This window comes from Strongylocentrotus purpuratus, unplaced genomic scaffold, assembly GCF_000002235.5.
Source record: "Strongylocentrotus purpuratus isolate Spur 01 unplaced genomic scaffold, Spur_5.0 spur5_scaffold_20, whole genome shotgun sequence".
Classification (NCBI taxonomy): Eukaryota; Metazoa; Echinodermata; class Echinoidea; order Camarodonta; family Strongylocentrotidae; genus Strongylocentrotus; species Strongylocentrotus purpuratus.
In genome coordinates, this window is record NW_022145606.1 from 27,045,981 (window position 1) to 27,118,069 (window position 72,089).

General features: G+C 36.3%; 5 protein-coding genes across 5 annotated transcripts in view; 1 reads left to right on the forward strand and 4 right to left on the reverse strand.

Annotated features, from left to right (window-relative positions):
* The window catches only part of LOC100893419 (lactose-binding lectin l-2), a 7,256-nt gene extending 3,151 nt beyond the window's left edge, over positions 1-4,105 (forward strand). The window contains exons 2-3 of the mRNA XM_003725854.2: positions 101-373; positions 3,873-4,105. Coding sequence (XP_003725902.1) covers positions 110-373; positions 3,873-4,103 — 495 coding nt within the window. The 5' untranslated portion in view covers positions 101-109 and the 3' untranslated portion in view covers positions 4,104-4,105. The remainder of the gene's footprint in view (positions 1-100; positions 374-3,872) is intronic.
* A 6,187-nt stretch (positions 4,106-10,292) lies between these two features.
* Positions 10,293-12,830, reverse strand: LOC576081 (C-type lectin lectoxin-Thr1). The gene is made up of 3 exons (XM_030992577.1): positions 12,775-12,830; positions 11,293-11,565; positions 10,293-10,702 (listed from the first exon to the last, which is right to left on the reverse strand). The coding sequence occupies exons 2-3, from the start codon at positions 11,554-11,556 to the stop codon at positions 10,472-10,474; spliced, it is 495 nt and encodes a 164-aa protein (XP_030848437.1). The 5' UTR covers positions 11,557-11,565; positions 12,775-12,830; the 3' UTR covers positions 10,293-10,471.
* Positions 12,831-29,791: 16,961 nt separating this feature from the next.
* On the reverse strand, positions 29,792-33,692 carry LOC584456 (echinoidin). Its single transcript, XM_011679057.1, has 2 exons — positions 33,429-33,692; positions 29,792-30,911 (listed from the first exon to the last, which is right to left on the reverse strand). The coding sequence occupies exons 1-2, from the start codon at positions 33,690-33,692 to the stop codon at positions 30,681-30,683; spliced, it is 495 nt and encodes a 164-aa protein (XP_011677359.1). The 3' UTR covers positions 29,792-30,680.
* Positions 33,693-43,312: 9,620 nt separating this feature from the next.
* On the reverse strand, positions 43,313-47,699 carry LOC105436471 (zinc finger protein 724-like). Its single transcript, XM_030993807.1, has 6 exons — positions 47,603-47,699; positions 45,676-45,941; positions 44,919-45,123; positions 44,408-44,593; positions 43,815-44,095; positions 43,313-43,747 (listed from the first exon to the last, which is right to left on the reverse strand). Exons 1-6 carry the CDS (start codon positions 47,697-47,699, stop codon positions 43,313-43,315), a joined length of 1,470 nt encoding a protein of 489 aa, XP_030849667.1.
* A 16,269-nt stretch (positions 47,700-63,968) lies between these two features.
* Positions 63,969-71,881, reverse strand: LOC115927336 (zinc finger protein 845-like). The gene is made up of 3 exons (XM_030993112.1): positions 71,835-71,881; positions 69,672-69,913; positions 63,969-68,141 (listed from the first exon to the last, which is right to left on the reverse strand). The coding sequence occupies exons 2-3, from the start codon at positions 69,757-69,759 to the stop codon at positions 64,720-64,722; spliced, it is 3,510 nt and encodes a 1,169-aa protein (XP_030848972.1). The 5' UTR covers positions 69,760-69,913; positions 71,835-71,881; the 3' UTR covers positions 63,969-64,719.
* Positions 71,882-72,089: the final 208 nt, after the last annotated feature.

A 72,089-nucleotide genomic window follows, 5' to 3' on the forward strand; every position in this document is an offset into this window, starting at 1 on the left:
ATGAGGAAAAACAAATTGATATATATCTGCCATCTGGAGAGGTGTGTCTTTAAGATCTCTCGATGTTTCTCTCCCCTTTCTATCTCTGTCTCCACTACAGGTTTGCAACATGGGTTCAAACTTTACCATTACCCTTGTTCTCCTTGCCGCCATCGCATGCCTGTCCGAAGGATGCTGTCCAGAGGGGTTCATACAAGTTGGTAACCGGTGCTACCATTACAACTCTGACAAGGTGGATTGGCACGATGCACATCGTGCATGCGAAGGACTCGGGGCGCATCTAGTCAGCATCCACAACTATGAGGATAGTAGAGAGGTCTATGCCCTTTGGAAGAGTTTAGTCGACGAGAGTTACGTCAATTATTTACACAGGGTAAATAGTAGACCAGTGTTTTTTTTCATAGCTGGATGGGGGAGGGATGATCGGATTGGTAAAATGTAATTTACAAAGAGGGGGTTGGGTGGGGGATATGTACAGCTTAGAGGAGAGTAGAGAGGGCTATGCTTATGTGAGTTAGAAGCAAAAAAAGGGGGAACAAAAGAGAACGTCAGCCACTAGTTAAGCAGGGCTCCCACTTAGCCGAGTAGGAGGCTCTAGTTGTGGTGAGCTGGCACGATCCTATGGCAACCCGTTTTATCATTAAAACATATTTCTTGATATCAAGAAATCAATTCTTGATATCAACAAATAATTATTGTACGTTGTAAAGCAATGGTAATTCTTGATGTTGATTTCGTGATATCAAGAAATATGTTTTAATGATAAAACTGCTTGCCATAAGATCGCGCCAGCTCGCCCCAACTCGAGGCTCCTACTCGGCTACGTGGGAGCCCTGCTTTACAGGATACATTCAATGTAGTATAGCTGCGTTTGACTTTATTTTAATTTTTCATTGTAAAATTTTGTTTTGGATATTTTATTTTTATGTTGTTATTCTGGTTACAATCAAATCGAAGCAAATCGCCGAAAACGTTTGAAAAGGTGGAAAACGCCGGAGCGGGTAATTCTAAACTATGAATGTTGAAGCTGCTTATACAAATTAGTCATAACGAGTTTTGACAAGATATTTACATCCACTTTTAATAAATCTGTCAATTAAGTATGAATTCAAATTTAGTTCCCCGCTTTATACCACACATATTTGTTACAATATGGGATGATATTGTATTCGCCCGATACTTTACCTCTTCTTCTTCCTTATATTAAAGAACTATGAAGCGGAGGGCCAAAGTCAGAAAACAGGGGTTTGCCTGCAATTATCACACAAACTATTAAGGCACACCTTGTTTATCCGAAAGATTTTACCATAATACACAATATTTCACAGGTGTTTATTGTTTTGTTTCGGACAACGACCCTAAATTGGAGGAGGCGTCCATAAAAGTTGCCCTTTTGACGAAAAAAAGTATTTCTTAAATAATATTTCACGAAAACCTTGGACCATTATGAGTTTGGTGTCATATAAAATAAAATTAGATTATATAAATTGAAATACCAATTTCAACGGAATTTAAATTAATTAACACCGCACATTTTAGTAAAAAACAAGATTTTACTCAGATGGAGCGGGATGTCAAAGAATTGTTTATAGTGTGTGTTGGGGGGGGGGGGTCATCTGCCAAGGCCCACATTTCTGAAAAATCACAGAGTATAGAGGTACTTTTCAATTGCACTCAGCAATACTAAGCCGTTGAACTGTCTGGACTGTCTGCATTACTATATTCATGTTGATGCCTGAACTTGTATTGCTAATTGGCAAGATAATGACATACGGCTGGCAGGGGCGGATTGGGTTTGGAGGGGGGGGGGGGGGGGTGACACTCACAAATGTAATAACGCCCACAAATGTAATAACACTTTACCCACAAAGGTAATAACACCCACAAATGTAATAACCAGTTTACCCACAAATGTAATCATTTTAAATCACCCACAAATGTAATAACCAGTTTACCCACAAATGTGATCATTTTGAATCACCCACAAATTTAATAATGACTTTACCCACGAATGTAATAAATTTGAAGTGATATTTTGTCGAATTTGTTCAAAACTAAAACCCTGTATAAAAGCATGGGTATAGCGCGCAGTCTTTATTCCACACCCGGTCATTTCAAAAATTTAAAAAATCTTCAAAACTAAGACCCCATAATCCTTTTCCTGTGGAATAAAATGAATATTGAGCGTAGTCTTTCCTCCAGACCCGGTTATTCAAAAGTTAAAAAAAAAAAAAAAACTTTTAAACTAAGACCCCTCCATCTTCCAAATTAAGACCCGGTAATAAAGCATGGGATTAGAGCGTAGTCTTTACTTCAGACTCGGTTATTTAAACAAAATGAAAAATCTTCAAACTAAGACCTCAACATCTCATTCCTGTAGAATATTATGGGTATAGAGCGTAGTCTTTCCTCCAGACCCGGTTATTTCAAAAGAAATAGAAATTTAAACAAATCTTCGAAACTACGACCCACCATCATTCTTATTCCTCTTTTGTTTTCATTTAAAAATAGATTACATTATTACATATGTGGATACAACACGTCACAAATAAATGATTGGTCGGCGGTCACAAATGTTATTACATTTGTGGGCGTTATTACATTTGTGGGCGTTATTACATCTGTGGGTGTCACAGGGGCGACTGCCTATGTCCATATTATCTGAAACATCAAAGAGTACCGAAGAAGTAGGTTAAATTGCACTCAGCACTCCAAATCTTTTGAACTTTCTGCACTACTAAATGTTCAACCACTATTGTCCAGTTAACAAACCGATATACTGGCCAAAAATAGAGGGGAAAATATATTTAAAAAAAAACTAATTTTTTGATCAAAATTTATATTTCACACACTACATAACTCAATGAAATTGATATCAACTTAAAGGTATTTCAATTATCAATTTTTGGACACCAAATTCAGGGTGATTAGAAGTTTTACTTCAGTTATAAACTCGATGTAAACACACCAAACACGTCCTCAATACACTAATACACATATATATGCATACAGTTTATACACATATGGGCCAAAATGTAGTTTTTGTAGAAATCAAATCAATAATTTTGGGTTGCTATAACTTTTCACTGAAAAGGGATACAAGCCTCTTCTTTAAACAGAATATTGTTTCCTTGAACATGGTCGAATTCTTTGAGAGTTACGCAAACAGGCACCCTCTTCGAATTTTATATATGGAAAATTACAGTTTTTGATAAACATGTTTTTAATTAAAATTGCGATGGTAATTAATCTCGATCCCATTAAAATTGGCATAGAAATGTAGATAATTTCATTTTCTCTCATATATCATCAAACTCATGTTGGTTTATGATTGCCTTAAAATAAGAAAGTGTAGAGAACTTAGCGTGATAAATTATTATAAGAACCGGTTAGATTTCTCTACAACTGATTAAATAATGCCGACTTTGCCCATAATTTAAAAAAACCGTTATGGGTTTAGAGATGATAAATTATTGGCGTATAGTATTTTAACTGTTTCAATATTACGTTTATAACTGCATATTCAGATGGACCTCCCCAAACAAAAATGGTTTCATTAAAGGCACTCATTAACTCAACCAGGATGTAGGGTATAGAATAGCTAATAATAAGGGTGGACTTGCTCATCATTTTCGAAAGTGAGGATTGACTTTAACTGATGTTCAAAGCTGATGTATACACAATTGGAAGAAATGTTCTAATAGCATTTTCATTGTGTTTGCTTACATTCATTTTTCTCCATTGCAATCCGACTGTAATGTATTATTTATTATTGTTTTCTGTGATTTTCTTCGATAAAAACTTAAATAATAACACTTTTAAAATGTCTTCCTTATTTGCATGTAATCATTATCGTTTCCCCTTTCACGCAGACCTATTGGATTGGACTACATGACGTGCAAAACGAAAACAACTTTGAGTGGAGTGATGGGACCCCTATGGACTACTCTCTATGGCATCCCAGCCAACCTAACAACTACGGGGGAGAAGATTGTGTGGCTCCATTTAACTATGGTAGCAACGACTTTGACAAGCAGAGGTGGCATGACCACGGCTGTAGAAACAGGAAACCCTACTTCTGCCGTAGATCTGCCACCTCATAAATCACCACCAAAAGTTCCCCTATAGAAAGAGCTCGGTTCCTGCCATCCAATAAACCAAGTTCTAAGAAAAACACGATTTTAAAATTTATTATAGGTAGCAAGGTCAGTTTGGAATGAATCATACTAGTGTATGATTAAAGTATAAAACCACTCTTTAAAAAAAAAATCTAAGTCCGCACAAATGTTTTTCAATAATTTAAGTTGTTTTAATTATTGTGGATGTGTACTTTCTGGAACATAAATTGGAAATAGTACTTTTTGGAACCGAAAATCTTGCATATTTTTTTGCAAGTTACAATGCATAATTTGAATTCATATACATGTAGTATCTTTTAGAACCGAAATGCCTTTTAAATAGCTTTTTTTACATCCTTTTTCGATAATCAGCATTTTGGAAGTGTCAGTGCATGAGGCTACTGGAAATGTCTACATGTACCTTCTGGAACATAAATTGGAAATAGTACTTTTCGGAACCGAAATCTTGCATATTGTGTGCAAGTTACAATGCATAACTTAAAAGGATATACACGTAGTACCTTTTGTAACCGAACTGATTTGAATATGGCATTTTTACATCTTTTTTTGGAAATTCAGCTTTTTGGAAGTGTCAGTGAATGAGGCTACTGGAAATGTGTACATTAATGCAAACAAAAATAGTGTTGATACAAATGAATGAAGTACTTTTGGAAACGTGCTCTTCGTATATCAAATCGGGCACCCCATATTATTACTCATACAAATCATGTTCTGATTATGTCTATATAATTTCCGATCACTAACAGGGAATGGACAGTCTAGGGCCATTGAAAATGCCTTCGTTAATTTGTCGAAAATAGTTCTGATCGTATTAACAATTGATTTAATTTGAAATTATTGAATGAAAGGAAGGTAATCATCATGCCCCCAATCTTGACAACAAAATAATATTCATATTGAGTATTAAGGAGCGAAAAAAACCTTACCATACAAGAACCATAGCGCTTAATTACAAAATTACAGAATATAAAGAGAAACGCTCTTAAAATAGCTGATTCAGAATTATGTTACTGACCGAATAAATATGCTTTAACGGATCTTTTGAGAGGGGCAAGAAATGTTAGTTCTCTGATAGAAAATGGGATCTTGTTCCACGTTATCGAGGCAGCCACTGTCAAAAGTTTCAATTGCAACGATAACAATGAAAACAAAACAAAGCTAGCGAAAATATGAATATGACATAAATGAAGTACCTCCGCTTCTAAACTCAGTTCACGCGCATACGCAAAGGGGGGGGGGTGAACCCACCCTCTTTCATTTTTGTATGTGTGTGATTTTTGAAGATTTTTTTGTACCAAAGGGTGACCCCCCAAAACTGACCTGACCCCCCCCCCCCCCCCCCCCCGAGTCGTTGCAAAAATGTTGGGACTAAAAACAACAACAAATGTGCTCTTACGCCCCCCCCCCCCTCCCCTTATTTAGCGGCTGGCTGAGTCGTTGCACAAATTTTGAGGGCCAAAACAAATAATTATGTACAACAGAATTGGGCACAAACACACACGGGCAGGAGAAGCGGGTGCACAGGATAGTTGAGTTTTGCTGCAGAGGGCGCTACACACAATATTTTGTGTGAGATAATGAAAAAATGAGTTTCAAATTTGAAAGAACATACAATTTAAATGACAAATCATCTTTGTTTGATTAACATCGGTTAAGAGACGGCTGAGAAATAACCATGCACTTTGAAGGCATTTGTGGTCTGAAACAAGAATTTAACTATCCCAGAATGTCGTTTATATATCAATAGTAGTATAGGTAGTGTTGCACCAATGTGTTATCATTACGGTAGCCTCAAATGATAAACCAGGAGAACGGAAAGAAATAATTGTGTCGTTAGAAATGACCTCAACAATAAAGAAACATATTAATTTAAGTTGTCGCAATCTTGATTTATTTCTATAGGCCTATATGTACCTGTATGTTTATAGATCGCGAGTGCTCCCTCGTCCTGAAGATGTCCATTTTATGCGCGATAGAGAGAAGGAGAAGGAGGGTAAAAAAGAGAATAGGCGGAAAGAGAGAGAAAGAGAGAGAGAGAGAGAGATGGATGGAAAGCAAGAAAGAGAAGAAGAAAGAAGGAAAGAGAGTGCGAGAGAGAAAGGAAGAAAGAAGGAGAGAGGGGGCGAGAGAGAAGGAAAAAAGTGAGAGGGAAGGAAATGATAGAGAGAGAGAGAGAGAGAAAGAAAGAGAAAGAGAGAGGGGGTAGAGAGACTGGACGTCTGAGGGCAGAGAAAACGGAGAGAGAAAAGATAGACAGAGATGAATAACATAAGAGAAAAAGAGGTACATCATTGAATATCGGTTTTGGGATAAGGATGGGGGAGAGAAAGAAAGAGAATGAGAGCGAATGAGATGTAGTTGGAAAACCAGGGGGACGGAGAGAGAAATAAAAAGCGCGAGATGGGCCCAAGCGAGGGGGGGGGGGGAGGGTGCACCCGAAGAAAGAAGATTGATCTTGCAGATAACTAATCATGCGTAGTGGTACGAGATCAGACGAAAATATAACGAGGATGGAGCAAGAAAAACTAAATATTTTATTATAAATCGAGAGAGAAATGGTTTATTAGGGGCACTGTCCAAGTCAGTATGTATACACCGTATATTTACCTAGACACGTACATTTTTTGGAAGCTTGAATTTTCTAGTGACATTTCAGGAATTTCTGCTACTCGATATGCTGACAGAGGTGATGGTGATGGTGATGGTAAAAATTGGCTTTTTTGTTTTTATTATGACTTTTTTTGTTAAATGCAATACAAACACAAAAATTATATCGGCACATATTATCAACAGTTTAATACATATTATATACGACACAATCAAGAGCGTTAACCGCGCCTTTCTGAATGACGGATTCATACACAATCAAAAATATTTGTGTAAACAAAAAGCAATGATTCGACTATACAGACAGGCAAAAACAGATTAAAGATTTTTTTGAAGGCTATTTATAGGTTTCAAAGCAAATTCTATTCAAATTAAACATAAATAAATGAATTTACATAAAATCAATCCAGTAAGTCTTCAATGAATAATTATAATGATTGGCCTGCATTGTATGAGATTAGTTTATAAACTGGCCGGTTCTTATAATTTCCATTACAATAATTGTTGGCAGTGGTGGTTATTTTACCCGACTGCTAAAAAAGCACAAATGCTTGTAAGTAAGCAACCAGACGGTCGACGGCTTTATGTCCTCTCCGAGGGACCTGGTAATGGGGACTAATGTCTTACCAAAGGGCACTAGCGCATCGCCTTGGTTTCGAACCCGGGTCACCAGATTACGAGACCACTGCTCTACCGACATAGCTATCGCGCCTCCTCATTATGCTTCAATCCGCCAAAGATGGCGTTATCAACGAACTCGGTCATACGAATTCAGGTATCACGTCATCTTCGACTTGCACCAATTAAATAGGGGGAGGTCGCCATGTTGGTTTATAAAAGAAAAATGAATCAGCCAGATTCAGGACTAACATAAGAGTAGTGGAAGAATGATGTTAAGGAATATACAGAGAGGAGAATTCAAGATTTATGTACACAAAAAGAACGCAATGGGAATCGGTAATCGGTAATTTTAATCCATTAAGTCTTTAAAGGTATTACAAAGTTTTGGTATGGGGTCATAAATTTGGTTCAAATTAACCTATTGGAAGCGTATGCGTTCTTACATTATTCACTGATCGTTGTCGCGGTTGAAATCGAGTCTAAAATTATGAAATTATGAATAATAAACTTCTTATGTCGTATAGCTCCCTCTCAAGGTCAAGATATTAATTAAGCTATAAAACAATGTTTTTTTTAACTAAAATCGACCGATTAGCTATTCCCATTTGGAAGTTATATATCACAACTACATATTCTGATATTTTCATGGTCGCAGCTACCATTGTACGGCCATAGGCGCTATTTTAAATTCATCAAAATTTACCGGGAGCACCGGTAAATGTTTATATTCAATTTTTCTCGAAAACAGAAGTGTTTCAGGGGGTAATCTTTTTAGTGCTTATAATACATATACAGGGGCATCCAAATATATCAAAATTGTAAAGATTCACTATCCACCCAATTTTCAAAATCTCCCAAATTTTGTATTACCTTTAATGATTCATAATACCAAAGCGAAAATGTCCTTGTGACATGGTGTAGAATAATTTTATTTTTTGCATGCAACCTTAATTTTTCAAAATCTATAGGCCTTAATAAAGAAGGTTCTTTCTCTTATTACAGCCCCACTGCACTACTTGTAACTACTTGCTCACTCTATATAGAAAACAATGCCTAAGTGGTGCCCGTTGGTCCCCCATGATCCTCTTTTTCTTATATTAATTGAGAGCTGTCTTAATGAGATGACCACCAGTCAGTGACCCCACTAGGTGGTCTAATCCCTCCTGGCCCTATATTAAATTATGCTAAACATTAGAGAAAAAAGGATATTAGATTTGACACGAGGGTTGTTCGTAATGACGTCGTAGTCCATTGACCAAATTGTTAAATAAAGTATACATGCCTTTTGGATTATTGGCCCGATTTACTTTGAGCTTCCACCATTTCTTTTTAATTTATTGTCCTTCTTTCATGCAAATGAACTTATTATTGTTGTCCTTTAATTAGAGTTTATACAGGTTAATAATAAACATCTACTATTATTTCGAAGGTATGAATGCGAATCAATGAAGGTTATTGTACGCATAATCAAGCTCTTGTTCTCATCAACCAAGCTGTTATTTATGATTGATACTGTTATCAACTATTTATTTCGCAATGAATGTGACCTGTTTACACGATAGATATTCAGATTAGAATCCGTATATAATTCGAAAACGAGAAATCATCAAGTTATTTATCAGTCACACCAGCAAAATATATTATGTTATCAATTATCTACCCAAGTCTTGAGCATTCATTGTTATCTGATTAAAACAGTTACAGAACTCCTTCATTCATTATTTACTGGGGTATTAGGTCAAAGTAATGTTTTTGAAACAATTGGATAGATTCAAAATTAACAAAAAAATTGGCATTTCAAAGATGATTGATTTGATTTCCATAAAAAAAAAAAAACACTACATTTTGTTTGCCTACACGACGTGTTCTAACTGTATGCATATAAATTATGTGTATTAGTGTAATTGAGGACGTGTTCGGTGTGCTTAAATCGGGTTTTATACAAGTAAAACCCTCAAATGACCATAATGTTTGGTGCCATATAATGAATAATCATATAAATACCCTAAAGTTCACATAAAGTTCTAGGATTCTAGGAATGGTGAGAAGAAAGGGGTCCATAAAAGACAGAAACTAAGGGCGAGATGGGTAGTGAAAACTTTAATAAGGCAACCCAAAATGCACACTGGACCCTATTTCATAAAACTGAAAGCAATGGCAAGTTTCAATAACTGTTATTTGGAATCGTGGCATTTGATTTGCTAAGAAAAAAATGCAATAAAAAAAACTTCTCCCCTTCCCCTTCCTCTCCCCCCCCCGGTTCTCTCTCTCCCTCTCTCTTTCTCTTTCTCTCTCTTTCGCACAGACCATGAGCATCCTAAGGAGGAGCAACTTTCCTATAAACATACACGTTTAAAGGCTAAAGAAACAAGTCAAGATTAGGAAGACTTCATTATATTCCTAGGTGTCCTTTATTGATAAGTTCACTTCTAACAACATACTTTGTTCATTCTGTGCTTCTGCGTTATCATTTTGGAACTGCATTAATTAAAATATAGCTAGCGCAAACACTACTTGATACATAGACCAGATTGTGTTCGTTTGAAACATTTTACCTCTGAGTGCGTTCGCGCGCTCTCTCACAACGGAATTCACTATTCCTCGCAAGTTCTAAGAGTCTGTATTCGTGCGTAATTCTGTAGTATTATAGAAAGCGTGTGGGCAGGCGCGTATGTCGCCAAGACGTACGACTAGAGAACAGGTCGGACAGTTTACTACTTTAATAGCCTAAAGAGACTGTTAGCCGATGACCGATGGGGATGTTGGTATTGTCTAGCTTTCGCATAAAACAGCAGGTTCCAATGATGAACTTTCTTATTACAATAAAATGTTGTACTATTTTCTTTACAATTAGTGTATTACCAGCAAGATGAATATCACATTTATCAGAATTTAATGGAAATTGGCATATACTTGACTTTTTTTTGTTAGTAGGGACAGTTGTTATTCAATTGGAATCAATGTTTTTTTTTCTTTGTCTTCTCTTCTGAATATTTCTATGTTCTGTTTGTGTTGTTCTTATTATTATTGTTGCATTTAGTTGTTGTGTTATGTTAATATTGCGATGCAGTTGATTTGACACATGGGGAATATTTGCCAGTGTTTTAGGAGGTGAAAGGTTTGTAGCAGAAGAAGGACTTATTTTCGTCGCAGTCGTAGTCGTTCCACTTTTGTCTGTCATAGTCACTGCTACCATAATTACGGGGAGACACACAATCCTCTCCCCTGTCGTTGTTTGGTTCGCCGGACTGCCAGTGGTAGTAGTCGACGCTGGTCCCATCACTCCACTTAAATGAGCCTTCGTATTCCCTGTCATTTAGGCCAATCCAATAGGCCTGTACGAGGGAAGCAACGGAATGAGTATCTTAAACAAAATTATTAGTATTAAAGTTTGTATTAAATGAACATCATCTGAACGTCGGTTCAAGTCTGTTCTCCACTTTAAAAAGTGAAAAGCAAGTGTACCCGCCTTATTCTCCTCATTTCTATATCTTAAAATGTTTGTTGGACTTAATAAATGCCTTAAAACCATCTATGATTGGGGGGGGTGCACCACTCGATCACCCCTCCCCCTATAAAACACCCTCTCTCCATCAATTGCGTATTACTGTCGTCGATGATACTCTTCAAAAGATTATAGACCCATCTACTTTCTTCCGAGCTGTACTGTATACTCACCCCCTTCTTATCTATCAAATTTTCCCGATCACATCACCACTCCCCTATAACGCTACGAAAAATGTGCTTGTTTGCTCGTCCTCTCTCCATAATTTGCGTAACTTTCTCATAGATTATAGACCCATCTACTTTCCTTCGAGCTGTACATATTCCCAACCCCTATTTATTTTCTAAAAATTCTAAATCACATCACCACTCTCCCATACAGCTATAATAAAAAAAAAAAAAAGGACAATCATCTACTCACCCGGTTTCCGTCATCTGCGTAACTCACATCGGTGAAACTCTTCCAAAGGTTATAGACGTCTTCACTCTCCGCAGAGCTGTGGAGGCTCACTAGATGCGCCCCCAGATCTTCGCACTCACGATTCGCATCGGACCATGTTTTCTTGTAGGAGCTGAAGTGGTAGCAGCGGTCGCCGACCTGCATGAACTTCTCTGGACAGCAGCCTTTGGCGAGGCATGCGATTGAGGCAAGGAGCAACAGGCTGATGGTGAAGTTTGAAGCCATGTTGCAAACCTGTAGTGTAGACAGAAAGAGAGAGAGAGAGAGAGGGGGGGGGGGGTGAGAGAGAGAGAGAGAAAAAAAGGTAGATAGTGAGAGTTTAAAGCCACACCTCTTTAAATGACTGAATGTGTATTTATATTTTTTTTCCTTTAATATCGTGCTAATTTCGTTTTTTGAAGTTAACATTATTTGTGTATGTAAAGCGCGTTGAGCAATATTGTTTATTGGATGTTAACTTAAAGCTAATACAAAGTCTTGGTATTGGGTGATTAATTTGGTTCGAATGAACATATGTTGGAAGGAAATGCGATTTCACAACATTTAATGGTCGTTGTCGCGGTTTAAATCGAGTCTAAAGTGATGAGATTTGAAATAATACAATCTGTATGTTGTATAGCTCTCTCTCAACTCTCAAGATTGATATTAAGACTTTAACACAATCGACCGATTCGCTATTCTCGTTTAGAAATTACATATCAGAAATACATATTGTGAGATTTCATGGTCGCAGCTACCATGGAATGGCTTTAGGCGCTATTTAAAATTTACCGGGAGCACCGGTTGATTTTTTAAATCATTCAATTTCTCGAAGGCAGAAGTGTTTTAGGCTAAATTTTCTATTGCTTAAAATAGAACTACAGGGGCATCCAAATATATCAAAATTGCTACCGTTTTCGAATAGGAGCGATTCTCAGCGATAAAGATTGACATTTCCAGAGCAGTTTTCAATTTTGAAAGAGGAATATTTAATAAATTGTAATGAAAGCTAACATATTAATGATAAATATATACAAGTACTTGTATAACAGCTGGGTGTATTATCAATTATTCATACAGTCCATGAGATATTCGACATCTTTCTAATGAATGACTTTAACAACGACCTACGTGATTCTATAGCTAAGGTATAATTATATTAGTTGTTATGATTTTAATATATGACAGGTTTGAAGAATTGTTGATAGGAAACCAAACTGCTGTGGAAATACTTGTCTAAATATATTATGTCATTGATACGTAGACTTTTCTAATTAAAATATCAATGTTGCTTCACAATTTAAAACTGAAATACACTGGAACTGTTTTTCCTTAAAGCTTGCAAAGTACCCTAGATTTTAAAAGACGGACCACACCCCCTTCCCCTTCTCTCTCTCTGTCTCTCTGTCTCTCTCTCTCTCTCACTCTCTCATTTCAAAAGTGTAGGAATTTTGTTCTACTTACACCAAAATCCTTTGAAGAGCGGTTGAAAATATCAGCTTGTCTAGAATGAACCTTGGAATGAGTATGACATGTAAACGAGTTTAACGAATTTATCTTGATGGATTCATGTGAAATTGTGTCGTTTTTCCAGCTGTATCAACATCAGGCCAATATTAATACCACATTTTATCTAAGCTCTAATCAACAATCATACAGATGAACCGTGGTTTGAGTTTAAATTGTGATACTGACCTGAACAATAATTAACTAAGTGAGTAAATACACGATAAAGAAAGCCTTCAATCCCCAGCGCGCAATGTCAGATAAATTATTATAAAGGTTTATTAAGTTGTTGCCTGATTGGAAGACATCAATCCGGTTGCCCTCGTTGTTCCTAAAGGGGTAGTCCTACCTGATATTAAATTAGTTTTATCAGAAGCAGAATTTATGTTTGAGAAACAGGTCAGTGAAGTTTGAGGAACAGCCCCCCCAAAAAAAAATTAAAAAAAATAAAAAAATAATAATAATAATAATAAAAATACAAATAAAAAAATAATACAAAAAAAAATAATATATATATATATATATATATAATGCATTTTTGAAGGTGCAATTGAATACTAATTGGCAACTCTGTAACGTTTATTGCGAGCTTCACTCTTAAGAGATCACATTTGCCCTTAAGAAATTATTCGATCATACAACCCTGTAAGAAATAAACTATTTCGTCATCAATAACTAAGGAAATGGAACTATATTAAATTACCTGTACATAGCAAATTAAAGAGTAACTCGCAACATAAGTCACAGTGATGCCAATTTGTGATCAAATAATGACAACAATGACAAAGGAAAAATCATAGTTACCTATTTGTAATGGGATATTGCTCAAAATGTTACTATTATGTTTCTCCCATTTACTGCTTTAATGAAAACGAGCTTAATATTAAGGTGAAACAAGTCATTCGAGGACTCTAGTTTAAGTTCTATAAAGGTCACATTATTTCGGTCAAAGGGTAGTTAAATCTTGGAGTGACCTTCCTGCTAGGGGACTCTAGTTTAAGTTCTTCAAGAGGAGATGTCGCACTAGCAAAAGGTTACAGTCTTTCGGTCTAAATGTAGTAATAATAATAATGATAATATTTAATTTTTATATAGCGCCTAATACAAATGTCTCTAAGCGCTTTAGTAAATTCTTGGAATGACCTTTCGGCTTGAGAAATCTAATTTAAGTATTATTAAAGGTTATATGTCCCATTTGCAGGTCCAAAAAAATGAAAAGGTCAAATTCCAACGGCATTTGAAAGACAAAGCTTTATTTTAGAACTTTCCTTAAAACGAAAGGGTTTGAAAACGGCTCTTTTGTGGAAAATAACGACCAGTGTCGAATCGACAAAAGTAATTGCAATCGCCTAAGTACGTGATTGAGGTTAACTCTTTAAAAAAAGAAGCCCACCAGGAGACTTTTCTGAATGGGGAAAATATATTGCTTGCTTTTTTTTCTTCCTACATACTCCTTCACACAAGATTGATTCAGTGGTACATGAGCATGCTGTAAACCATATCGATTTCGGACGCTCAAAATTAGAAAGATTGTGACTCAAATCCTCTTGCTGAAAATCACATAGACTTCCACCAAAATTCTTTGACGAGCGGTTGAAAATATCAGCTTGTGTAGAATGAATCTGGGAATGAGTATGACACGTGACCGAGTTTAAAGAAATAATCTTGATGGATTCATGTGAAATTGAGTAGTTCTTCCAGGTGTATCGACATCAAGCCAATATTAATATCACATTTGATCTAAGCTCTAATCAATGATCATACAGATAAACCGTGGTTTGAGTTTAAATTGTGATACTGACCTGAACAATATTTAATTAGGTGATTAAATACAAGATAGAAAAGCCTTGAATCCGTAGAGTATAAATGTTGACTAACGAATATGATTCAGCTTTCTATATTTCAGACTGACCTCATCCGTTTGAATAATATGTGTTAAGCCATGAATAAAAACATGCAAAAATGGTAACGGAACCTAATCTGAAGTCCATTAACCTGTATACGTATTTTCAACGAATGGTTATAAAGTTCAATAATACTGAGTAAGTGAAACAAATAAGTTTATTAAAAAAAATGCACGAATATAATGAAAGTCATTCCGGCTATTATTCCCTTTCCGGGAATCACCAGACCAAAACACCCATAAAAAATGGATTTTATTATGATCAACTAAAATTGGAAAAACTTAATTAGTAATGAAAGAAGCTTTTCAAGTGCTGATGTAGGATCAGACCATCAGTTAAATATAACCAACCTACGTCTCAAGCTCAAAGCAAAACCTAGACCGCAGTGCCCGAAGTCGTATGATGTCTTTTAGACTCAAAGACCCCAAAACCATAATTATGAAATTGAAATAGGAGGAAAGTTTGGCCCTCTGCTGGGGGAAGATGACACAGATGTGGAAAACCTAAGGAAAGAAGTAAAAACAGCCTTTAATGAAACCTCACAGAAAGTATTGGGATTTAGAAAATCCAAACAAAAAGAACCCTGGATAAGTAAGGAAGTCCTCCGAGTGAGCGACGAGAGAAAGGAAGCGAAACAAGACAAACACAGAGACCCAAACATAAGATCGAGATACAACTTCCTTAAAAAAAAATATGAAGGAAAACAAAAGGCTGCAAAGACAAATGGATACAAGACCTATGCAAAAAAGTGGAAACCTCACGTCAGGCTACCAAATCCAATGCAGTCTACACAACAATTAAATAAATCACTAAGAAATCTGACATCAGAATGCAGGCAGTGAAAAGCAAAGATGGAGAAATCCTTATCGAGATGAAAGATGTTAAAGAGAGATGGAAAGAAAGCTTTGAGGAACTGTACAATCACCAGAACCAAACAAATGGAGAAACTACTAACATACCTCAGATGGCCAGCCTCGATCCGGTTCCAGATATTCTGCGAGATGAAGTAGAATTTGCTGTACGAAAACTCGCAGAAGAGAAAGCACCTGGATTTGACAGCATCACTAGAGAGGAACTCAAAGCTGCTGGGTCAACAGGAATCACCATACTCCACAAATTGTGCAACAAAATATGGCGGGAAGAAACTTTTCCGGCTGACTTGGGAAAAGCCATAATAACACCAATCTACAAGAAAAAAAAGACAAACTCAACTGTGGAAATTACAGGGGTATTATTAGCCTGCTAAGCCATGCAGGGAAAGTCATCATAATAAAGGATCATGAAGAAAACAGAAGAAGTGCTGTCCGAAGCACAAGCTGGGTTCCGACCAGGACGTTCCACTATTGATCTATTGTTCACCCTCAGACAAATAATGGAAAAGCGCCTTGAAAGAAATCAAAGTCTCCTTAGCTGCTTCATCGATTATGAAAAGGCATTTGACTCAGTCTGGAAGGAAGGGCTGTGGAAATCAATGAACTTCTTTGGATATGCATCAAAATACATACACCTACTTTAAGCACTCTACCAACAATCAGACAAAGCAGTCAGAGTGAATGGTGAACTGACCGACTGGTTTAAAACCACGGTTGGGGTACGCCAAGGATGTGCCCTGTCCCCACAACTTTTTAACATCTTACTCGAAGCTGTGATGCTTTACGCAATACATGACACCAAGATCGGCGTAAGAGTACAGGGAAAGCTGATCAACAACATAAGATTTGCTGATGACATTGTCCTTATAGCTGGCAATGACAGAGACCTCCAAACAATAGTTGACCTAGTACATCATATCAGCTCAAACTTTGGACTTAAAGTAAACATTACCAAAACAGAAGTACAAGCCATAAGCAAACGGCCTCAACTATCGAATATAAACGTTGGAGGAGAACAGCTAAAACAAGTAGATAAGTTCACGTACCTGGGAGGAACAATAAGCCAGACAGGATCCTGCTCGGAAGAGGTAAAGCACCGCATTGGGAAGGCAATAGGAGCATTCCAAGCACTCAAGAAAATCTGGGTATCAAAAGATATACACTGCTCAACAAAGGTAGAGCTGTACAAAGTACTGGTGTTGTCTAATCTGTTATATGGTGCAGAAATATGGACATTAAAGAAGGTCGATGCAAATAGACTTCACACTTTTGAGATGGCATGCCTCAGGAGAATCATGGGTGTGACCAGATTTGACAGGCTAAGGAAAACACACATACGAACACAACTGAATATGGAAGAAACCATCATCGACAGGGTTGCCACAAAAAAACTGAGATACTTTGGACATATCAACAGAATGAATTCAAAAAGATACCCCCACATCCTTCTCAACGGAAATGTACATGGCAAACGCCCAAGGAGAAGACCAGCTAAGAGATGGACAGACTGCATCAAGGCGGACTGCAACAACAGACAAGTTGACTCCCTGACTAAAGCCACTAGGCTAACAGAAGACAGGAAGGTGTGGCAAGCCATAGTGAAACAGAAGCCATCATACATCCCAGTGATGGTGTGGACGGCTTAAGTCAAGTCTTGAGTCAGGTAAGTCATTCCGGCTCCCCTACTCACTAATAAGACGATATCAACTATTTTCTAAAAAATAGCTCCTGGGAAATGTCAATGTTCTCTATTATGACAAATGGAATGGTAATGTTAAGATTACGTTTTACGTCAATGTCATGCTCACAAATCTCAAAAGGTGACGCACGATGATTTTGAAATTGCATAAGGTTGATTTTATTTTTAAAAAGCCGCTTTGTTGTTAGATTTACACAATTTCTCTTTGACCAATCCTCAATGTATAGTGTTAGTACTCTGCAACCATCCGTGTAATGTATATGATGAAAATACGTTCGGACGAAGGCAAACCAATGACGAAGCACCACCACAACGCGTCGCTATTCGCACCGATCTTCCACCCTTTATCAAACGAGAGAAAGAGCTTGCAGCCACGGTATATGGCACTGGTTTTGTTAACATATACCAAATGTGTCCACAACAGGGTCAAAAATGAAATTATGTTTACTTACTTCAAACGTGTATCTTTAGGATCAGGACTATTCATATTTATGAGAAATGCGCATTTTGGAGCTTAATCTATCACCTTATTTATTCACCAGATATGAATACTATGAGTTCTTACAATTTTATTGTGAACTATATCATATCTAATAACTGTGATATAAAACTCATTTGCTATTAACTACAGCTACCGTCGGGTCTTTAAGAATATGTTTCAGAGATTATTCATGCAAGTTTTTGAGTTTCTATCTTGAAAAATAAAGATTTTGTATCCCTTGAAAGTGAAAAATAGCTCTAAATTTGGGTTTTGCAATAAAAAGTTTTAATTTCAATAGTTAAAATGTTTTTTTCTTAGGTCAAACTTATCGTATTATAACAACCGATGATATAAGGTAAATACATGCTAAAAACTTGGGAACCAGTGCATTGCCCAATAATTGTCATATGTCACACCACTGATGTTTCGGACGTTACAAACTGTTAACATCGTGACTTATTCAAGTTAATTGCTTTTCTGTAGTTATTATTGACCTCATTTACATTAATTGTTTGCAGAAAAATAGTTCTGTAACATTTATGATTTTTTGGGGGCAGTTTTAATTAGTTTAACAAATACATGTAAACCAAGTTTGTCCTCATCGACCACTCAATTTATGTAAGTTATATTATTAATTTTAAAAACGTGTACCGGTAGTTAAAAATGCTTATGTGATCTAACAGAGTGAAATATGAAGCTTATAGCAATTGTAGTCATCAAAACTCCTTAACAATTAACTTAGAAACATACTCTTTATTGCATGTTATGAAATGAACAACAGTGTGAAATGTATGCTATGGTTTGTTTCGGATGTTACACAATGTTAACATTTCAATGAGATCATCAATTTCTACAAACTCTACAATATAGATGTTTAATCAGCTTGCTAATGTTTTTTTTGCCTTCAACTATATAGTGTGGCATTCAATAATATTACTAACACATACATGTATGTAAGCAAAACATTGAAAAATCTTCTTTTTTTAAAACTATAAAAAAGTACCCCCAGTCATGTAAGTAATAAGAAATAAGTGAATCCTAATTTATGTCCATCTCGAGAATGTGACATTTAAGTTGTATTTTAAAATGTTGTATGTTTTAGGTTATAATACATATGTAGGGTTGCGGTTCTAACAGATAATTCTTAGCACTCTTAACACAGAGGCAGCCCAGCAGACATGTTGTAGGATTGATAACTGCAAAGTATGTGTAAATTATATTTTAAGCGTGACTGCATCAGGTGAACATGGAAACCAATGAGATAGAGAGATAGATAGAAGAAAGGATGGTGGATGAAAAGGGTGAATGTGAATGAGGGATGACCTATAAATAGAAAGGGATGAATCGTGGATATGAAGGGGAGTTTCAGAATTTCAAAATAAATCCCTACACTACTGTAGTACCAATCATCCTTTACCACTATTAGAATTAGGAGGCTGTTTCAAAGACAACATTTTTTAATGCTCTTAAATAAGTATTTATTTATTTATTTACTTGATGACCGATTGATGAATGGATGGATTGATTGGTTGGTTGGTTGGTTTGTAGATAGATCTTAACTCTTGCTGTGCCGATATCACAGGTGACAAACAATATACAGTGTAGGTTAAACATGTACCATATTAGCAGGCGATAAGGCCGCAGCGCTGCACCCCTAACTTTGACATTTCGTGGAGGGAAACAAAAACAAAAACCAAATGGACAGCCCATTCATATTTCACACTAGCTTATACATTTTGTATGTATGCATTCATTTGAGGAAGATACTACATGTATATGTTTAGGATTATTAAATAAGGTATTAATGCTAATATTTTTTCTTTTATGCATGTATGTACTTTCTACACAGATTAGTTACGTGTACTGAGTGCCCTTTTTAAAAGGCATTTTCAAATGAAAATCCATATTTCCCATAAATTGTTAGAGAAACATTTTAATTTGCTTGATTTTATCAACTTGATATACCTGTATCATACCCGTGTCATGTACATCTACACTGGATATTGCTTAAGACGTTGATTCTAAGCTTTTGTGACCTACCAAATAGTTTAGATTGATCATACAATCTTTGGTTATATGACATAATTTGGAACAACCTCTGTAAAAACGTAAAACTTGATGATTTGCAAACACACAGCAATGTAAATAGCAAGAGGAGAGGTTGAAAATTGAAATTTGCTATTCTCACATCTTTTTTTGACCCTCATTTGAACTAGTTAAAGTATGAAAATGTCTGTTAACAGTTTAATGTAACATCCGAAACGTGCTAACAGCATACCAGAAAGTGTTGTTTAAATGGCTGAATATTTTTATGAGTCACTTTTATTGAGATTTTTTTTCTGATAAACTACAATTAAGGATATTCTAAAGCAGCCATCCATGCCTTGCATTACAATGTGTGGCTTCAATATTTTATGTTTTATAAGTAAATTTTGCAGAAAATTTAGATATTTTACTGAAAATTTGATTTTTTTTTTTTGCATCATATTTCTTCATATTTGTATAATTATTTAGATCTAAATGAAATTATAAAAATAGTGTTTTTAACAGTAGTGTGCATTGTGAAATCGTAACTTGCACATATGATCGAAAATTGGTTGAAATTTGCAAACTATGTGTTAACAATCAAATAGTGTAACGTCCGAAAAACCCTTCTTGAGCTTACACAAATGTATTGGTTTTGAAAGACCTGATTTGTGTTTTGACTTGTGTTAAAGACTTATAATAACTTATTTTATTATGATTTATTCACTCCAGATACCCTCAAATATGGATTATCATCATGTATTTGGTATTTTTTGTTTCGGACGTTACATTTGTTTCGGACGTTACAACTGTTAACGAAAAATTAGTTTTAACTATAAAATAGTATTGTAATGATGTATTGCAAATTTCTTTTTTTGGTGGGTAGCCGCCATGAAATCTTTAAAAAATCTTATGAAAGATAGGTCCTGCAGTTCATATATTTTCTGCTACTTCAAATTGAAAGTTGTTTCGGACGTTACAAAATTGTTTACGGAAAATGAGACAACTTTTTCAAATTGTGAGTATATTTCTAATATAAGCACTACTGCAATTAAATTATATTTTCTTTCAATTTAATGACTTGGAGTAACTAATAAGCTCATTCAAACCATAAACAATCTCATTAATTTATTGTTCTAGTGGGTTAAATGAGGGTCTACATTGTTTACGGAAAATGTAACGTCCGAAACACCATTTTCAATTGCACTGTTCCATCAAAATAGGAGTTAATTCAGATTACTGTAAACTTTCTTTAAGATCCACCCATGCTCATTAATCATTAATAGAAGAAAAAACATATTGTTTGTGGGTATATATTTTGTTCGGCTCTAACCAAAAAGGTATGTCAATTTTGTTACAAAATTCCGTAAACTATTGGCTGTTTAGGGATACCTCGAGCACATAAAGCAATGTTGAACAATTTTCATTAAGCTATGGGAGGTCAATCTAGGTCCATGGTACAAGAAAAAGTTGTAATTGATTTATAATTCTTTATCTTTGAAAAATTTCAGGCTCTCAAAGGGACATTTAACTATTTGGTCATAGTTGAAAAAAAAACCAAAAAAAACATTGCCTTATACACTCCGCAAGACGCAACACCTTGAGGGTCGTTGGGACTAAAGTGGTCCTGCTAACGAGAAAGCGACACAACAACGGGGAACCCCCGGAAAGATGAGCTGAATGGATAGAATAAAGGAGTACCATTCTCATTTATCTATGATTCTACTCATAAAATAACCATGGAAATGGTCACTGCATTTGCATGATTTTGTTACCATTCTCGTTTATCTATAATTTGGCTGTATGTTCCACATAAGATGTGTTGGTATGTACAATTATACTGTATTATTTTACGAACGGATGTGTTATCTTTCAAAGAGCAATTTTTCTAAAATTAAATATGAAATAATTTAGGACAGAAGAATATGAAATTGTTTTTCTTTCACCTCAACAATTTACTGCGATTGGACATGCAATTGTTATATATTATATACCTTTTAACAAATGCTAGTAAAAACGTACTTATTAATTATTGATTTGTAAAACTTGTGCGTTTGATGTCTATGCAAAAGAATATGGCATTTAGGTATTTTTTTTTACTGGAGAAGTCATACCCACAATTGTCGTAACCGTTTTGATGTTTTTTTTTTGTCCCCCCTTTTCTCATCTCGATTGGGAAAAGGAGAGACAAAACACCATCTTGGTATATTTGGAATGTAAACTGAAATGTGTTCGGCAAGAAACTAACATAATGTCTCTTTTATTTTGAACTTGTGAACCCATCCATGGAATCGTATGCTGTATGCCTACTGCCCTCCCCCTCCCTAACTGTTATTTACCCATTTCCCCTTGGGAAAAGGAAGAATTAGTATGCCTTGGTTTATACAGGTAATAAACTGAAATATGTTTTTTTTATCATTTGATGTGTCGGAAAAAACATGCATAACGTATTTTACACCAATTTTGTCTATGCTTTGTATAAAAACGACTGATCGGACTGGTTTGTCAATTTTGCAGATGACGCCCTCTTCTGCCCTACTTTGGGGTGCATCTGAGGGGAAAAAAAATTACATTTATAAATTTGTTATACACATGTTTGTAGAATATTTTTGAAGGATGCGTGTGGAAGAATTTACGCTTTCAGGTGCAACCTCTGTTCAAAGGTAAAATCTTGCCATGATAAGGACAAATGTTTCAACATAATCAAAGAAAGATAACTACCAAACATTCTGTTTCGGATCTATCTGGGATTATAAAGACAGCACTATAGACTAACAATGCAGGTCTCTTATAAAAACATTTAGAATTCCCACAAAACTGACAAGCCGGTCTTTTGACTCTTTCGAGAATCAAATGAGCGATGTTTTGCCTCTTTCTTTTACTAAATACTATTTAATTTGGTCATGAAATTCAAACTCTAGGGATTTGTTTGTATAAATAATGTTACCATTATCTAATTTACATAAATGCAGTCTTTATCTTTTGTTTAAAATATCAAAAAGAACAATTTTATGCAACATACATGTACCATGCCCCTGGTGATTTTTAACTTTCATCCAACACCCCTCTGTACTATAATTAATGTGTTCAGTGTCTTTTTTCCCTCAAAAAAAAGAAGAATTAGTTTTTAATTCTAAACACATCTTGGGAGTTTTTAATATCAAGTTTTCTATGTGGGGGTGGGGGGGGGGGGCTCATTTATAAGCTCACCCAGGTTGTAATCCTTTTTTGTTTTCCAAAACAATATGATATTCATTCATTTTACCTCATAAATTCTGGGGACTTTCTTTCTTCCCTGAACCGAAAGATTTAAAATTATTAATGTAAAACAATTATTTTCGGGAGCCGGCAGGTAAAACAAAGAATCCATTTTGAAAGAAATATTCATGACACTCTTTTCCGTTCATTATGATAACATTCATTGCCAACCATTATGGAATAATGATTACATTGAACGCGTGTTAAATATATTTGGGATAGGTTGAAACATTGGATATAATTATACTAGAACCGGAAATAGAATAATATTTCCACTACAACTACAAGTTACATTATTTGGTTAAAGAGGTTCGAATAGGTATGCATTGAATTGTATGCTTAATTTGGTCCGCAGATTGTGTATACTTGCAAAATAAAGAAAAAAGTTTACCAACATTGATATAATTAGAGTTCCGATGATTAATTTATTAAAAATGCTATATTGCAGATTCGAATTGAATGAATAATAAATTCACAAGAAAATAGTTTCAATTCAGATTTTTCTTTTTTAATGCAAAAAGATGTTTTCTGTATTTTTAGCCTGGATACATTTGATACGCAGATTCTTGTTATGAAATAAATTCAGTTTAAAGGCACCACGAGTAATTTCATATCATCTATATATGTATGTCTAGCCGTTTAAGGAAGGTGATCATCAGTATTTTCTTACATATTAAATGGATAACACGGGAAGTAAAGTGAGTGAATCAATGGACCAGTTCGGAGTTAGAGTTTGACCTCCAGCGTGTCCACACACAAAACAATTTATCCCGAAACTCTATAACGAAACGTCGTATAAAGTATCATAGTATGAATTTCAAAGTGTCTACACACAAGAAACGTCATATAAATAATCATCGTATACATTCAAGGATGTCCATAAACAGAAGAAAGTAATCCTGAAACTCTACAGTCTGGTCTCCTTTCGCTCGAGGTCACGTTAAGCCCCGCCCAGTTAGTTACACTAGTTACACTCCCCCTGTCCACACACAACATTTTCGTGATTAGGCGTGATTCTTTATTGAGTTTCAGTTCGAAACGCTGCCCAAACCTGCGTTTCGTTAGACTAGTTTCGTTATACGACGTATCGTTAGTGAGCGTCCACACACACAATTTCATCGTAAAACTATCTCGAAACGGTATCACTATCGCGAAACGGTATAGCTAATCACGGAAAATGTTGTGTGTGGACTCTAAAATCCACCTGTATATTGCAAACTATGTTACCAACAGCTCAAATCAAAACAGTTATATAGTAACCTTAAATTACCCATACATTGAGCCAATCTGTGAAGAAGAAAAAAAAGAAAAAGTTAATTTCAATTGATGTTGGAAGGTATTGGTATAGACAACTACCAAAAAAAGTAAGGAGGTTTTCTTTTCTTTTCTTTTTTTTTTATTGGGGGGGGGGGGGATATTTCAGCAACAACATATGGTATATAGATGATCTAGGTGAAAAAAATGCACATAATTACAACAAAAGATGATACACAATAAGTATTGACCCATGGACCAAATCCTTACCTCCGAAATGTGGTCAAAGGTAAAACAAATAGACGTTTTATCACTAAAATGTCATATAAGAAACAGTTAAATTACCATATTATATTAAAAAAAAAAAAAAATCAAAGAGGCTAATTTCAACTTAAGTGGCGAGAAAGGGAGTTATTATTTAATTCAAAAGCAGAGAGGGAGGGCAAATTTCCTTTCTGAGGGTCAAAGGTCATTGACCTGCACTAAAACACTATTAAATTGGATCTCAGCAACAAAATATGGTATATAGATGAACTTGGTGTCAAAATGGACATGATCACGGTAATGCAGTTTTTGTGTGCCCCCCCCCCCCTTCCAAAGGTTTTTGCTCATTACGCCACTGCCCCTGGAATTTGAGCCCCCTGGAACGTTTGCCCCCCCCCCCCCCCCCCCCCCCCTCCCCTCAAATCCCAAACTGCTTCCGGCGCGCCTGGATGGCAAGCCACAATATCACTGTACGCCAAACAAAAGATGATGTTGACACGCTGATTGTTAGGTCTGCAATGGAATTGGTCGTAAGTGTTAATTCCCTAGTTGTTGCTGTCGCCTAAGACACTAATATTTTGATACTGCTCTACTATCGTAGGCCTATCCAAAGTACTGATTATTATTAACAAGCAGACTTCAATGGTCTTTACGACATCTTTAGCATAGACATCGGAGACAAAGAAAAGTTCCTCTTCAAGTATGGCTGGTCTTGAAACGATCCTATTTCGTGCACTCATGGACACACCTGCCAGTGTCATTACTGCATTCAGAGACGGCGCTCCAGGGGGGGGGGGGGGGGGGGGGGAGGGGTACTTTTTCAAGTACCTCAAAAATGCCCGTTTTTACATAGGAAAAATGCCCCTTTTACTTTGACAAGTGCCCCTATTTTTTGTTTAAAGTGACCCTTCCCCTTTCCACCTCTGATAAATGCCCCTTTTATTTTGACATGTATCCCTTTTTCCTCCGACAAGTTCCCATTTTCCTTTGCAATTAGGGTCCATTTTCCACTCTTATAAGTACCCTTTTTAATCTCTAGTAAGTGCCCATTTTCAGGTACAAGAAGCGCCCATTTTCTCTTTTGATAAGCGCGCCCTTCACCTCTGATAATTTCCCTATTCAAATCTGAGAGGGGCCCCTTTTACATTGACAAGTGCCCCTTTTCCTTTGTAAGAAATCCCCCTTCCCCTTTTAATTATTACCACTTTTTAATTCGGATAAGCGCACCTTATATTTTCATATGTGGCCCCCTTTCCTTTCTAATAAGTGCCCCTTTTTCATTATGATAAGTGCCCCCAGTAAGAAAGAGCCCCTTCCCCTTTTCATAAATGCCCCTTTTCACAAATGCCCCTTTTTTAGCTATGAAAATAGTCCCTTTTCATTCTCATAAGTGCTCCTTTTCATCTCTGGTAAATGACATTATTAAATTCTGAGAGATACTCGTATTACTTTGTCAAGTGCCTCTTTTCCTCTTGATAAGTTCTCTTTTCATCTCTAATAACTGCACCTTTTATTTTAAAAAGGTGCCCCTTTTCTTTCCTAATAATTGCTTTTTTCCTTCTTATAAGTGCCCCTTCCCCTTCTCATAATTACCCCCCTTTTAATTTCAGATAAGAGCCCCGTTTATTCTAATAATGTGCCTCTTTTCCTTTTTAATAAGAGTCACTTCCCCCTTCTCATAATATCCCACTTTCACCTCCGATAAATGCCCTTATTAAAATTTGATCAGTGCCCCTTTTCTTTCAACAAACATACATTTTCCTTTATTATTAGTGCCCCTTTTTCATTCTCATAAGTTCCCCTTTTCAGATGCGATAAGTGTCCCTTTTCACCTCTGATAATTACCCTTTTAACGATGATACGTGCCCCTTTTTCTTTCTTATAAGGAACCTATCCCTCTTTTTATAAATGCCTATTTTCGCTTCTTATAAACGCCCCTATCTTTTCCGTCGACAAATGCCCATTTCCCATTCTTATAAGTGCCTTTTTCATCCCTGGTGATTGCCCCTTTTAAGGTGTAAGAAGTGCCCAATTTTCGCTTCTTATAATCACCCGTTGTACTTTGACGCGTCCTCCTTTTCTTTTATAATAAGTGTCATCCTTTCGATAAGTGTCCCCTTTTCCTCGCATCATTTAACGTGCCCTTAATTTCAAGCGACTAAGAGCAATATCCCCCAAAGCTCGCTCGCTGTGCTCGCTCGTATCTATAGATGTTAAATTATGTTATGTACCAAAGTTCCCCTCAGTCTTCTGTAATGAAAATGTGATTATAACCCCATCAGAATGGGATTTCTTATCTTTATAAGATGTAATTTATTGGCACTGCGTACTCACAAACGTAATTTTTGTCCTCGCTCGCTTTGCTCGCTCGCAAATGAATGTTCAGACCATCACACCCAACTGCAAGGTATGATGCTTAAGCAATATCTTATACGATGTATAAAGAGTATAATATTGAAATCATCCACGATAATGTAATCACAATACTAGGGTATATACCAATGTTTAAACAAATGTTATTTTTGCTTTGAGGCTTCACTTTGTAGGTGCCCTTTTGTGTTGTTCCCCCCCCCCACCCCCCACTTTAAAAGTCGCTCCGCCGCCACGAGTGACACTTTAACCGACTCCACTATAAGTTTCGCTATATAAAGTTCAAGAAGCAGGCAGCCAAGGGCAAAATCGAACCTGACCGCCTTCCACCAACGGAAGATGCAACAGCTCAACATTGCTTTCGTGTCCATCTCCAAGTTTTGATATGAAGCATCTTGACACCTTTATTTTGTATCCCAAATGAACAGGATAGGAGTTAGATTGGAAGAGAAAACTCAGACCAAAGATGCTGTATGCTGGTATCGCGCCAGACAACCTTCTGGGTGGAATTTGTTTCAACTGCAAAGAAGGGGAGAGGCAGTGTCAAAAAATGAAATGCAGCTGCATGGAAGCTGGCAAGTCATGCGTAATGCATTTACAGTTTGATGTGGACATTGTCCCAATGGAACAGATAGCATAGATGCTGAACAAGTTATTGGTAGCGATGAAGAGGAAACAGACTAAGTAGTATTAGTTTACATTGTGTTGCGTTAGTTACTGTAAGTTCTAAGGTGTGAGTAGTATTCTGCAAATTGTTGATTATAAATGCACATAACTTTTAAAACACAAATTAGTTAGAACAAGTTATTGGTAGCGATGAAGAGGAAACAGACTAAGTACTATTAGTTTACATTGTGTTGCGTTAGTTACTGTAAGTTCTAAGGTGTGAGTAGTATTCTGCAAATTGTTGATTATAAATGCACATAACTTTAAAAACACAAACTATTTGACACTAAAAAAACTTTTACCCCCTCCCCTGCTCATTCTTTACCAATAATCTAGTATTTTTTTTGGTAAAGAATCCATTTAATATTTGGTTTGTCTCCTAGTATAATTATGTGCATTTTGACACCAAGATCATTGAGACCTATGTCAAACATGCTGTTGCTGTGATACAATTTACTGCGTTTTAGTGCAGGAGCAATGACCTTTAATCCCCAAAATGAAAATTCTCCCTCCCCCTCTGCTCTTGGAATGAATAAAAATCCACCAAATGTCATCTTCTTTTGTAATCCTGTGCACTTTGACACCAAGATTATGTAAACCATATTTTGTTGCTGAAATACAATTTTCAGTCATTTAGGCAGAGGTCAATGACTTTTGACCTCTTTAAAAAAAAAATTCCCTAACCTCTAGCCTTCTTTCTTGTTGGTAGTTGTCCATACCAATACCTTCCCAAATCAATTTAAATTAGCTTATTTCAATTTGTCACAACTAATAGTAATGCTAAAGGATATGGGATCAAAGCCAGAAGGTCTGCTCACTTCTTATTCAGGAGTGAGGAGGCGACACCAAGTAGATTCCTTAGACTAATATTAACTAAATCATATTTTCATGCCAAAGAGCAAATTTATTGGACGCTCCCTCTGATTTTAAGTGGTAACCGTTATTTAAAAAAATGTGAAAATGTGTGTATTATAATAAAATCTTTCGAATAAACAAGGTGGGCTTAGTTTGTGTGGAAGTGGCAGGCAAACCAATCTTATCTAACTTCGGCCCTCCGCTTAACCCGTGTAGTTCAGCAAAACACAAGCTACCAATCGAAATGACCAAAATAGTCCAAAACCGTGCGAGTTCATCCAATGGGATTTTGATATGTTTACTTGTCTGGGGGTGAGTTGTCCTATGGGGTAGTTGTCCTGGGGGTAATCCTCCTAGAGAATGGTTGCCCTAAGGGGTAGTTGTCCAAGGGGGTAGTTGTCCTAGGGGGGTACTTGTCTGGGGTGGTTATCCGGGGATGGCAACCACCCTCTAGGACGACTACCCCCAGGACAACTACCCCGAATAACTATCCCATAGGACAACAACCTCCTGGACAGCTACTCCCAGACAACCAACCCCTATGATAGTTGTTCGGGAGTAGTTGTCCTAGAGGACGGTTGCCGTAGGGGTAGGTGTCCGGGGATAGACTTCCGGGGTGGATATTGAGGGGCTAGGTGTCCTAGAACCATGGGATACTGTTCTATTCTTTGGATGCGGGTACGCTAAATTTGCGGCCATTAGCTTTGCTGCAATTCATGAAATGGTAAAAAGAGAAGGGTACATGGAAAAGAGAAAATAAGGACGAGATGGGTTATGGAAATGTAAAGCAACATTAAAGGAAAACGGGGCCTTATGTCATAAAAGTTGTTATCAATAGCAAGTTTCAATAACTTGTATAAGATTTTGGAATCATGGCATCTAAATGGCTAGGAGCAAATTTGCTATAAGAAATCTCTCTCCCTCCCACTTTCCCGCTTTCTCTCTCTCTCTCTCTCGCTCTCCCCTCTCTTTCTCTTTCTTGCTCTTTCTCTCTCTCCCTCTCTTTCTCTCTCGTTTTTTTTCTCACTCACTCCCTTCTTTCTCTCTTACCTTCCCCCTCTCTCTCTCTCTCTCTCTCTCTCTCCCTTTCACTCTTTCGCTCCTTTAATCATTCCCATCTTTCCTTTTCTCTCGCTCTCTGTCTTACTCTTCCTCTCTCTTGCTCTCCCCCTCTCCCCTACTTCACTATCTCTCCTTCAGTCCCTTCTCTTTCTCCCTTTCTCTCCTTTCTCTCTATCGCACAGAACATCGACATCCTCAGGGGAAACGAGATCCATATAAACATAATATAGACCTATATAAATAAATAAAGTTTGTGTAGACTTCATTATGTTCTCAGCGGTCATTTATCGATAAATTAGTTCATTCTGTGCTTCTGCGTAATCATTCAGGACAAACTTAATTACAATATATGCAAAAACACTACTTAATACATGGAACAGATTATGTTCGTTTGAACAAGAAGTTCTTGGTTTGAAATATTTTATCTTTGAGTGCGTTCGCGCGCTCTCTCACAACGGAATTTACCGTTCCTCACTAGCTCTAAGGGTCTGTATTCATGCGTGACTTTTTAGTATTAGGGACTGCTACGTGTGACTTCCTTTAAAGGGACTGTGACTACTACGTGTGACTTCCTTTAAAGGAACTGTGTTAGCTACGTGTGACGTCCTTTTAATGCAATATGACGTTCTTGTAAAGCACTGTCAGTGCCTTAAAATGAAGTCACATGTAGCAGTCTACTATGTCGACTTGCAAATCTAAAAGTCCCTTTTATAGCTAGCGTATGAGCGGGCGCGGATAGGTCGCTAAGACGTACGAATAGAGAACAGTCCAGACAGTGAACTACTTTTATAGCCCAAAGTGACCGTTGGCGGATGGTTATTTTGGCATTTTCTAGTTTTCGCACAACATAGAAGGTTCTAATAATGGAATTTCTAATTACAATAACAATGTTGTGCAATTGTCTTTAAAAGAGTACAATACCATCTAAATCAATATCACATTAATCAGAATTTGAGGGATATTGGCATCAACTGAGTGGGGGCGGTTTGGTCTTTATTTAACATCCGTATTTATTTATTTTTCTTTGTTTATTTCTTTTGTTTTTATTGTACTTATTGCAATTATATTTATACGTCCAAGTTGGCTAGTGTGTTGAAGCTAATTCTTGCGATACGGTTGATTTGACCTATGGGGAACCTTTGCCATGCAGTGATTTAGAAGGTGAGAGGTACGTAGCAGAAGTAGGATTTCTCTTCGTTGCAGTCGTAGTCATTCCACTCCTCCCTGGTAATGTCACTGCTACCAGAGTTACGGGGAGACACACAATCTTCTCCCCTGTTGTCGTTAGGTGCGCCGCTCTGCCAATGAGTGTAGGTCACACTAGTCCCATCACTCCACCTAAATGAGCCTTCGTAGCTCCTGTCATTAAAACCAATCCAATAGGCCTGCATACGCGAGGGAAGAAACGGAATGATTATATGCAAATTAAGTAGCCATTAACAAAAGTATAGTAATATTTAATTTTTGTTTATTAAAGAAACAACATCTCAACATCAGTTCCAGTCAAATCTCCAAGATCGAAAAAGAAAAGAAAGTGATTCCTTATTGTCGGCTATTCTATACCTTAAATCTTTAGTGGGCTTACTGCATGCCTCATTCAACCATATCAAATTTCATTATGTTAAGGGATGTTTTAAAAGCACTAGAAAATTAAGCCCCTAAAACACTTCTGCTATCGAGAAAAATTAAATATACAAATTTACCGGTGTTCCCGGTAAATTTTGATAAATTTCAAATAGCGCATACGGCCGTACAATGGCAGCCGCGACCATGAAAATCTCAGAATATGTGGTTTTAATATATAATTTCCAAACGGGAATAGCTAATCGGTCGATACTAGTCAAGAAACATTGTTTTACAGCTTAAGTAATATCTTGAACTTGATGGGGAGCTATACAACATATAGAGTTTATCATTTACAATTTCATAACTTTAAACTAGATTTCAACCACGACAACGATCACTGAATATTGTAGGATAGCATAAACTTCCAATATATTCATTTGAACCAAATTCATGACCCAATACCAAAACTTTGTATTAACTTTAATATAATTATTAAGAAAACAATTATCGTCAACGCCATTTTTCTTGCTTTTCATTCGAGATGATGAAAATAATTTTATTCTGTTTCCTATAAAGTTGGAATGGTGTGTAAGTGTGTGTGTAATTTGGTTTTACAGACGTGTACCAATTAGAGATGATTGTTTACGTCTGGGGACCGACTTTTAGCGTCACCATCCGAAAGACGTGACTCAGTTTCGAACCTGCGTCTTTGGCTGAATCAGTTTGTAGCTTTCATTGTTAGCTGGATTACAAGCGCACGCCACAACGCCCAGTTGTGTTATTTGTGTTTTATCGGATAGCCTTGGTTTGAAAAAATTTGGGGGATCATTTTTTGTTGCCCGAAATGTGTTCACATTTTTTGGGGGGACAAACAACATTTTACAAAACAATTGTGAGGACAAAGATACGTCGAGATCATTCGGGAACAAATCATATCTTTCAAAATTATAAAAATAATCAAAAAAAAAATGTTGGGGGGAGAAAAAAATGTGTCATTAGTGACATAAAAACCTCGAGAGGGCGACATGCATTAATTAAAAATATTGATTTCACCGGCTGGTTAATATAACACTGGAAAGTGACCGACCAGGAAAATATAACAATTGTGAGGACAAAGATACGTCGAGATCATTCGGGAACAAATCATATCTTTCAAAATTATAAAAATAATCAACAAAAAAATGTTGGGGGGAGAAAAAAATGTGTCATTAGTGACATAAAAACCTCGAGAGGGCGACATGCATTAATTAAAAATATTGATTTCACCGGCTGGTTAATATAACACTGGAAAGTGACCGACCAGGAAAATATAACAATTACGACCCTCGCAATTGATATCACGTGACGAGCTCTAGACCAACCACATCTCGCTATCTGTCTAAGCTATCTAATATTTGTCTTACCTCTTTTTAAGAGATAGTGTAATCATATCATATATTTTGTATACATTTGAAACGATATAGATACTATCTTCTTCAAAAACCTATTAATTAATTTTGTGTTTTTGCGATTTGCATATTGCAACCAGATTAAAAACATACAAATAAAACAATAACAAACATTATAAGGAATGAACAATTACAATCAAGTCAAACACAGCTGAACTACATTGGATGTATCCTCTAATTGGTGCCTAACTCTCTCATATTGCTCCGGTTGTCTCATTTTCGCTAGCTGGAACATTGCCAGCACAAACCACTGACCTCTACCTCCTGGACGGATCATCGCCCATTCCATTTCACTATACGTTACGTACTAAAAGGCTGTATTGTCTGACCGTTCATGAATATTCATGTTTTTGCTTACCTCCGCAAAATGTTTGCTTTTACTAAATGGAAAAACTACGGTGGGGGTTGGATGAAATAGACATAATGAACAAAGCAGAATGGTTCCTTGATAATTCATGCTTCTTATCCTACGTGTGCTTGACCTATAATCTTAAAATCGCTTGGCAAACTGAGTCCAAAGTTCGACTTGTTTCACATGTGTATTATAGGCAATAGCGAGCTTGCAACCTATTTTGATCAAATTACGGTGGGTGAACTTTCAAAAGTCAATGGGACATGAGGGTTCCAATGAAAGAGCTAGTGATAACGTACGTCGGGGTGGATATGCTTTTCGTTTGAAAAAAAAAGGAATTTTAAACGATTTGGGGGGGGGGGTAAAATTCCATAGGCTAACATGTTAGGCTGCTTACTCTAACGATAGGGGGCGTTGTGAAATGAGACTAAACGGAGCAATATGCTCTCTCTTTTTATTTATTTTTTGTATTCGAAATTATATATGGCCACTCAATTCACCCTCCCCCATACAGCTACGAATACTCGTCTGCTCACCCTGTCTTTATCATCGGTGTAAGCCACATCGGTATAACTCTTCCAAAGGTCATAGACCTCTGCACTCTCCCCCGAGTTGTGGAAGCTCACTAGATGCGCCCCAAGCCCTCTGCATGCACTATCCGCACCGCTCCATGTTCTCTTGTAGGAGCTGTAGTGGTAGCAGCGGTCACCGACTCCCACGAACATGTCCGGACAGCATCCTTCGGTGAGGCATGCGATGGCGGCAATGAGGAACAGGCTGATGGTCACGTTGAAAGTCATGTTGCAAGCCTGTACTGGAGATACGAAGAGGAAGAGAAAGTGGGAGGGAGAAATATATATGTTTTATTGAAAGTTTACAGACACACCTTTTTAAATGACTTTAAATAAATGTGTTAGCATTAATTTTTTTCGAAGTGCGTAGAGCAATATTTTTTGTTTGGATTGTCTGTTTTTAATGAAAGATAGTCAGAGGAAGGGGAAAATAAAGGAAAAAAAGGGGGACCAGCAAAGAGAGGGAAAAACAAGCAGAGAGAGAGAGAGAGAGGGGTCGACATTTCTGCCATTTGGTCCAATTGCCATTTTGCATTTTGTTTTAATATATCAATGGTCTGATACCAAGTAGGTCCATAATCATCAAAATAAAACAAGGCTGCTACAACAAGAGATATCTACATTATTTGTCATTGTATCGTAAAAAACGTGTTAAATTCTGAAGTCATCAGGCAGTGGCAATTATGTTTATTTTTCGAAATTTAAATATTATATCTTTAAAACTCGAAAGCCTGGTTTTCATCAAAACTGCATTGTATGTTACTATGAGGGGGGAAAAATGCTAATCTTCAACAGTTATTTGAAAATGGGGCTATTTTCTTTGTCTACAATACAGATTATTGATTTTCATTTGATTTACTAAAAACGTAGGGGTACTTGTAATTGAGTTTTTACCGATCTTTGCCTTAAAACGGCAAATAATGTCATTGATAGCACCTCTCCTCCCTCCCCCAAAACCTCTACCTAGGCCTACTTACCTGAACGACACCATTTATATTAATTAACAAAGCTGTGTGTTGATACATACTCATACAATTCCGCAGGTTCTAAGACATTTTTCTGACTTATTTGTATACACAAGATCGATCACGTGATCTTACCTTACTCACGTGTTCTTACTTTACTGGGTGCAAGTATTGAAATTACTTTCAGAAAGCCTAACATTTAAATTGTATATATCAAGGAGAATCATATTCTCACAATCACATCATTAAACAGGTAAAGATATTATTTCTAACTTTAGAGGCAAGACTATTTAAAACAAAATAATTTTGTAACAGGAACACGATGGTAACTTCTTTTTCTATGTTTCAATAATATCATGTATAATTTATATCCTATGGACAAATCATGTTCCGATCATGTACGTCATTGATTGTCATGTTCGCACATTTCAATATAGGTGACGCACAAGTCTACCGACATTGCTACCGTGTTGGCGGTAATTCTTAGCGGTAATTAAAGATTGCCATTTGAGAGCATTTTCAATGTTGAAAGTGGAATAGTGTATAAATTATGTAATAATACAATATATACAAGTACTAATACAACAACTGGGTATATTATCAACAATCCATCAAATCTATGATGATTCTGTGGCTAAGCTATATTATTTAAATATTTTAAAGGTTTGAAGAATGTTGATAGGAAACCAAACTGCTGTGGAAGTATTTGTTTAAATTTATTATATTATAAATAGTCGAATTTTAGTAAAATGTCTATTTTTTTATTGTGATAGAATATATATATTTTATCACAATAACAAAAGAGGAACTGTATTTCCTTAGAAGCTTGCAAAATAACCAAGATGTAAAAATTCCGACCATTACCCTCCTCTCTCTCTCATTTCAAAAGTGTAGGAATTTTGTTCTACTTACACCTAAATCCTTTGACGAGCGGTTGAAAATATCAGCTTGTCTAGAATGAATCTTGAAATGAGTATGGCATGAAGACGAGTTTAACGAGATTATAATGTTAAATTCATGAGAACTTTTGTCTGTTTTTCAGGTGTATCAACATTGCGCCAATATCACTATCACTTTTATCTCAAATCTAATCAAAATTGATACAATTGCAGCGGGGGTTGAGTTTAAACTGTGATAATTACCTGAACAATATTTAATATAGTGAGTAAATACACGATAAAAGGCCTAGAATCCCATACGCGAGAACATGTGACTCAGTTTTTTATGCTGATGCATGATTTAGAAGACTTTGATCTAGCTGCACGCTTCGCTCTTAAAGTTCGTATTAAGTTCGTTTTAATAGAAGGCGGAATCTTCTACTCGGCTGTCAGGAACACGATAATAACATCCCACGAGAAATGTTTTACCTGATGTCAATACAAATCTGGGTCCATATTATTTCACTAATATGCAGAACGTGCAGAACATCTCATAAAACTTTCATTTTCTTAGTTATTGATGACTGAATAGATTTATTTCATACAGGGTTGTTTAATACACATTTGAAACAAATATACTAGGGGGAATGTATGCTTGAGCTTTTTTTAATAGAAAATGTTTAAAGTCTTGCATTACATCGGCAAATAAGAGGAGAGCTCATAAGATACGTCACAAAGTTGCTAAGTTGTGTTTGATTGAAAGCCCCTTAACCAATTTATTCCTTTTGTCTTTCAATTGGCTTTTGCTCAAACTTTGTCTGACCAGTTTCTCTCATATTTTTCCGCCTTCTATTAATAATCCCTAAATCTTGTTTATGTACACCTAATCTAATTTCACAATGCTTTGAAAATGTTTATTTCGAAATCTAATTGGATGACCAGAACTCCAGCCCAAGTCAAAATGGTTCGGTATTCATCAGGGAACAAAAACACACTTTCAAACCTTTGTTCCCAGAAATTGGTCACGGTATCCACAGGCTGGTCTCCTACTATTGTCCTATCTGTTTGTTTTCATTCCTCTGTTTGTCATCCTTTATTTGCTACCTATGATATTTGAATATTCATTATTTCCTTTTATTATATAAATGAACATGTAAATACCTATATATGCAAAATAAATCCCTGAGGTTTAAAGTTGTAAAGCCCAGGGCAGTTCAACACAGGCAATCATAGAGTAAGGGTGTCTTCATCGAAGTGTCTCTGTAAGTTTAGAACCACGCCCTTTGCCTACCCACTTTACATTATCAAGTCATTATATCGACAAATTTGGCTCGCGCTTTGCGCTCGCATGGTCTAACTGCATAATGTAATTCCGAACGTGAGTAGCGTCCTAGAACCTCCGACGCCATATTTGTTTAATCTATTAAACCCATGTTAAAATGATTATTTCAGGGGATTTATTAAAAATAAGGGTTTATAATGCAATGATTTCAGGTCACTTTTTTGAAGAAAAAAAAAATCAGCACGCGTTATACGCTCACATGATGGTATTGCCCATTGGGTATATAATTTAGACCCAAAGGCAAACAATACTGTGTTTCCAGTTCATCACCCTACCCCCTCCCCCACCCCAGTGGTAGTCTAAAAATGAGGGTAGAGCAAGGAGACAAGAAAAAGGAAGGCTTAACAATTTTGGACTGTCTGAAATGGTGACAACGGGGGGGGGGGGGCAGTCGGGGGAAGACAAAAATCTTCAAACGGCGGGTAAACAAAAAATGATGGAGCCCCCCCCCCCCCCAATTCTGAAAATCTTCCTAAGCATATGCACCCCCCTCCCCTACCAACAACAAAATAAAAAATAAATAAATAAATAAATAAAAATGGTCGACCTACAAGAACACTATGACAAAATTTACATTAATAAATAAAGTTCTGATAAGATACATACACCTACAATTCCGCTAGTTTTAAGACCGTTTCCGTTTTGTTTTTGTATACACAAGGTCGAGCACGTGTTCTTTCTTTACTGGGTGCTAGCCAATGATTATGTTGCTGAGCTATATAATTTCAACATTTCACAGGTTTGAGGAATTGCTGATAGAAGACTTAACTGCCATGAAATTATTTGTATAAATATATTATATCATTAATATGTATAATATCTTTTTATGTTATTTTACAATTGAAGAAAAAAACAACACTGATACTGTATTTCCTTAAAGCCCGCAAAGTACCCTAGATTTTAAAGGTAGGACCATCCACCCACTCTTTCTTTTTCCCTCTCTTTCCCTCTCTCTCTCTCTCTCTCTTATTTCAAAAGTCTAGGAAGTTCGTTCTCCTTATACCAATATCCTTTGACGCGCGGATGAAAATATCGGCTTTTTCTCGAATATGAATCTTGGAAATTGACATGTGAACGAGTTTGATGAGATAAGCGTAATGGATTCATGAGAATTGTTGTCGTCCTTGCAGGTGTATCACCACTAGGCCAATATTACTATCACATTTATCGAAGCTGTAATCAATATTCATACAGTTATTGTAGCGGGGTTTGAGTTTAAACTGTGACAATGACCTGAAAAATATTTACCTATTAAAACGTGAGTAAATACACGATAAAAAAGGCCTCGAATCCCAAAAGTTCGTTCGTTCGTGTCTCCTTAGATCAAGATTAAATCTTGATCTTCGGAGTAGTTTCTACAACCGGCCGTGTCAAACACGTTGCCCCGGGGTGCGAGATAGGACTCTTGTAGCGTGCCCCTATTTAAAGCAATTATACAATAACAATTTACATTACATTTAATTAAAAGTATGAAACTATTAAAATTACTGTCATGTTACGGGAAAAGATATTTTATATATATATATATATATATAAGAAAGTTTAGTGAAACTGCAATTTCTGACAGTGCTCAACTGTAGGAGCAAATGTAGATATAGGAGTTGGAAGGTTATTGGTACGAGTTATACAGACTGGCCGGCATCACAAAGTATTTACATCGTTTATAACATTTATACAGAACAGTTACACAAATAATACTCGTTTGCAAAATAAACGTATATCATTAACCTAGTAAACAGTAATGTCAATAGGAAAATACGATAAACAATTACCTTAAGTTTGATTAAATTATAATAATATAGTTGGGAGAATTAAGGATTCGATCAGATCAGTTTTCACTATTTGTTATAATTAATAATGGTCCGTTTCCACTTAGACTTTAAGACTATCTTTAATTGCACATCAAGCATTGAAGTCACTACTTGTGTACCATTTTCTTTCATCTGGACAATGTAACCGAGTCCCGTTAAAGGTGTAGTCCACCCTGATATTAAGTTGGTTTTAATAGAAGACGGACAAAAAAAAAAGATAAACTGGTCAGTGAAAATTTGAGCAAAAGCAAACGAAACACAAAATTAGAAAGTAATTATTTTGTTGAGGTACAATCAATCGAACACAACTTGGCGTCTCTGTGACGAATCTTTCTAGCTCCCATTCTGTTTGCCCATGTAATAATTGTGTTTTTTTATTCGTATTTTTTCCTTTAGTCCTTTAATCAAAATATAAATTCACAGATTTATCCTAAATTCATGTATATTTACAACCCTGGATGAAACAATTAATAATTAATAAAATGAATGTTTATGAAGACGTTCTGCATGGAGCAAATTTAAGAGAAGATCAAAATATATGTAAAAGTGTTGTAAACTTGACTTTCAGTGATGACAACTTCAAAACAGTCATATCTTTTTTCATTTTTTAAATAGGATATTGCTCAATATTTCACTTATATGTTTCTCTCATTTTCTTACTTTATTCTAACCAAATTAATATTAGGGCGGACTTTTTCCTTAACGAAAAAGTCACTTGAGGACACAAATTTAAGTTATATAAGAGGAGATGTCGCACAAGGAAATGATAACATTCTTTTGGTCAAAGAATGGTTAATTTTGGGATGACCTTTTTGCTGTAGGACTCTAGTTTAAAGGCTAAGTCTACATCAAAAATATATTGATGCAGAAAAACAAAAGAAACAGAGCCAAAACAAAAGTGAAATCGGATAACTTATATTGAAGTTATGATTTCATGTTAAACTATGAATACTATAGAACTTAGAAAATCTCTAGAAAAAATTGACAATTTGGTTATCAGTTTGTGACGTGAATGCTTTTATAAATTGCTCTATATATTTTTATCCCATTAATATCCCTTTCTATTCTCCAAAAATTGACTTTCCATGCCTTTGCCCAGGTTGTATGATTTGTATCATAGTACGTGACATCTCACAAATTCTTGAACTTTGAAGGATTTATAATTTTTTTCTGAATAATGTTCATAAACATCGAATTTTATCTAAATAATTTAAACAAATTTACATTTGTCATGACGTAATTGAAAAACTAATTACTCTATAATAGAGCATCCACATAAAAACTTATTACTATCATTACAATTTGGATGCTGGTCTGAGGAATTGAGATTTTTAGGGGAAAATTCTGAAATTAATAATAAAAATATAAAGCGTGAGAACTTTTGTCGTTCTGAAAGGTGTATCAACATTGGGCCAATATTAATATCATAGTTTATCTAAGCTCTAATATATAGTCACACAAATGGAGCGGGTGTGAGTTTAAATTGTGATAATGACCTGAACAATATTTTACTAGGTGAGTAAATACACGATTAAAAGCCTTTAATCTCTAAAGTATAATTATGAAGTGGAAGATATGACGTCAGCCTTTTTTGTATATGTGTGTTAAGCCATGAATAAAATCATGAAGAAAATGGTAATTGTACATATTAATCTGAAGTTTATATACGAATCGCCAACGAATGGTAATACAGTTCCAGAATACTGAGTGACTGAAATAAATTAAAACAAAAAATAAATAAATGCACGAATAAAATGGAGATCATTCCGGATTTCCGAGTCACTTGGAAGACGATCGTAACTATTTTTGACAAATCAACTCGTGTTAAAGCCATTTCAGAGTATTGTATATCCAATGAAATAATAATGTTGTGATTAAGTAATACGTCATTTTCATGTTCGCACATTTCAAAAGTTTGATGCGCAAGTCTTTTGATATTGGCTTAGATTGATTTTGTTTAAGTAGCTGCTACCTTTAAATGTATATATTTTACTATTGGACCAATCCTCAATGTATATTGTTGATACTCAGTAACGATCTGTGTGAAGTAGATGATAAATATAAGTTTAGATGAAGACAAACCATTGGTTAAAATGGGAGATTGGGACCGGGGATTAGAAATGATAAATTCTTGTAGCTCAATAGATGCTGTTTCTGATTTTCTGAGTTTCTGTTTTACTATTGTGTGGATATGTATTTGACATTATATTCCACATACTAACAATCTTGTTCTACGATTGGTCAAAAGTAAATCACGTGATGAAAGATAGTTCGCCCATCATTGATGGGTGAAGAAAAGTTCGTTGCACTGTGTAGAAAGTAGTACTTTCTTCAAAGAGCAAAGCACTTTCACTGAAGATAGAGCTACTATGTACACAGTGCAACGCACTTTAATTGTATACGTTGCGTATTGCTCTCCTCTAGTTTTAGTGTTAGTACGCGAGCTTTGGTCACGCGCGAACTACTTACGGTTACACCACCATTTCGTACAAAGTTTGCTAGCTGTTAATTGATGACTTGTTGCTCTAAAATAAGAAGTGAAATGTTTCCGATGTTAATAAAGAAGCAAATAATCATCTTTTGATTTCAGTCGATGGCAAACTATCACTTCCTCAGTGATCTGAATGTATACGCTATCTTTCCTCAGCTTCGCTTTGGAAAGATAGCTACGCCCAGATCACCTTGGAAGTGATAGTTTGTCCCATCACCTTCACCAACGGTAATTATTTGCTTATTATATTCCACATACTAACAATCTTGCTCGACGATTGGTCAAATTTATCATATATTTCATATTGTCGTCTTTATTATATTTCTTTTTAATCATAAGGGCTGACATAATGGGCAAAGTGCAATTGCATCATTCACATTACGTGTAATTTATCCGTTAGATACCCTGAACATTGAACCTTTATAATTAGTAGTGCATGTGTGTTCAAAAGGTTTGAAATATATACTAGTATGGAGTTGTCTTTGGTATTAACAAAAATACCACAAAACAAAACTGTAAATACGAATAAATAAGGTAAATCCCTGTGAAAGCCTAAATGGGAAAAAAATCTCACTTTTGTTATCAATTTGCACACTATGGCATTTCTAAAACCTAAATACCCAGTGCTGAACTTGTTGTTTGGATGTCTGTTAACGTTAGTGAAAGCAAACAACGGATATAAACATATATATTCTTTTAATACAAATATTCCATATGATTGCCATAAATAATTTGTTATTAATTCGTCGCTGTTTTCACGAAGTGACGGTAGTGAAAAAAAATTGCATTCACTTTGCGTTACGATTTTCCTCACTACCGTCACTTCGTGAAAACAAGGACGAATTGTCGTTATTCACTTCCGTATTATTTTCAAATTACGTCTGTAAGTTCGATAGCTTTTATAACAACAACAACTCTGTTGAATGGCTCTCTACAATCTAAATCTGGACGGTTCTTATTTTCACTTGTATCCCTCTATTATCCCGTACGTACACATGCTGCTTCGCGGCATCTTCGCGGCTTGCAACAAGTAGGGAACAATCACGGTAGTGGAGATAATACAAAAATGATCGGATTCTGGACTAGCACGAGAGTATAGTGGAATGGTGATTGTAAGAAATACACGGAGAGCAGAATCGAAGTTTAAAAATGGAGAAATAAAAAACGCGATGGGAGTATGCATGGCCTTGAAGAAAATTAAGTGAGATGAGAAATGAGCTGGTTAGACGTAATAATGAGAGTAAAGGCAATTTGAAGTAAAAACAAAAGATGGAGAAATGAAAACAATAGACTTAAAGGAGAAACAGATCGAGTTCGGGAACAAGGGTAGGACTTTTTTCTACAATGTGACTGATTTCATCTTAATATATCCATTTCACCTATAATCATGAGAAAGGTATGAAGCACCCAAGCAGCTTCTTGGTGCAAGCCGAAGATGGCGTGATCCGCGAATTCGTTCTCACGGGAAAATAGACCAATAGTATACTGACACGTCATGATTCTCGTCTTGCTTCAGGTGTTGGGGAGCTCGAGGTTCTAGGCTAAGCGGAGAGATTGATATCATAAAAGCAAGCACGTTTTTGAGCCCTGTTCGATAAAATGTGTAATCACTAACAAAAACCGAATCTCTATGAAACATTTGATCTCGATCAGCCAAGCAAATACCACGATTTTGGCATCTTATAACAGTTATTGAAACTTGTTATTGCTGGAATTTATTTTTCACTAAACCTCTAAACATATACCTGCCTGTTAGATAATTGATCAAGTAATTAATTTGTAGTTTCAAAGATTTTGGTTTGTGTCAAAACTGTTTCATTTAGACAGTCCATTTCAAAACTGTAATCGTTCAATTACAAATTAAACACTATTTACTTACACGAGCATTTACCTAGTCATATTTAGGATAGAATGAGAGGAAAAATGAATACTGGGGACTATTATGATTGACAAGCCAACACTGCAGATAAATATGTATATTAATTCAAGTCATGCAAAATGTAACTTTCCTTATTCAATATGTAAAGACACACAAATGTAATTACAATCTATTTTGATGTCATTGAAGAATACATATGATATTAAACGCTAACAATTTCATCAATACAGACATTTGTAGATACTCCCATCATAAAGATAGTTCATAGATTAGGGATGCCAGTTAGAATTGATCAGAGGGCCTGACAATTACCTATAGAATGAGCTATTTTGTACACAAAAAAGCCTGAACTATGGTCTGAAAATAACTCGCCAGGGCCTGAATTCGGGCTATTGCCTGAAAACTGGCATCCCTAATAGATGCAGAAATTAATTAAATATCATAGATTAAGACCTACAGTTCATTTGTTTTGATGCTACTCATCAATGAATGAGTTTCTTATTGCACTGTGTGTTTGCATCTTGACATTTTGGCTTATGATACCTGAGAGAGGAAGAGTCACCCCATGCCTTACCACATTGATCACATACATAGGGCTTCTCACCTGTATGGATGCGCTTATGTATTGTGAGATTATTTATTTGACTAAATGCTTTACCACACTGATCACATAAATAGGGCTTCTCACCTGTGTGAATGTGTTTATGTTTTTTGAGATCACAAGCTTGATTACATGCCTTACCACATTGATCACATACATATGGCTTCTCACCTGTATGAATTCGTTTATGAGTTGTGAGAACATGTTTCTGATTAAATGCATTACCACAATGATCACATACATATGGCTTCTCACCTGTATGGATGCGTTCATGTGCTTTGAGATGATGTTTTTCACTAAATGCCTTACCACATTGCTCACATACATAGGTTTTTTTTACCTGTATGGATGCGTTTATGTCTTTCGAGATTAAGCTTGACTACATGCCTTTCACATACATAGGGCTTCCCACCTGTATGGATGCGTTCATGTGCTGTAAGAACATCTTTACGATTAAATTCCTGACCACACTGGTCACATACATAGGGCTTCTCACCTGTATGGATGCGTTTATGTTTTTTGAGATTACCCATATGATTAAATGCCTTACCACAATGATCACATACATAGCGCTTCTCATCTGTATGAATGCGTTTATGTGATGTGAGATGAGCTTTTTGAGTAAATTCCTTACCACACTGATCACATACATGGGGCTTCTTATCTATATAGATGCATTTATGTGTTGTAAGATTATGTGCATCACTGAATGTTTTACCACATTGATCACATGCACAAGATTTCTTCGCTACATGATTCTCTTTCTGTTTGACAGGATTATCGTTAAATGCGTTACCATATTTACCACAAAAATATGGCTTATTATTTGTTTTGGCGCTTCCAAGTTTAGTACAATGAATTTCATCAGTAAATTTCCTATCACTACAAGTAGGTTTAATATTATTTTTCATTTTATCATTTGACAAATCATTGTTGGCTTTATTCTTTGTATCACTGCCCGAGTTCTTTCTCACACCTCTATTAACAGATTGAATAGGTTTTTGTATTTCTCCTTTGATGAACTGTAGAATGTCTTCCTTTGGTGCATCTGCTGGCGGGAGGATACCATAGTGTCCATGTTTGTACTTGAGATGCCTTGCTAAGACGATAGGAATTGCGTAGCGTGAACCACAGTACTCACATCTATAGGCGAGGCCAGAATCTAAAATAATAAGATAAAGCATACAAGGCATAGTATGAAACTCTAGAGTAAAAAAAAAAAAAAATCACAATCACAATGTATTAAAGCTAATAAGTGATTGTTGTGGGGTCTTTTTTTTCTGCATCCTCTCTCTTTCTGGGCATTTAATTTAATTTATATAATAAGTTCATTGAACATGTCGAAATTTGTAATCAATAGGCAACGCACTTTTCATTCTGCATATATAAATATATATATAAATGAAATTTCTATCGTGTTATTTGACACAGGTTTCCTAATCAAGTTACTGTTTCAATGTTGAGTTTATAGAGCTGCGATGTGATACCAAGATCTTTTGCATGCCTCTCCCCATAGTAGACCAGTAGCTCCGTTCCTGGACATATTGGTTTGAAGGTACGGTAGTAGATCTCACCAAGATACTGGAATGCTACAAGGTTCTGTTCACCCTCATTGCATGCACAGTTGATGTCTTGCATCCAGTTGCCTGTCTGCTCACTTTTGCTGTCAGCAGATTGGTGAGGTTTTCCTTCCTTGCATGTATAAGTACAAATGTAGAAAAGAATGCACTGCATTGTATTTCTGCCCAACAATTTTAAATCATTCAATATTTAGTGGATGCCTAAGCAAAACTATGTTGGTATACAATGAATTAGCATAAATATAACCATACTAGAAGTTTATCATATGCTTAGAAGAAAAAAAAAAGAACAATGTATACTTTAGGGGATGGGGCATTTTGTAACAATTAATGCAGTGTAAGGATAAATCCATGAAAATAGATTGTATGTGAAATGCTAGGGAAGGCAAAGTAATAATCCTCCCCTAAATCTGTTTTTTTTCCAATAACCATATTTATGTACATCTCCAAAATAGATGTAGCTAATACAAATTTGGAGCAAGTTTCATTAAAGCACAGTACAGCAAGAAATATTTTCTTAATACTCAGTTCGTATTTTCATTGCTGTCAAAACTACATGTGCAAGATTTGCTTATAAATATAACCAATATTAAATAATGTTCAAACATGACATGCATTGTTGTTTAATACATAATCATATCAAAAGAAGAATGACTCGATATACCTCCAAAGCATTTGCACCATTATCTTCAATCTCTAGGTCCACAATGTCACCAGCGTATGGAATAAACAGATATCCTTTAAGAATGAACTTGGTAGCAAAGATCCCCTGACCAACCCCTGGTATTGATGACGGCTTGACCGCCAGACCATCAGGTAGAGTCTTCCTTGCTTTGTCTTTAGACCCTTTAGGGCTGGGGTTGTCCTTGATGGTGGTAAGGGAATGCTTGGAACACCCACCTTCAAAGACCTCGTGACAGTCCTCACAATCTGAAGGGGAAAATAATGATAATAAAATTGATTATCTATTGAACATCATTATCGTCTTCATTTCTTAAAACCAGATGTGTTTTCAAGGCTGCATGGAAGGAATTATGTTCATTAGATAATTCACCTCTGATTACAGGTATATAACTGATCATTTTGTTAAATGAATTCAGTAGGTTTTTTCAAAACTGATGCATTAGAATAGGTTTAAAGTAGTCCATGTATTGAAAGGGGAGATGTTCATACGCAACCACTTCATACATTGTACATGGAGCTTCAGAATAATCAGCCTTACGAATTTGAAGAATTCTACAACAAAAACGAAAAATATACAAATGACCAACAAAAAAGAACAAAACAAAAGAACAGAATAAAACAAAAGTCCATATTGTGTTTACTTACAATCATCTTCTTTATAGGACTTCCGGCTCACTGCTCTTCTGGAGTATCTAGATAGTCTGGGTGATGGTTGGGGTTTCTCCTTTCTCCTGTCTGAAATTAAATTAATTATTCAGTTTATTCCGAGTATATACATACCATAATGATAAAGATTTTCATTTCAGAATTATACTATTTACCCTCAGCCCTGGTATGAACCCATGTACATTTATTTTTCACCCACTTTAGTTCCCTATATCTTCAATTTTCATTGCACAGCCAGCAAACTGATGGTGCTTTCTATGTGTGATAAATCAAAGGTAATACAAAGTTTTGGGAGATTTTGAAATTAGGTGGATATTATTTCTTTATAATTTTGATATATTAAGATGGGCCTGTGGATGTATAAGCACAAAAAAATTCAGCCCCTAAAACTCTTCTACTTTCGGGAAAAATTGAATACAAACATTTACCGGTGCTCCCGGTAAATTTTGATAAATTTCAAATAGCGCCTATGGTCGTACAATGGTGGCTGCGACCTTGAAAATCTCAGAGTATGTTGTTGTGATATATAATTTCCAAACGAGAATAGCTAATCGGTCAATTTTAGACAAGAAACATTGTTTTATAGCTTAATTAATATATTGACCTTGAGAGGGAGCTATACGACATAAAGAGTTTATTATTTATAATTTCATAACTTTAGACTCGATTTCAACCACGACAACGATCACTGCATATTGTAGGATCGCATAATACTCTCAATACGTTCATTTGAACCAAATTCATGTGCCCATACCAAATTTTTTTAATACCTTTAATAACATGAAATTGAAAAGGAGGGGGGGAAATAAATTTAGTGAGAGACAATAGTGTTTTATTCTGATCAGTGCCAAATGGGAAGCTTCAGTATTTCCACATATTTCATCAAATAATAAACGTCAATTTCTTCATATGACCACTGAATAATGATGCTTTCTGGTATCGCTACCATTTGTCATAATTAGTCATATCAAGTTGTCAAAACATGTCTTCGTTCATGGGTGTAAAAAATAGTAATAGACATCATCAGTTTAATGGGACACATAACGCAGAATCGCCCTATCTAGCTTTCATTCAAATGGAAAAAAAATATATATAATGCCCAAGAAAATGGAAATTGAATTTGGAAAGAAAAAGCATACTTTCTTACCAGAGAGAGACTTTGCCTTTCCACCAGTACGTCCACCATCTTTCATACAAGATGTTTGGGGTTGCTCGGGAGAATGGTCACATTCTGTAGCTACTCCTGTCAGGTTTGCTCAGTCTTCTGATCACCTGACTGATTCCCCTGATCACCTGATGAAGCTGTCGGATTGGTTTGTGGTTGGGTGGAATCGGCATAGTCCTTTCATTCAAGGAGATCAATGATTATCTCGCTAACTGTAGGATGAGCATCATTGAGTGGAGTGCCGTCATCATCACACACAGTCCCTGATGTTACAGTGTGCTAAATGAGAAAGAAGAAACAGAATATGAATGTGTTCCTCTGGCAGTCACGCTTATCATCTCTCTCCCTTCCTTTAGTCTCTGTATTTTCCTAATACTTCATATTCCCACCTACGTGAAAAAAAAAAATTATGAAGAAAAAACGTACTACCGTAATTTGGAGGAAAAAACAGAGTAATTTGGGGAAAAAAACCGTAATGGTTGGCAGCTCTGTTCAGGCAAGACAAAAACGGTGTAGCCACTATTTCGGTGAGGTAAACTTCTAGTTATGACAGAACTTATTAAATAAGAAATATCTTGATTACATTTTTCCAAATGGTAACTTTACATCAGATTGATTAGATAATATGTACATGTACAAGAACTTAAATGTATGCATACTTACTGGTTTAGGTTCGGGCTGTTTCTTTGTGATAACTGGTTTGTTTGATTTGACTGCAGGGGCCTTGAAAGGTGCAATAAAAGATCCTGTTTAAAAAGTAAAGAAAATATTAATTTAATGAAAGTAAACAAATAAAATATATCAATGATTGTGTAATCAATTCTTACTTAATTTAGTGGATAGCAAAACACCAAAAAAACTTTTTGAAAGGTTAAAGCTATTTAACATACAAGAGATTATAGTTTTTAGTTTGAAATATATCGGGCGTTCCTGTTTCAACATACAATGTACAGTGTTCTGTATGTAGCAAGAAAAATGAATTAATTAAATCAAAATTAAAAGTTTTTTTTTTGTCAACAGTAGGCCACAACTTCTTTGAATAGCACAAGCATAAACATATTTGTAAAAGGGCTAAAGCTATGAAACAAGTTTATTAAATGAAATTTGAATATCTTATTTGTAGAAATAAGATTATATTAACTCTTTGTTTGCTTTGTTCGCCGATTTGCACGGACGTAGGCGTGCCAACTTCGCATTTTTGCACAGATGTATACGAGTCAATTAGACATTCATAATACCGCTCGCAGTGTGTAGCCACGCGTTGCGTTTACTATTGTTTACATTGTATACATCGCACACTTTCCGGTAAACTGTTTTTCTTCATAGTGTTACATTCGAAATTACCGTGTATTTAGCGGTTTTCTTTGGATTTTTTTTACTGATGTTACGATGGCACCTGCTGGAAAACGTCAACGTGTGTTTAGTGTAGAGGAGGCTCGAGATCTTGTTACTATGGAAGCATGGAGCATGGACTCTGATTCCGACGAATCGAGCAGTGACGAAGACTCTAGTGATAAAAGTGTTCCCTGAGAGTAGACTGATAGAATAAGAATGAATAAAAATTAATGAAAGAGCTAGAGATGACAGCAAGAAAGAGAGTAGACTGATAGAATAAGAATGAATAAAAAAAAATGAAAGAAGGAGATAGAGATGACAGCAAGAAAGAGAGTAGACAGTGATAGAATAAGAATGAATAAAAATAATGAAAGAAAGAGATAGAGATGACAGCAAGAAAGAGAGTAGACTGATAGAATAAGAATGAATAAAAATTAATGAAAGAGCTAGAGATGACAGCAAGAAAGAGAGTAGACAGTGATAGAATAAGAATGAATAAAACTAATGAAAGAAAGATGTATCCTGTCTTGCCGTCATCTTTATATCTTTCTTTTATTATCTTTATTCATTCTTATGCTATCAGTGTTTACTCTCTTTCTTTCCGTCATCTCTATCTTATTATTATTATCATTTTCCTATCTATATGTACCCTATGTCTTGCCGTCATCTGTATATCTTTTTCTTATTATCTTTATTCATTATTATGCTATGAGTGTAATACTCTCTTTCTTGCCGTCATCTCTATCTCATTATTATTATCATTTTCCTATCTATATGTACCCTATGTCTTGCCGTCATCTCTATATCTTTCTCTTATTATCTTTATTCATTCTTATGCTATCAGTGTTTACTCTCTTTCTTTCCGTCATCTCTATCTTATTATTATTATCATTTTCCTATCTATAATTATGTACCCTATGTCTTGCCGTCATCTCTATATCTTTCTCTTATTATCTTTATTCATTCTTATGCTATCAGTGTTTACTCTCTTTCTTGCCGTCATCTCTATCTTATTATTATTATCATTTTCCTATCTATATGTACCCTATGTCTTGCCGTCATCTGTATATCTTTCTCTTATTATCTTTATTCATTCTTATGCTATCAGTGTTTACTCTCTTTCTTGCCGTCATCTCTATCTTATTATTATTATTATTTTCCTATCAATATGTATCCTATGTCTTGCCGTCATCTCTATATATTTCTCTTATTATCTTTATTCATTCTTGTGCTATCAGTGTTTACTCTCTTTCTTTCCGTCATCTCTATCTTTTTATTATTATCATTTTCCTATCTATATGTACCCTATGTCTTGCCGTCATCTCTATATCTTTCTCTTATTATCTTTATTCATTCTTATGCTATCAGTGTTTACTCTCTTTCTTTCCGTCATCTCTATCTTATTATTATTATCATTTTCCTATCTATATGTACCCTATGTCTTGCCGTCATCTCTATATCTTTCTCTTATTATCTTTATTCATTCTTATGCTATCAGTGTTTACTCTCTTTCTTTCCGTCATCTCTATCTCATTATTATTGTTATTTTCGTATCAATATGTATCCTGTCTTGCCGTCATCTTTATCTCTTTCTCTTATAATCTTTATTCACAGTAAAGTCCTTTCATTTCATATCACTATTTCTCTCTCATAATGTCTCTCACGTCCGTTCTCCATATTTTATTCATTGCATACTCCACTCGTCAATCATTTCTGATAATAAGCTCTCTCACAATAAAGTAAATGGAAAACAATGCAATATAGTTTATATTTTAAGATTGATTCATTCTTTCTTTGTATATCTATGGCTGTGATAAATGTACTTGAAATCAATTTTATTGAGGGGTAAAGAAGGTGAGAGAACAGATGCGGTGAACATTCATAATGAGACATTTCAATAAGATGCTGATTATGTCATGTATATCACATATAATATATTATGCCTATACCATTTTTACATGCTCATACCAGTGGGCAAAATCAATAACATTCTCTTATTTCTTATTGACTTATCATGGCACAACAAAGAAAAACATCCCCACGACGTCCCTTTCATGCCCCGCTAAACCGGACATTGACAATAACCTGGGGTAATAGGGATTTCAATGGGCAGATTAGCCCATTGTCAAGGGTGGCTGAGCGGGGTACTTTCAAGTCTCTCCCTATTGAACTTCTTTTCTTCAACAACCTAAATACTAACCTTCTGAATTGTTAGAATACTTGAGCAAGGTATGTAAAGAAAGGTAAGAAGTCCACCTTTCTAATAGATTCGATTTGAAGATGTCTTATCATTGCTAAATAAGAAATTCTAGAGGGATAAAAAACTGCCGTAAATAAGAAAAATTCAACATTATATAATTATGATTATTATAAAAATGATAATTCAAAATATAACAAATGACGGTTCATCGAAAAGCACGTTTTCCGGTCTACAACTTTGCTGCACAATATTTTTCATCATGATCATCCAGTGAAGAGTTATAGCCTCTTGATTCAGCAGAGTCAATAAAGATTCCCTTGAAATGTGTGACCCTAAAAGAATGTGGCACAGGGGGGTTTTTTAAGTGGCGCATAAAGAGTTAATATGCATTAAGTGATCGAAATAAAACTATATTTTATTGATGATATATATGAACCTCCATAACAGCACAAACACCTAAAAAACGTTTTAAAACAATTTAATTTGAATGCTAAATCAAGTTTGTAAACAAATAATATCTAAATATTTCATGTTCATACCTTCAGTAGAAAGCACAACATTAAATTATCTTAATGAAGCGTATAGGTGGTTATAATGATTCTACATTTACAGTACATGTAGATTAAAAAATGTATTTCTTTTTCCAGCAACATGAAAATGAAAGTCTCGTCTCCAACTCATGTTCATTTAAAACTGCAGCATCATAAATATTTTTAAATGGTTAAAGAGCTATTGAAGCCCTACTGTACTACTTGTACCTTCTATGTCAAACTAGTGCCTAATCGGTGACCATGGGTCCCCCATGATCCTCTTTTTCTATTTTAATTGAGAGCCGAGTTGATGAGATAGCCACCTATCAGTGACCACCCTGAGTGGTCTAATCCATCCTAGCCAAACTAGTACAGACGGCCTTTAATCAAAAGTAAAAAATGCAGGTTATGAACAGATCCTGTTTGATCAGTGAAGATGAAATGTTTCTTTGGACCGTTTCATTACTACTTCAACATCTTAAGTAGATAATACAAGCCCATAAACTAATTGAATATTAATTTTTTTTAATTAATTTATTTATTTATCTTTTATGTTTTTTTTTTTTGTTTTTTTTAATTAATTAATTTATTTATTTATTTAATATTTTATTTTATTTTTTTTGTGGGGGGGGGGGGGGGTTAAAGAGCTGTTAAAGTAATGAATGCAGGTTGTGAAAAGATCCCGTTTGGAGAGTGGAGATCAAATATTTTGTTGAGCTGTTTCATAGTAGTTCCACATCATCAATAGATAACATGGGCCAGTAAACGATCCAAGACTGATCTTCTGGCCCTAACATTCTGCTTCATTTCATGCAGGAACATGTAAAAAGTTAATTTATCAAGGTGAATAATAGATGAATTAATGTTGAATGATCAGGCTTAACAGTTCAATAGCATGGAAATACATTAAAACATTTTCAATTTCTTACTATGGTAGACTTAAGGAGGAAATATGTTAAAATATTATTTTTATTCATCAATAGATACCTCTTTGGAATTAGTTTGGCCTTCTTGAGGATAACCCTTCATCATAGTTACTATAACTCTTTTATTTAGTATTGAAAATAATGCAGAGGCAATTTCACAATATCTAGAGTTTCTTTGGGAATAAATCAGATAAATCGGTACAAACCTTTGACTTTTCTTGGCCCTCTTCAGCTTCCACTCCTCATCCTCCCTATCACTCTCCTCTAAGATCTGTTTCTTTCTTCCACGACGAGGTCGCTTGAAATATGGGGGACTAACCTGTAGTCCTGTGTACACAATGAAAATTGAATAAAATGGCATCACCGTTGATATGCAAATTAAATAATGAAGCTTTTCTCTCCTATTGTCAGTTGAAATCCAGCTTTCAGACTCTCTTGACTGTCTTTGCACAAACTGTAATCTTCAAATTGCACGTCTAGTTTTGAAGACAAGTTCTTTTTTTCTCTTGTTTCCCTTTTTTTTTCACAATACAAAACCTGTTTAACAAAAAACTTGTTACTTTAACTTGCCATGCATTCATGAATTTATGTAATATTTTCAGGAAAAAAAGTTTTCTGTTGTCATTAAACATCTTATCCACCATACCTATGCAGACAAAAATAAAACTAAACATTTGAATGTTGAAACAAAAGGCTTAAACTATGTACATGTATATGTATGAGAACAAGTATTAGAGTTAGAGCTGAACATAGTTTCTATACAAACTTAGCAAAGGTAGAAATCCCTACACCATATCCATGTCGTACATTTAAGAAAGATTGTTAGGTAATATAATTAATGTTACTCACCAAGTTCAATCATCATCTCATAATTTTCTTTGATGTTCTTGAGACGAAATTTCTCATAGTCACTGATCTCTGCCCATTCCTTGGCTGTGAAGTAAGCCTGGACGGCTGAATAATCATCAGTTGCTGGTAACGGCATGATGGCAAAAGGGTGTAACCTATTGGAATGAATTGAAAATGTCTGAGGTTAAAACGCCAGTTACTTGCAAATTCCAGAGCCGAAGGTACAAACAGAGGCAAAAAAAAATTGTCAGAGGAGTTGATTGTCCTGACAATACTAGAGTCTAGCCTATCTAGACTACAACTTCAACTATTAAAGTAAAAGAGTTCTAGACCAACTTCACTTTAGTAATTTTACTTTTATTAAAGGCCCTCTGCACTACTTGCAGCTACTTGCGCCCTCTATATAACAAACAATGCCTAATCGGTGACCATTGCTCCCCCATCCTCTTTTTCTTATGTTAACTGAGAGCCGAGTTGATGAGATAACCACCTGTCCAGTGACCTTGCAGGGCAGTCTAATCCCTCCTATAAACTACGGCAGATAAGCTTTAATGGAAATCAATACTTTTAGTGCTTGAGTTGAACATAAAGAAAAATCAGGAATAATATGAGATATAAATAATGGGGGGGGGGGGGTTGGTTGGTTGTCCAGACACTTCTTAACATTAATAACAAATACATTTATTAAATTATTTTATTAAAGCCTTCCCTTTTGAATTTGAATTGGTCATTGAACCAAAAATGTTTAAACAAATTCAAAGTCAAACGTAGTTAAGCCTATACAGGCCAAGTACTAGCAGTAACCACCAATAATATTGATATTTGTAATACTAATAAGACCTAGAAGTAGAATCTAGATCGAGATCTAGGCCTAAGTAATATTGTCAAACCCATGAACTCAAACTCAAAGTCAAACGTATTAGACTAGACCGAAGTTTCTGTCTCTTTCTTTCCTTGACGTTAGCCTCCGATTTGGGTAGGATCGGCTCCCCTCTTTAATCTTAGTTTACGGTCGCTAACTGAACACACGTGCGCCCGCTTCCCACCGTCGGTACGGTATATTAACTGTGTTGTGCTGCAGTTTGCAGTGAATTCTGTGAGAAAGTGCATAGATCTTTCACAAGTCTTTGTTTTTAATACTCTTAAATAGGAATCTAGACTTAGATTTAAAAAAAAAAAAAATCAACATGATATATACAAAGATATCAAATTTTAAATCATGACCTTTATTTGGACATTTGATGATTATTTAGATCTATACTTCTAGGGCTAGATCTACTTCATTTTGGGTATGTTCCACTCCTGAGTTACGGCGGGTCAAAGTTTGGATAGACTTTTGAACTAGCGCCAAGTACTGGTATTGTTGGTTTAATAATGCGAGAGCTATCGCTAGAGCTAGAAAGACAAGTCCATGTAAATGATGTAGATCTAGAAAGTCTACACCAAGCCTTCGTCAGTTTAGTTGGACAGCGTAGAGGCCTACATCATGTAGTTTAGACTAGTACTAGTACTAGGCCTACACACTCACACAGGACATGTGATGAGCGCGCCCGGTATTCGGTCAATTACCACTACCACCAGTACTCTAATTTATCATAATTCACAAACTTAAATCAAGTATAGATCTAGGGCCCCGGCAAGAAGATCTTTAACGGATAATGTCGCACAAGTTTCTGCACTTCTGGGTTCTGTAGCACATGCGTTAACATGCATAGCCATAATTATGTAGAAGCCTATTGTGAAACAACTAGGCCTGCATGCATGTACGTGTGCTGGTGGGTAACGAATTTAGTATGAGTGCGAAGAGTAGCTCTTCTACTATGTAGGCTAGGCCTACCCAGGTCGAAAAATCAGTTAGATACCAGTTGAACCAACTGGTACTGGTACCAGTTGATTCCAATTAGTTAACTGGATTCAATATGGATATTGGAATACTGGAATCAACTGGTAACCAATTGATTCCAGTTGGCCCAGTTGTCAACTGGTACCAGTTGATTCCAGTTAAGTGAACTGGTTTCAATATGGAAATTGGTTTAGTGGAATCAACTGGTAGCTGGTACCAGTTGATTCCAGTTAAGTTAACTGGATTCAATATGGATATTGGAATACTGGAATCAACTGGTAACCGATTGATTCCAGTTGGACCAGTTGTCAACTTGTACCAGTTGATTCCAGTTAAGTGAATTGGTTTCAATATGGAAATTGGTTTAGTGGAATCAACTGGTAGCTGGTACCAGTTGATTCCAGTTAAGTTAACTGGATTCAATATGGATATTGGAATACTGGAATCAACTGGTAACCAATTGATTCCAGTTGGATCCAGTTTACCAGTTTCCATATTGGAAACAAACAGTAGATCAATAACCAATTGATTACCAGTAGCAACCAGCAATCAGCTGATAATCAAAAAATCAATATTGCTTAGCAACCAACTAGACCACATTTACTTAGACTCTTGCTAGACCCCATCACATATTCATTTGAGGCGCATTACATTTGAGTATAAGATTAATTAAGTACTTGTGTGTGTATTGGGTTTTTACAGACGTGTATCAATCAGATATGATTATTTACGTCTGGGACCGACCTTTAAACGTCACCATCCGAAAGACGTGACTCAGTTTCGAACCTGCGTCCTCGGCTGAATCAGTTTGTAACTTCCACTTTTAGCTGGATTACAGGCGCACGCGAGCTCATACATACATATATACAAAATTTATACATGTTTTTACTGGTTATCAATTACATAAATCAATATATATCCATGTTTTCGTCTTAAATTGGATGTAAAAAATGATCAGACATAATATAATATATTTGTCAATGATTGACTAATAAAATATAAATCACAAACTTAATGTGCATTAATTAATTGTCACATTTGCTTGACAGATCATGATAATAACATTTTCTGTGAAAACATGCAAATTAATCATGAATATGCATTAGATACATTGAACTGGTTTTTCAACTGGTATTTTACTGGTTTCAACTGGTAAATCAACTGGCAATCATCTACAGTACTGGTTTTCAGCTGGTAAATCATCTGGTAATCATCTACGGGTTTCAACTGGTAATTCAAGTGGTACTCATGTATTGGTTTTCAAATAGTAAAGCAACTGGTAATCATGCAAGCTGGTTTCCAACTGGAATCAGCTGGTATCAAATGGTCCAGTTTGGTCACTGTGCTGGAATGAAGTTATGAATTACCAGTTAAGCCTGGTATCAACTGGTCTAATAATATACCAATACGCCTATAGTTAATGGCTTTCAAATGGAATCAACTTGTAAACTACACACAGTTGGGTTTCAATATGTTCCAACAGGAATCAACAGACTTTACTGGTCTCATTGTCCACTTTGGTTTTATGGGTTTTAAACTGGAATCAACTGGCAGATGTACCAGTAAGGCCCATTGTTTTTAACTGGTATCAACTGGTGTAACAATTTACAAGTATAGTTAATTGGTGCATGTGAAGTTTACCAGTTGTGTCAACTGGTTAACTGGTACCAGTTGAATCCAGTTGCAACCAGTAGAATAAACTGGCACATATTCCAGTTCCGTCAACTGGATTCAACTGGTACCAGTTGATTCCAGTAGATACCAGTTGAAAATCCAACTGGTTTCAACTGTTTTTTCGACCTGGGTAGGGCCTAGGTAGGGCAGTCTTTTATGAATCAAAAGTGAATGTTAATCGTTTTTACAATCTATCTGGGTTATCTCTCATGAATCTATATTTTCAAAGACATACATATATACACTTACGCTACTGATTCTTGGATAACTGAAGGAATATTGCGACGGAAGAAACTCCAAAGCATCCGAGTCCGGATCCACACACCAGGCGTGCCTACTTCAACATCTTAGAAAGATATCGATCTCTCTTCAACGAGCTGGATCGATCGTACATAAACAAAATTATGCAGATAATGTCAACCATTCTCCAATGTACTTGGGGGGGGGGGGGGGTCTTCTTTTTTGAAGAAGGGGGCCAATTGACCCTAAGTGCATAATTACTCTCAAGATATCACTCTGTCCCTTTCCAAAGGCAATCATCATGCATTGCAGGGGCGGATCCCCCCCCCCCCCTACTCTGGGGTCGGAATGACCGCATATGGCGTGTTACAAAAAAAAAATTGTTTGGTTGTCCTCGATTGCTATTCTGGATTCTGGAGTAGGGGCGGGTGGGCGGGCGGATTTTGTTTTTGTTTTTACCTCCTTTTTTTGTGTCTTGTTTTGATTTTTTTTTTTTTTTAATAATTTTTTTTTCCATAAAAAATAATAATTGGGATTGTCAAGCATTTAAACAAACAAAGTCTATAAAACACTGTAATATGGTAAAAAAACTAGTTTAATATACAATGAATATCAAGACCAACACAGAAAATATTTTGGGCTTTGAAATACAGCACCTTTTAAATCTCCATTGTACTACGTATAGCTACTTGCGCCCTCTATGTAGCAAACAATGCCTAATCGGTGACCATTGGTCCCCCATTATCCTCTTTATCTTATATTAACTGAGAGCTGATTTGATGAGATAACTACCTGTCCAGTGAACTTGCAGGGTGGTCTAATCCCTCCTGTAAACTAGTACAGATTGGCTTTACAATGAGTTTATGAATGCTCAGAACCTGACAAGAATAAACGGCATTTTGACATAGAAAAATAAAAATGGCAAGTTTAATAAATACCTAATTGCGTACTGAAAAGACCAAACTGGCAACGGGACGCACTTGGATCCTTGAAAATGCATTAAATGGTATGTTTGGCATTTAAGATTGTTCCCCCATAAAAAAAATTAATTTAAATAAATAATATAAAAAAAATAAATACGAGCGGCCCGAAAATGACGAGCGGGCGGTCGAGGACAACCAAATGATTTTTTGTTGGCCTTAGGGGTGTTTTCAAAAGGATGGAACACGCATATGCGTACCGTAAATAACACTAAGTTGGGAGGGGGCGGATTAACACAGAAAAGTCCCTTTCACGTTGAAGGCTCACATTAGCAAAGATATTACTTGCGCGGTTAGTGGGGGTGTCGCTATCACTAAGGATCGCGCCGTCACTCGGCTTAATGCTTATAGTCGGCGAATAACAAAATTCAATATAGGGTCCAGAACTAGACTAGGCAGCCTTAGGCCCCTTGCTGGGGTCCAGTGGGCAGAGCCCCCGGAAGCTCAGGTTCTTTTAGGTATTTAATTACGGTCAGATTAGCATCCAGGAGTCCGCCTTAGGCCCCTTGGTGGGGTCCAGGGGGCAGAGCGTCCGGAAGCTCAGAAAAAAAAACACATGCCATTTCAGCAACATTTACAAATCACTGGTGTCGAATTGTAAATAAAACCGCATTTGAATTTGCCCCCAACCGAGCGAGGAGATTTTAACATTTTTATTTGTATAAAACGCTGCACACTTTGGCCCTCCAGAGCCTAAAAGTTTGTTGCAGTCTTTAGTAAGTATCTACTATACATTTATTTTGTTTGCAATTTTCAAATTTCCCAATAAAATGAGGGGGAACATGTCCCCCCCCCCCCCGGGATCGCCACCCCTGCACACACGCACCAATCACATCCACATGCCTACGCAGTACGCACACTACTCCCAAACACACCTCTCAGACATAATTCAAATATTATTCCCCGACCGTGAAGACTTTCAAGAAATCACTTTGACGACCATATTTGTAATCCACTATGTATACTGCACATTTAAAATAGGTTCGGATTTTACAACACGCCAATACAATTTTCTCACATTCCTATATGTAAACAAAGTCAATACAACATTCCCAATACGGTTTTAGCATTCTGTTGCGATCGGGATTAATTTACTCATTTTCTCTCCTTTTTCCACCATTACATTTACATCATTTCAACCTGGCAACAATATTGCCTATTGTCTAGTGTATTTCTATTATTATGTGGTATTGTAAACAAAACCTATTGCACATGCATAAGTCCTTTATCTTTTAGAGTTATCAAGACTGAAAAATAAATACTGAAAATAAAAATTAAGATATTAATGAACATAATAATACAAACAATGACTCCTCAATCCTCCCTCTCTCTCACATGGTGCTTCTGCAAGCCTACTGCATGTATACAAACACAATATAGTAGTTGTAATGATAATGATAACTAGAAATTTAATTCGTCATGGGGACGATTTAGGTGGTCTGTCTTCAAGTCTTATGAGAGATTATTATATTTACTATATTGAGAAAGGGAGAAGTTATATAGACATGTAAACAATGATGATCATCATGATGATCATGATGATGATGATCTTGATAGTAATGGTGATGACGATGATGATGATCATGATGATGTTGATGATTATCATCAACAGACCACGATGACATCAGACTGAACACAATTAGAGGACATTTAGATAGCGTATAGTCTCAGCTACAACATACTCAAAAATCAACAAAAACCAAGCCGAAATAACGGCGATATTGCTCGCAAAAGACAAGAATGTAGAATCCAGATTTGAGAAAAAGTCATCTCCCATAAGGATTACACGCCAAAAGTAATGGATCTAGTGATAATAGGGTAATAATAAAGTGAATATGATTTTTTTTATTACATTATTTGCGATTGTACGTGTTTTAATATTCAAAGGAGATGGTAGAGTGAAAGGTCAAAAAGAAAAAAAAGTGAAGAAAAAAAATTGTTGGAGACGCCCGGACTCGAACCAGGGACCTCGAGCTCGGAAGTCAAGTGCGTTACCGATATACCAAAACATTTCCCATAGAGATTAAACGTAAACGGAAAATGGAATTATCAAATCTCACTTTGTAAGTGAAATATGAGCATGATCCCGGCATCTGATCGAAAAATAAAGGGCACACTTATGATAGCTTTTTTTCTCAGCTACAACATACTCGAAGCTCAGCGTAAACAAAGATAAAACGACGGAGATATTGCTCGCGAAAGACGAGAATGTAGAATCCAGTTTGAGAAAAAGTCATGTCCCATAGAGAATACACGCAAAATGTGAAAAATTGACATGCCTCCTTTAATCGCAAAAAACGCCATGATACCTTTGTCAAAATGAAATTTTGTGGAGACTGTATTTGTAGAGAATATCCTCAGGTAGAACATATCAAAATTTGAAAGAAAGTTGATCAATATTTACAGAGATACAATCAATTTTCCAAAAATCTGCTGACGTCATAATATACACATTGAAATTATGAGTTCGGAGGCCATTATGATGACGTCATGAGTTAATTGAGGGTCAAATGAAATATGAAATCATATCTCCAACTCATAATCTATTTAAATATGAAAGAAATTGGGGGGTATCTATCCATTCTGAAGAGTTAAAATGAATTTTGTATAGGCATGTTTTTGCCCATGTATTGTGGATACAGATAGCGCAGGTCGGCGCGTGCGTTCAACTTTGACAGCCGCTAATTGCGTTATTACTGGTCGGAAAAAGGTAAACAAGGTATCAAAATACTTGGAAAAATGTAATAAATATGATAACAGAACAAATTTGGCGATTCTATGTTGCAAAATGCCAGGACGCGCGGAAACGCGCGCGCATAATTACGCGCGCGCAAATTTTGAAAATGCTTAAAATGGCCTGAAACGTATGCAAAATTAATTTGGAACGAATTTGACCATTTTAAAATGTTAATGCGCGCGTACGTGCGCGTCGAGGTGCGCGCGCAGAATTTGTTGACATTTTTTGTTGACCTTTGACCTGAAGTTGATGTATATTAAATATGGTTGATTTTTGATGACTCGTTATCGAGATATGATAATGACCTGATTTTTACAAAATGGCGCCTGGATGACGTCACGATGACCCCATGAACTTGAAAAAGTTAAATAGACTTGAAATCATAGGGCTTGATGACTGACAGAAATTCAAAGGAAATTGACCATGTCGATTTCGAGTAAACGTGTGCACAAAAAAGTGTACGGAAGAAATAAAAATAAAGAAATAAAGAATAAAGAATAAAGAAAGAAAATTCTAGCGAAATCAATAGGTGATCTGTCATCGACAGACCACCTAATAATACAAAATATTTGTTTAACTCTTAAGCTGCCATCCATACAATGCACCCAGTGCCACAGTGCTAAATGATAGCAACAGGCCTACGAAGACAACAACAACATTTCAAGCGACAATTAACAAATATACAGTACAAAGATTTCCTTTACATTTCTTAATGTGTATTATTCCACACATATCAACAAATAAATTAAGAGTTGCCTACGTATGATTAAAAAAACAATAAGTTATGGATTGTTAAATAATGTCCAAGTATGTTAGTTTCCATTTCAGGGACAATGCCATACTAAAATATTGCTATTTTGACCTTCAGCACACCAAAGTGGATTATGTAAAACCTAACAGAGGATAAAATCGTACTGGTTGGTATCTATGTAAAGGGCATGTGTGACAAAATAAAATTATCAAACATTCAGAAAATAATAAGACTGTGGAGATAGACAAAAACAATGAAAGGAGCATAAGATATGACTAGATAGAATAATTAGTTGGTGCCTTTGCTATTTGACCAGACTGAAAAATATATCTGGTTGGAGGAATTACTTTGACTTTTTAAATAATTTGTAGTCGAGAGCCCGACATAGAGTAATTCAAGCGAAGCCCATCCCTGAATGAAGCAGTCTGATTTTTAAGTCAATAATTTTACCCTTTGTGTCTAAAGAGGAAAAGAAGAATATTTCCTTTCTCAAGTGCATGGGAACTACCATGACCCTGTTGACATGAATACACAGATGTGTACAGAAAGCTAGAAAGTGACAATTGGCAAAACATAACATCGAGGGTTCAGTGACACAAAAACGTAACTCTGTATTTTTGCCAAAATGAGTACCGGTATTTTATATCAAAATGTTCAGAAACATGTGGGCTTTCCAGGAAACACAAAGACTTAACTCCACCTAGCACCAGACTGAAGTCAATGGCTAGTGAAACATGGCCCAAGTGCTCATTTGTGTCACTGACCCCTCGACATGTGCATTTCATGTTGTATCTCTCTGCAAGAAAGGCCTAGATTGTACTATGTATTTCATGTCTACAGTGGGTAACCTAAGTGTTTGTATAAACTTTACATATAACACTATGCATAGGTATATATGGATTGCATTATATGTAACAATGTAGTAAATTGAGATCAGCATTTCAATATAATTATACATCCTCAGCAATAGACCTAACTTTAAGTATTATGTTTGCTTAACGATATCACACAAACTATGCAATATATACACACAATGCATATCTTACAGAAATATCCATTTGTACAACTATGTGTAATATGCAATTTATATAAATTGGCAGTTCTGTCAGCTTAATTTCTCACCATGTAAAAACATCATATATATATATATATACATGTATGATGTACTTTTATGTATTAATTTGTTCATTTTTAAAGGCATCGTTTAACAATATCGAATCTGAGATGCATGGCCCTACAATGATATCAGTGTCTGTGATATGGTGTAATATTGAAGCCTTACAAAAATTGCGCTTCAATAGGATCATGAATTGCCTCAAAATTAATGTTTGAGTGACCGCTTTTTGTGACCATACCTATTTCCCCCAAAAGACTGTAGTGTTATAGAAACCGTTCAGAAAACAAATTTTTGAATTTTGAGTTCCAATCATGAATATGTTGATAATCAGATAGGCGATTGGCTTGAAAAAGTCATGGGGTTCCTGACTGACCTCAGGGTTTATAATTCTCATTGCAGCATGAGCTAAATCCAGGATTTTGTTTCAGAATTGGGCCGAGACAAAGTTACCCAATCCCTTTAAAGGGATCCGGTAACTTTGTCTCAGATTCTGAAACAAAATTCTGGATTTAGCTCATGATGCAATGATAATTATAAACCTTTAGGGTCAGTCAGGAACCCCACTACTTTTACAAGCTGATCGCCTGTCTGATTATCAAGATATTTATGATTGGAATTACAAATTTTGAAAACCGTTCGCCTGACAGTTTTCATAACACTACAGTCTATCGGAGAAAACGAGTATGGTAAAACCGGTCACTCAAAGATTTTTACGTTTTTGAGGCACTTCTTGATCATTTTGAAGCGCAATTTTTTTAGGACTTCAATATTACACCATATCACAGACACTGATAACACGTAGGGCCGTGTATCTCAGATTTAACATTGTTAAATGATCCCTTTAAGTATACAGTGCAAGTTACAAGAAGAATCACCCTTTTAGAATTACGGTGTACTTCAATTATTCAAGTAAACAGTAAATATCAATCTGTTTATCCTATTCAACTAGGACATATGGAGCCATGAATATGGTACCCCCAAAATATGACACTGTAAATTAATGAGAGCAATTATGTGCATAATGTCCCTTTTTGTCAATTTTAACAAAATCGAAAATAAATTACTAAACTATCCATACCCTTACCAAATTTGAAAATGTTTGTTAAAGTGTTTTGACAATTAATTAGTCCTGATTTATGTTTCTTCAGAATGTGACATATTACAGCTCATCTTCAAGTAAACAAGAATGGTTCTAATTCAACCAGTTCACCTTTCATTCTTGAGTTATGACAAGAAAAAGGAAAAAGAAAAAAAAAAATAATAAGGGAAATGAATGATTTAGTTGTTAACTGAATATTTATCATTAAAAAATAAAGAATGTGGGTGAAACCAATCCAAGTTTGGATGGAATACAAGGATAAATTTCATTGATTAGCCAGTTAGTGATTACACAGTTTTACTATCAAGATAATGTTTACAAGATTTTTGGCAACGCTACAGTAGCCTAGTACACATGAACTTGGCTTGTTTATGTTGACCAGCAGGCAAGGTTTGAGCTGGCAAAGGGTTTTGCAGCAAAAGAAATGTGTTTAGCATTATCTCGTTAAATAACAAGTTCCTTGGGACCATGGAAGTTACCTTTTTACAACAGGAATACTATTACGTCAGGGTTTTAAAAAAAGAGATAGCTGGGACCAGCAAAATCACCTTGTTATAAAAGTATTGTCACACATTCTAACTAATACTGTTGCATGAGTGATTACGAGCAATGTCAACAAATAGCTTTAGAGGTGATCCGTTGCAGTGTGTTGTGAACATTCTCTTGATAGTAAAACTGTGTAATCACCAATTGGCTAATTACAGTGTGTTACATGCATGACTGATTCTACATGCAATGTTCTATTTTCCATCTGCCAGTCTTTTGATCTGGCACATTATTGCAAGGGCACTAACGTAGATAGAGATGTAGCTTAATACGTGGACATGTAAATTTAATCTATTAATTTAATTTCTCGATAGCACCCTCAAAAAAGTAGTTCTTCATGAATACATTCATTGGTATAGTTATCCTCTATTGGGAACCAGTGTGAGTAAGCAGATGTCTTGCCAGATGACCACTGCGGTAGAACTTCCTATCGCAGACCTCACATTGATGCTTCCTGTCTCCTGAATGAGACACCATGTGACGCGATAGAGAGCTTCCATGGTTAAAAGAACTGCCACAAACCTCACAACAGTAGGCCTTCTGGCCCTTGTGGCTTGCTGTGTGGCAGATCAGCTGTCGTCGCTCACGGAAGCTCTCGTCACATTTCTCGCACTTGTAAGGCTTCTCTCCAGTGTGACAACGGCGGTGGCGATTGAGACCCCCTCGCTGGCAGAAGGACTTATCGCAGAACTCGCATTTGAAGGGTTGGTACCGTGAGTGGGTAAGCATGTGCTGGGCTATTTGGGTACTCTGGTAGAAAGTCTTCTCGCAGATTCCACATTTGTAAGGCAGAATCTCTGAGTGGCTTTGGAGGTGAATCTTCAGCGCCTTTCGATCACTGAAGATTTTGTCACATTTTTTGCACTGGTGGATGCTTTCAAGAGATTGTCCAACAAAAGCCTTTCTATGATGAGATCTTTTGTTCCGTCTTTTGGCAAGAGCAGCAACATGCTTTTTCATATGGCGTCTTAGACTTGTGTTGCGGGAGAAGGATTTATCACAGAGAGAGCACTGGAACCGATGTCCTTGACCATGAGATCTAAGGTGAACAGTCAAGTGGCTCTCTTTGGTAAATGTCTTGTCGCAAATCCCACACTGATGAAACTTGTCTTCTGTATCGATGGGATCATGCCTGCTAATCTCTTTGGATGCGCCTTCTACAATGCCTTGGGAAAGATCTCCATCTTGATGTGTCTCCACATGCTTCACCAAAAGTGCTTCAGTCACAAAAGCATCGTTGCAAACATCACATTTATACCTTTGCCCCTTCTTTTTGAATTTCGACGCTGCATCTACATGATTCGCTTTCCTAGAGGGGTCCTCTCGTGGAACATCAGGATGGACTTTCATGTGCCTTGTCAAGCTACTGTTGGTGGTGAAGGACCGATCGCAGAGGGCACACTGAAACCTTTCTCTTAGGTGGGACCTCAGATGGAGCTTCAGCTGATTCTCGTTGGACAATGTCTTATCACACATACCACACTGGTACAGGTGATCCTTCATTGGCTTGCTTTGAGTTATTGAACCTACATTCTCATCAGGTTGATGCTTCTCTGGTGTTTCAATTTTGTGAGTTCTTACATGCTTGAGGAAAATGTTTTCCTCCAAGTAGGACTTATGGCACACATTGCAACGATACACATGATTTACTGAACGAGTTGTTTTGGTTCTCCCTTTCTGTTCTTTACTGTTCCTCAGCAGGAATCTTTTTGCTTGGGGATGTTTCTTGAGGTGACGAGTAAGGCTACTGGTCGTGGCGAAGGACCTCTCACAGAAATGGCACTGGAAACGCTGGCCAGGCATGTGAGACCGGAGGTGGAAGGTCAACTGGCTTTCTTGTGCAAAAGTCTTATCACAAACCCCGCATTTATGTGACTTGTCCACAGCGTGAAAGGTTTCCATGTGCTGTCTGAGAATCGCGCTGCTGGAAAACGTCTGCTCACACATCCCGCAACGATGTACAGGCTCCTGCCTCTTGTGGTTGTCGATATGGCTTGCGAGAAGTGCCTCACTGCTGAATGATTTATCACAAATATCACAGTGGTATGTTTCACTGTCAATGTGACCCTTATTATCATCTACCCTGTGTTTCTTGTCAGACATCAAGTCGCCTGTAGCACCATGCATCTTCATATGACGAACCAGACTAGCACTCCTTGTGAACACTCTATCACAGACCATGCACCTGTTGCGTCCACTTCGATGAGTCTTCAGGTGGAAAATCAGCTGACTTTGCTGTGTAAAAGTCTTCTCACATATACCACATTGGTGGAACTGCTCTACATTGTGCTGGGAATCTTTGTGCCTGTTCAAGGTTCTGATGTCTCTGAAATTGTCACCACACTCATCACAAGGATGCATCTCTACGTTATCCTCTGCGTGAGTTGTGGCATGAATGATGAGGTTGGACTCGTCTCTGAAAAGTTCATCACATACCTCACAGCGATACAAGTGTTCTGATGCATGAGACATAACATGCAGAGAATATGACACCTCTGTGGTAAAGGACTTGTTGCACTTCTCGCAACGAAAAACCTGATGGCCGTCATGGGTAGCAAAGTGACTCAAAAGACTTTTCTGGTCAACGAAAGTTACATCACAAATATCACAGCATAACACTTGTTCTTCTCCTTGGTCAACAAACTGTGCCACCTGACTGGGAACCTTAGTTCTTTTCTGCCTGTGAATTCTCAAATGACGAGTCAACCTACTCTTTTCTCTGAACCGCCTCTTGCAAATGCCACAAGGATATGGCAACTCTCCTGTATGGCTCCGACTGTGATAATTTAGAGCATTGCGAGACCGAAACTTCTTGTCACAAAGGTCACATGAATACGGCTTCTCTCCAGTATGTATGCGCATGTGTCGGGTAAGGTCGCTATTTTTCCTGAAAGCTTTCTCACAAACAGCGCAGGAGAATGGCTGGTATCCTGTGTGGATGCGCTTATGCACGGTCAGGTTGCTTCGGTTGCTGAACATCTTCCCGCAGACATCACAACCAAAGACCTTCTCTCCAGTGTGGTACTTTTTGTAATGTGACAGAGATTTGTTCAATTTCTTTTTCTTCTTCTTAAGTTTCTTTTTGCAGGGGGTGTATCGTAGGACTGTGTCCGTAGGGGGCACATTTTCATCACCTTGTTTCGTAGTCTCTTCCTGTTCTACCACAAGAACAGTATTTTTATTGTTCTCATCTTGCCGACCCTCTCCATCTACAAGATTCTCAACAAGCAAACATTTCTTTCCAACGTAGTCACTTCCCATAGATGATGTGGCCTCCCCTGTGTCAGTAGCATGTATTCCTCCATCTTGCAAATGAAGTCCACTTACTTCTGATTTATCTGCATGAGCAGTGTCACTAGCCTCATTAGTGTTTTGTTTCAAGAGTCCAGGCTGAACATTGGACGTAAGTGATTCCCTTCCTTCACCAGTACCTCTAACATATGACTGGTCATGTGACATATCAGGTGATACGTGTAGCTCTTCGGCATGACTTCCTCCCTCATAAGTGTGAGTGCCGTGTTGGTGACTTTCGACGGGTACAGTGTCTGTGGCATCAACATGACTATGTCCATTTCCAACTTCAGCATACCGGTTTTGTGACAAAAGGGGAAGCCTCTCACTTTCGGGGTCATGTGACAGAGCATGTGATAGATCAGGTGATGGGATCTCCTCACCAGAAGGCATTGTGATGTCATCAGCCCATCCCTCTCCATCCAGTGGTTCACAGTCCATACCGGAATCATCCCTCTGTTCATTAGATGTCTCTCCTGTTGGGTCTCCTTCCCCTCCTAGAAAAATAGACAAAGACATAACCGAATATTACACAACTAATGTTGTAGTTAACTTGTGATTGTGAAAACTGGACCCTTGAAAAAAGAGGATTATATTTACTCAGAATCAATTGCTGAAATAAACCTGTCTGTCCCATTTTTGTCCATGCATTAATTGCAATAGTCGTATCACAACTCTCTTCTAATTTTGGTAGGAATAACAATAATATTTTCATTAGGACTCTTTATGAGTGATTGCCAAAATAATCATGCATGATCTTTTATCTTTACTTACATCTATTTTTTTTTTCTTTTCTCATTAGGCAAATATGTGAATTTCAGCAAGTTGTCAAAGTTTCATTTACAAATAACATGTAAAAGAAATATATACGGTATGTAAATTCTCTGTTTTATCTTATAACAAATCTGATAATCAAACCTCATTCATAAGTGGTCATGAAAGTTAATAGCAAACTTGCTGAGATTAGAATTACCAAAAAATCCCCCATCGACAAAAAAAAGAAGAAAGTTTTGTGCTGGATCCTGTTTCACTAAAGTTATGATTTAAATGTTATAATCTACTGAAATCGTAGCATTTGATTGGCCGAGGAGAAAATTGCCATATTTGCTGTAGGATTAATTTATACCTGTGTTGAAAGGGTTGTCATGGAGCTAATTAAGACCTGAAATGTGTTATTTTGAAAAGCCATTGTGTTGCACAAAGCAATCCTTCTCTAAATTCATGCCTTTTAGTTTGTGTGTGTGGGAGGGGGGGGGGGGGGGGGGGGGGGGGGGGGTTGTGGCAGAGGTAATTGCATGTATAGTAAAGGGGCGACTGTGCAGAAAGGCAAAGAAAGCGACAAAGATGTAAAGTGGGTGGGTCGGCAGTTTCCATGGGCAGAAAGTCATAATTTCAGGGGTGATAGTGAGCACTAAAAAAAAAATAGGTTTTTTGTTTTCCCCTCAACCACGCCACCCTTGAGTTAAAAAAAAAAAGACGATTCGCGGGGGAAAAAATGGCATCTAACAACATTCCCCCCTTTCGAGTAAGAAAATTGAGACAAACTTGGGAAAATTTGGAGAAAAATAGGGAAGAATAGAGATAATAAGAGGGAAATCGGGAAAATCAGGATAAAATAGGGAAGGAAAAAAAAATTGGTAAAAAAAAAAAAAAAAATGATTTTTTTTTTTTTTTTTTTTTTTTTTTTTAAATCGGGAAGAAAAAAAAAATCGGGAAAAAATCGGGAAAAATAAAAAAAATCGGGAAACCGATTTAAATCGGGTTTTTATCAGGCCTGTAATTTGCAGACTTGGTAGAAAAACCATTTATAATAATGGTGTACAAGTCTGCCCACAGCAAACTTGTAATCAACTCAATAGATACCCCTTGTCTCTGAGGACTTTACTGTATGGGGTAGAGCAAAGCATTACATAAAGCTTGTTGGTCATAAAACTGAAGAGTAATCTTGGTGATTGACAACACCCGTTATTGGCATGAGTCTCGACTATTATGTGTCTTTAAACATTAAAAGTGGTAAAAATACTCACCAATCAATTCTTCAATATTATGGCTGAATGACATTGAAACATTGTCATTAGACACATGGCCACATCCATCTCTTGAGCCCTCCATCATTTTAATACTTGGTACTTGGTTGAGTAATCCCTTTAGCAGCTCACTCAGGAAGCTATTCCGGGATGGTAGGTGAGGCGTGCAACTGCAATGAGTGCCATGAAGTGCAGAAATGGTGTTTGGACAAAGCACTTGTCAAATTACAGTAGAATACCATCTGCCAAAAATAAAAGGGAAGGAATAATTCACTTTAAATTCAGTGGCAGATTGCATGGTATATGAGTCAGCATGTACTGTAGAATACTGTAAAGTAAATTTAGTCAAACCTCAACATAAAAATGACAATGATGACTGTGAGTTGAGAGACAAAAACTGTCAGCTATGCCAGTTACATGTAGAAATATTTTTTTTTTAAATGAACAACAGCAAGCAAAGAACAAATTTAAAAAAAATAAAAAAAATTAATTGTCATGTGCTGAAACCGGTTAAACTATTTGTAAGAGTTAGAATAGGCTCCTTCTATATGTATTTGTTACAATTACTATTTGTTTCTCTAGTCTCTTCTCTCTATACATATTCATTTCACATCATTTGCTTATTAACTTACATCATTTACTTCAACTACTCAACGCAGTTCCTTCCTTCATTCCTCTCCTCTACATACCAAGTCTTCCATCTCACCTGGTATGTTCCTTAATTGTTCTCTTCTCATTCTTTATTCATGGATCTTGTGTGAATGCATTAGGTATTTTGATCTTCTTCTTACATGCATGTTATTGTTTCTCTTCTCCGTTTCCCTATTCATTATTCAGTTTTACTCTTAAATCCTATTTTGCAATTGGTTTGTGATATATTCCATTTGTATATAGACCTACTTTGCTTTAAAATATTCAGTACAATGCTGCATAGCAGCCTACAATTAGGACAGCCAGACTTGCACTGGACATCTTCTGAGTCAGTTGTATTGATTTAGGGCTCTGCTACTTTTATTCTGGAGATTTTAATAGGAGAGAGGATATATTTGAGTTTGGCAGTGGTTTTTGGATGATTGGTGTTTTAAGTATAAATATATATATTGATGAGAAGGTATTTGTATTACTTTATACTATAATCGGATTACAGGTATTTTACTTTACACCTTGCTTTATCATGGTTCTTTTGCATAACATGTGCAGCAGGATTTAAAGATCGTCCAAGAATGAGGATCTTCCGCAAAAACAAGGATATCCTTGCAAACGCGGATAGAGTCTACATTAAGTCCTAGAAAAAGTAAGGATCATTCGCATTTTCGCAGGCGTTTTTTTCATCGGCGTTCTGCGGGTTTTCGGGTTCCCGAACCACATGCTGGCGATGCGGAAAAAGGGATTCCGCATAAAAAAAGACCTCTAGTTCACCGTCTACTTTCATGTTGTCCTTCTTCCCGAGGATTTATCCCTCATATTGTGAAAGTCTCTGTTTAAATTCATAGTGAAATGCATCAAGAAAATCATTGTGGAATCCGTTTTTCGCATCGCCAACGACAACGCCTGGATCGAAAATAAGAAATGACGATTCTTATTTTAGCGGGCACGTCTATCCTCCTTTATGCAAACGATCCTTATTCTCAACCAGCGCCCCCTACTGATGATTAATAATATATATTTTTAAAATTAAGAAGGGGGGGGGGGGGGGGGGGAGATGGTCAACCTCTCAGTCTGAGAGTCTCACTATTCTCAGGCAATTGGAAAGCAAAATCATAAAGAAGTCACCAACAAGAACTGAGTACAAGATTCAAGACCCCGATTTTCAAGTATCAACATGACCGAGCACATGAAGAATTTTAAACAAAAGGTGGAATGACCGCTCCAATTTCATGGCTTAATGTGCTCCCTTGCAAATCTATCTAGCTGCGAGCTGCGAGCTGCGAGATCAGTGCGCTCGGTTATGAATCAGCTCAGAAATTACACACATCAATAAACGTAGGTGGGACCACAATAAATAGTTTGTATTGTTGTAATTAAAAGAATGCGATAAAAGATTAATTGTGACCTCTATCGCATCTAAATGGAAGATTAAATCGAAAGTGTCTTTATTTACAATAGATACACCAATCATTCACACTAAAGATGGACTTGAACACGTTAAATAAGCTCACTTACGCGATTTCTGCTGTTGTTCAGATGTTCACCTCAAATGACCTTTCGAATTAGTCTAAGATTCAGGCGGTAAGATCATTATTATAGACTAATTACAATAGTATGGGAAGAAGAAGAAGAAGAAGAAGAAGAAGAAGAAGAAGAAGAAGAAGAAGAAGAAGAAGAAGAAGAAGAAGAAGAAGAAGAAGAAGAAGAAGAAGAAGAAGAAAGAAGAAGAAGAAGAAGAAGAAGAAGAAGAAGAAGAAGAAGAAGAAGAAG

What these genes read in the sequence shown, in the direction of transcription:
- LOC115927336 (XM_030993112.1), bottom strand. Translation starts at nt 69,759, where the DNA reads ATGATGGAGGGCTCAAGAGATGGATGTGGCCATGTGTCTAATGACAAT. An exon ending in TAATATTGAAGAATTGATTG is followed by an intron (nt 68,142 to 69,671) that starts GTGAGTATTTTT and finishes CTATTTTTCTAG; the next exon opens with GAGGGGAAGGAGACCCAACA.
- LOC105436471 (XM_030993807.1), bottom strand. Translation starts at nt 47,699, where the DNA reads ATGCCGATTCCACCCAACCACAAACCAATCCGACAGCTTCATCAGGTG. An exon ending in TATTCAATCTGTTAATAGAG is followed by an intron (nt 44,096 to 44,407) that starts GTGTGAGAAAGA and finishes GCATCTATATAG; the next exon opens with ATAAGAAGCCCCATGTATGT. An exon ending in CCTATGTATGTGAAAGGCAT is followed by an intron (nt 43,748 to 43,814) that starts GTAGTCAAGCTT and finishes TATGTATGTGAG; the next exon opens with CAATGTGGTAAGGCATTTAG.
- LOC584456 (XM_011679057.1), bottom strand. Translation starts at nt 33,692, where the DNA reads ATGACTTTCAACGTGACCATCAGCCTGTTCCTCATTGCCGCCATCGCA. An exon ending in ACACCGATGATAAAGACAGG is followed by an intron (nt 30,912 to 33,428) that starts GTGAGCAGACGA and finishes TCGCGTATGCAG; the next exon opens with GCCTATTGGATTGGTTTTAA.
- LOC576081 (XM_030992577.1), bottom strand. Translation starts at nt 11,556, where the DNA reads ATGGCTTCAAACTTCACCATCAGCCTGTTGCTCCTTGCCTCAATCGCA. An exon ending in ACGCAGATGACGGAAACCGG is followed by an intron (nt 10,703 to 11,292) that starts GTGAGTAGATGA and finishes TCCCTCGTACAG; the next exon opens with GCCTATTGGATTGGCCTAAA.